Raw genomic sequence first — 72,089 nt, 5'->3', positions numbered from 1 at the left:
TAGTTTCGATCACCACATAACCACATTAGTCTCTGGGGGGATGTAATGACCAGGAGATCCAGGGCGAATTTCAAACACTTTCTATGTAGGATGGGATATCAAACACTAGGTTAGAATGACACACCTGGTGGTAACTAGGAATTAGAAGACAAACCGTATGTATCGGTGAAGGTTTGGGATAGTGGCAGACGATTTATACCCGGACTGTCGACAACAACAAATCATCCGTCCAAATTACTTGTCGACAGTCCGGGGAAAGGGAGATGATGTTCTACATGAGTGACTTCACGCCCAGTGTTCTCGAAATTAACAAACCAATTAAAAACAGAGTGCGATATATATATAGTAGACACTATATTTATTTAGTCAATATAACAACATGTGTGTATCATATGTCACACAATATAATATTTGTATACATATTTCATAAATCTCACACAATATATTTGTATAGTACAAAAGTCAAATAGGTAAGTAACATTTGAGAATTGCAATGATTCATAAAGTCCATTTCAGTAATCTGAATGTTCAGCCAAGATGAAGCAACTCTGACACATGGTCTGTGTAGTTCAAGTCAGTAAGTCTGTCGACTAGAAGGTCGGCCTTCAAGGATCTAATCCTAGCGTCGATGGTTCAGTAGCGACGTCTACAGACGGGATCTCTCTGCTGTCCTTGGATCTGCTGAATTTTAACTTCAATAGCTGACTGTTCTGTTTGCAGCATTCGCACAACTTCAAACACATTCGGATGTGTCTTCATGGCATACTTGTTGATTTTGTTGTGCCAACCTTCCAAATTATTGTTAGTTCTGTGTCCATCAATTTCAACATGATTCCAAGTTGGCAGAGTCCATGGACCTTCTACCCAGGTGAAAGTAACGTAATCCATCAGCTGTGTCGCCTTCTCACCTAGTGGTGCGTCTGCAATGGCATGAAGCCAGACATGTTCAACTTTATCCAGTGGCACTAAAGGTAGAGCTGCAGCTCGACGCACTAGTCTTCTCACATTGTTGTCTGACTTGTGCTCTGAAGCAAGGCCTACTCTGCCATTTTGACAGTGGTAACAACATTTTCATGATCTATTATATACACCCAAATGCTAAATGTTTTCAACAGCATTTCGATAATCCTTCTACTCCCAATATCACAAAATAATTTGTAAGCTCTCTGTTTCTTTCCGGGTTTTTTTTCATGTTAAACTCCAAAATGGTAATCCTTCCACTCGCATAACGTAAAATAATAGTCACCATAGCCACTTGCAAATCACTAAGCAAACATTCAAATTAACACCGACACGGTATGTTGACCACGCGATGTCGACACTCCGGGTTTTGTATTCTGTCGACGGTTAGCAGCATCATATTTTTCATTTGTGGACAGATCGGGCTGACAACGTGGCAGACAGATGATCTAATCTTTGCTTGCCTCCTAATTTCTATGGAATTAGCCTTACATAAGTAATTCCCCCTTGCACGACCGAATGGCGGATTAGGGGTAATACGGCCTTTGCTCCTCTGTATCGTTTAGTATAATGACACCGCATTCCCTCTTCAAATGTATTCGGCTTATCTACTGAACTGCAACCAGACTTTGAAGGTACATTGCTTATTCAGCGAACGTGTTATATATGAGCTGCTGTGGTAACTGTACCACGAAATTATGAGTCGCTCCTGTTAGTAATGTCAACCGTGTGCAGACTCGAGTGGATGAAACTGTGAGGTGAGGTGAAATTGGGTTTAACGTTTTAAGATATGTCTCTTGGAGACAGAATGCTGACGGGTGATGATCTTGTATGAGTAATTGTATCTCGTTGAAGTTATTTTTAAGCCCTCTGCAGTTCCATTGAATTATATTGGCCAATTGAGTCATGGCGGCTCAATTGGCGATCTTTCACGAGAATGTGAGGGGGGGTAAGCCCCTCAGCTAATCCTGTGAGTACAGGGTCACCTCCATGTCTAGAGGCCCAAAAGTGTTCTGTAAAGGAAACCTCTAAAGGTAAAGGTACGACAGGTGTTTCTTTCCTATTTAATTTTTTTCCTTTCTTCTTTTTCACTAGATCAGTGGCTGGCTGTGATGTGGCTATTTGCGAAGCAGTCATCTGTGATGACTCAGACTGAATTTCTGTCTGAGACTCAGACGTTGACATAGTGGATGAGGCAGTAGGTTTCTTAGGTGGGGAAGCAGGTTTGTTAGATGAAAACACAGGTTTTTCTGACTTGACCCAGGTCAAGTCAGTCTGACATGCAGCTGAGGACATTGCTACAGAGCGTTTAACTGCAGCGGAATAGGTGATGTTTGATGGAGTTGAAGATTGACTGGTGAAAAGGTTTTTGGCTTCAAAATAGGAAAGGTTTTGTTCACATTTTATTTTCATTATCTTCGATTCCCTTTGATATACAGGGCATGACCTAGAAGAAGCAGGATGCGTCTCCTTACAGTTGACACACTTGGGATCATTCTCGCAGCCTGTGCCGTCATGGTGATCTCCACAGCGATAACATACTGCAGGATTACGGCATGAGTAAGTCCCATGACCAAACTGTTGGCACAACAATAAAGAAGAAGTTAAACGTTATCATCCATATTTACTCGTCTTATAAGAATATATTAAAGTACAATGAAAACATCTAAATGAGAATCAATTGAGCCGATCGCCGATACACACCTTTACCCATCAAGCAGAAAACATGCTTACTACTTCGAATGTTATTATAAACAAATATCCCATAAGCCGTGTATTTTACAAGACGATTTGGTACAACAAAACGAATTCCGATGAACTTAAGAATAAAATGATACCTAATTGCATGGATTGTAAAATGTGAAAAAGTGCCGACAGCATAAAAAGTTAGGATAAACAAAACTGTGAAAGGTATGCGGATCTCAGAACAAAATATTTACATAGTATCAGTTACCAAAGTCTATCTGTTCTCAATACAAAACATATCCAAGCCATAACTTCTGTCGCAATTTTCATGAAACATGTGTTTATCCTTATCATGAAGATGTACGGTGTCCGCCCGGGAAAGCCACATTTGAAAAATACCTATTGCCGCTAAAGCCATATTTCAAGTACAAACCTCGTTGCCGCGAAAGCCACAATGAGTAAGGGAATCATTACCGGTTTTTTTTCAAATAAGCGTCACCCATTGATCACAATGGCTTAACATTGTTTTAGTGACTTGTCCTTTGTTTGTTTAGTTGGCATATGATGGGCGACTTCTATATTCTCGTTAAAGTTTTTAGGTAACATTAATTTTTTCATGTTTATTTTGTTCTTTAATTTTGCATTCTCTGCTTTTATTGTAGATTGTATTCCTATGTATAGATGTACATATGTTCTTCCTGTCACGTGTTACGCCAATGTCGTCACAATTAATTATACTTTGGGCCACATGGCCAAAACACCGAATAAATTAATTGAAGTGAAATGATGCCTCCGTTTCGATGGATTCTTCTTCATCTCCACTGGAAGTTTCTCTTGCATGATGTATATTCGGCTGGTATTGGTACGGTCTAACATCCAGGTAAAAAAAGACATCGGGAACATTTTTATTGCTTCAGAATCCATGGTCACTGTCAAGTTGTCAAATATAACCAAAGAGGAGCCATCGGCAATAGGCACATTTGACGTCATGTCACGTGATACCCGCCTCTGCTCATTAACTGTCGGGTGTTTCCGTAATAGGCGGAAATTCGAGGGCGTTTTTCAGGTTTTTATTGCGATTTTACAAACTTTTTGTCAAATTTTAATAACGGAAAGTGACTTTTAGGATGCTTTTTTTCCATATATCAAAAAAAATATTACGTTAGTAATCTCCTTTAATACTAGTGCTAGTAACCTCAGGGGACATTTTTACAGCGTGAACAGTTACATGTAGACAGATGCCAGATCATATTTATCTGATACAATAAACCATGGAATTCCCTCAGTCCTGAAATTCAAAATATTGATACCTTATCCCGATTCCAAAACTCGCTATGAAGACCTAATAAGAAAAGTTATCTTTGACCTAAACTATGGTACAAGAATATTCCAAATTATCCATTCTTGCCTCAAGCTCCGTTGTATTGATTTGGATGCTGATAGGTTTGACAGACATATCATCGACAGCCCGTCGTGTTCATGTGGTCATCCAGTCGAAAATGCTGTACATTATTTCTTCACATGCAATAAATACATGGAATTAAGACAAAATCACCTTTTTTAATCTTTTTTTAAAGGAATTAAGTATCCACACAGTACTATGAGGATGGACATCGCTCACTAGCAATGATCTACACTCATTTTTAAAATCATTCATGATTACATAATAAAATCTGATCGATTTGATGTTTCATAAATACTTTGATATTTACTGCCAAACAAACGGATCGATATTCATGCATTATTCTAATCTTGACTGCTGATAAATATGAATTGTATCATCTTTGTGTCATTTGTTTCTGTATTTACTTGTACATGCGTTTACCTACGGGAGCAGCCTTCAAATAAGCATTCATGACGCATATTTTCGAATTTTCGAAGGTATAGTGACAAGATCGCTTTCAGGAGCCAAGTTGGACATTCCTGGTCTCCTCTGGTACATGGGGAGGTTTAAGGTAGGAAACATCTTCATACTATATAACTGTTGAAGGAAGAAGCATCTTGAGGATTGTTTCACGCACGTAGTCGTAATACACACATCATAGTGAATGTGGCTGTTGTAAAACGTATCTTATATTTTGATTGTCCTAGTCGAGTCAGTTCTGAATATTATCGATATATCATCAAGTTTATGCACCCTATTATAAGATATAACACTAAGATATAACGCGCTGGTTATCGAATTTGGGCTGGTGTTGTTTACTTTTTAGAACACAATTAAAACACATAAGAATTTTTGTATGAATATATACTTTGTTTGATCCTTTTTAATTTATTACAAAAGGTTGTGATTTAATATATTTCTTTTAACATGTAAAATCATGTCATATTTGCCCAGTAACACTCACCAATATTCACGTCTTTTTGTTAGTTTTAATTGCTTGGCTTCAATATCTGATAATCTTCAGTAACAAAGGGATGTTCTAAATCCAGCTGGGGTACCATGAAGGTACCAGAAGTACTGTAGGCCCCCATGGTCCCCAGTATGGTGGCCTAACTTTAGATGCTGGTGATCTTGAGCCCAGTTTAAGAATGTATCGTCACATTTTAATGCTCACGTAATAGTTTTAGACCTATACCCGTGATAATTGTGTTGTTTTACTGCCCTTTTATGACATTTTTTATTAGTTTGAAATGCATAATTAGTGTATAACTTGATTTAGTAACGATATGGCTGAAATATTGTCGGTGTGACTGAATCCTCACTCACTTACTCAACCATGTGGTGTTTCTTTGTTGATGGTATTTCGATGGTTGGTTTGGAGTGCTCATCTGTAGTTTCAGATGTTTGGTCACCATGGCTTCTATATACCCCTCGGCGAATATTCGGGTTGAAGATGTTTGACTTGACTTTGGGTGATGCCACGTAATATCACTTTGGAACTTCATTTGTGACGTGACCATTGCATGTACTTAACTCCAGTTTGGTCAGGTCCGAGACTAAATTGTCTGCCCTTGTGCAAGGTCTGGCGCTGGAGCAGATTAAAAACCACACACACTTACCATGTTCATGAACAGCTACAAGAACAAATGTACAGATAACATTCGTCATAACATAGCATCGAACTGTTATCAGTGTCAACCATAACTGAGGGAAATGGTCCGACTGTTTTGTTTAGTTGTTTATGCATTTCCATTTTTGTGTTGCTTTGTAAGCCCAATGTGGTGTCAGTCTGTGGTATGAGGGAAGAGGCCTTGAGACGAGATCAACGATATCCTGAAATGGGGGAGTAGTGGTCATATTAGTGCTCTCCTTTGAACATCAAAAGCTGTTGCCAACACAATAACGTTTTGTGGAACAGCTTGTCTAAAGGTCAACTTTTGACTGGGTGTAGCATGTTACCTTCAAATACTAATATTCATAGAGTTTTAACGTGGGGTCTTTCAGGAAGTCCCTTGAAGTTAATACAGTTATTGGACGATACAATATAAAAACTGGCTATGGATCGCCAACAACTGAAGGTAGATCACCAAACTAGGAACGATGGGATCTTACAGCACTTTTGCTACCTGCATGGACCCTAGTTGGATTTATATCATCCCTTCAGCTGCTGGCGATTGAAGTCAAATTTAGCCAAAATTAAAATGACAGAAATGCTACATTTAAAACAGATGGTAAATTTAAATTTCCTTTGAATGTTTCGGGACTTACGTTCCCTCTCAGGAGGACAATAATTTTACGCTACTTCAACCCCCTTTGAGGGTACAGCCACTAACAATCTTAGTTACTAATCTAAACTACCAATAATAAAATATGTATCTATTTACAAATCAGTTAACAAGTCTAATTGGCGATATGCCACCGTGCCACCGTCCTTGGACCCATCTGTAAATAAGGATTTGTATGTATTTTATTTAATTTTTAATTGATTATATTCTTGTTTATATTGTAATTCATTAGTTACAGATTTCTTAAACTTTGTCAGAGTTAAGTCAACTTCAGGCCTCACCAGTTGCCAAGGCGGAGAAGAAAGAAGACGGGAAGGAGATATATTTTCCAGCTCAATGCCGGCTGCAGAAATGAATGGTTGAATTCTCAAACCAAGAGGCTGAACAGGAGAAGGCATTTTGTTGTACAGATCTTCATAAAGAGGATTAAAAACACAGTTAAATGCAGGATTTGACTCATTAGAATATAGTTTTGTTACATTCTGCAAGGATAATTTTATACGGCGTTGTGTAAGAGATGGCTCATTGGCCTCGACGTAGAGACTGTCAACAGGAGAAGTTCTAAATGACCCATGACAAAGTCTTAGACCTTGGTGGTGGATAGAATCGCAATATACTAGGCACATAAGGAAACTGTGCATACAAAAATTTAAAATCTAAATTTATCAAACCCGTGTAGACACATAAGTCTTTAAACTCAGAGATTAATGACATGTATCCAACGTGATCCGTGACGTCAGTGGGTTCGTCCTTGATACGTGCAATACGTTGTTGCGCGTGCATTCCGGGAAAGAGAAACAGGGCAAATGAATGCCACACAATACTGTCACTTTGGAAAGCTCAACCCCTGCCCTTGCGATCGTTCAAAAACGTAAACGGTTATTGAAACGCATAGCATGCCAAGGCTCACGTCTGCACAACGTCATGAGGCCATTGGGATGGTCCGTGGGGGAATGTCTCAACGACAAGTGGCTTCACATTTCCACTGCCACCGGAACACCATTTCTGCACTGGTGAGACGCTATCAGGACACAAATGACGTCATCGATCGGCCACGTTCTGGACGTCCACGTGTAACAACGCCAAGACAGGACATATAGATAAGGGTGACCTATCTTCATCACAGGTTTCAGACTGCAGTGATGACTGCCTGAAACATCCTAGGACTTCGCCGTATCCACCCCAACACAGTTCGACAACGTTTACGTCATCACGGGATCAGACCACGACGTCCCGCCATACGGCCTATCCTGACACAACGTCATCGACAAGCTCGCCGAATGTGGTGCCGAAATCATGTCCGCAGACACTTGTTTTGGTGGAGAAATGTTGGTTTTACAGATGAGTCCAGGTTTAACATTTCCCATAGTGATGGACGTCAACGTGCCTATAGACGCGTGGGAGAACGTTATGCACAGGCCTGTGTCTTGGAGAGGAATCTCTTTGGTGGTGGTTCCGTGATTATTTAGGGTGGAATAACAGCACGCCAAAGAACTCCTTTGGTGATTTTTCAGGGCACCTTAACTGGTGTGGGCTACAGGGATCAGATCCTTCGACCTGTGGCAATTCCTTTTCTGCAACTTCATGGCCATGGTTTAACATTCTAACAGGACAATGCCCGCCCTCATACGGCAAGGGTTGCTATTGATTTCTTGCAACACCACAACGTTGACTTACTGCCTTGGCCTACAAATTCACCGGATCTCTCCCCGATAGAGCATGTTTGGGACGAGATGGATCGACGTCTACGCCGTCTTCCTCATCCACCAGATAACGTCCTTGACCTTGCAACAGAACTTGAGAGAATCTGGCGTGACATCCCAATAGCCTTCCTTGCACGTTTAAAAGGCTCTATGCATCGTCGATGCACTGCTGTTCTCAATGCCGAAGGTGGACATACCCGTTATTGAGCTTGTGACATGGTCGTTTGACCCCTGTCCCGCTTGTGGACTCGTGACGTCATTGTGATTGACTTTTCAATTGAAATTCTCCCGACTTGTTAAGGTCTCATGATCCCTCCGTTAAAGTTTATATGTACCTTTGACATTGTTATAGTACTTATCAACTGGGATACTATTTTGACAATGCACAGTTTCTTTATGTGGCTAGTATAGTTTGAGTTTGCTTTTGCAGGCTCCACCTTAAACGATGGAACCATAATCAAGTTTGGAACGTACCAGTGATCGATATAGATGTAGGAGGGTAGCTTGATCCCCTCCCCACTTTGAATTGGAAACGACTTTCAACAAGTCAAGTGCCCTCAGGTATTTAGTTTCAAGGGATTTAATATGTGGTAGAAACGTTAAGTGTGAGTCAAAAATAACACCCAAGAACTTGGCCTCCTTCACAACTTTGATCGGTGTGCCATTAAGAGATAGTTCAGTGTCTTTATGCGGCTTTAGGCAGTTTGTATTTACGGCAGAAATGTATACAATTAGTCTTGTATTTAGAAAATGTAAAGCCGTTTTCAAGACACCATTTATTTTTCTTGTTTAAACACAACTGCAGTTGCCGTTCAATAGTATGCATATTTTTACCACGTCAAGAAATATTAAAATCATTCACAAAAAGTGATCCATCAATTGAATCATTTAACACCTTGGGTAAACTGTTGATCTTGATACTATATAAAGTGACAGACAAAATACTGCCTTGAGGGACACCCTGATCCTGATTGTAATGATCAGACACGGTTGAACCCACAATGACTTGAAATTGCCTGTTTCTTAAAAACTGTGATATAAAAAGAGGTAAGCGACCCCTCAAACCAAAATTATGTAAATCCTTCAAAATGCCATGCCATGAAACGTTAAATGTGAGTCAAAAATAATACCCAAGAACTTGGCCTCCTTCACAACTTTGATCGGTGTGCCATTTAGAGATAGTTCAGTGTCTTTATGCGGCTTTAGGCAGTTTGTATTTACGGCAGAAATGTATACAATTAGTCTTGTATTTAGAAAATGTAAAGCCGTTTTCAAGACACCATTTATTTATCTTGTTTAAACACAACTGCAGTTGCCGTTCAATAGTATGCATATTTTTACCACGACAAGAAATATTAAAATCATTCACAAAAAGTGATCCATCAATTGAATCATTTAACACCTTGGATAAACTGTTGATCTTGATACTAAATAAAGTCACAGACAAAATACTACCTTGTGGGACACCCTGATCCTGATTGTAATGATCAGACAGGGTAGAACCCACGCGGACTTTAAATTGTCTGTCATTTAAAAAGTTAGCTATAAACTGAGGCAAACGGCCTCGCAATCCGAAGCCATGTAAATCTCTTAAAATGCCATATTTCCACGTTGTATCATATGCCTTTTCAAGATAAAAAAAATAGACACAGCGTACACGTGTTGTTTATTAATAAGAGCATTTTTAACAAATGATTCCAAACGCACTAGGTGATCGACAGTACTTCTGTTTTTCCGGAAACCACATTGTGTATCTGTTATAAGGTTATTAGTTTCCAAGTACCAAACAAGTCGATTATTTATCATGCGTTCCATGGTTTTGCAAACACAGCTAGTTAGTGAAATCGGTCGATAATTGGACGGATCCGTATGATCACGTCCAGGTTTAGGTATTGGTACCACTATAGCGTCACGCCATGAGGGAGGAAATTTTCCTGACGTCCAAATATCATCAAAAATGTGTAAGAGCGTCTCTAAACATGATTCTTGTAAGTGTTTCAGGAGTTGATAATGTATGTGATCAGCACCTGTAGCAGTATCGTGAGCTTGCTCAAGAGCAGTATGGAGTTCATGAATAGAAAATGTTTCAATATAATCTTCCCCATTATCTGAATTGAAATTAATAGTTTTCCTTTCTTCTTGTTTTTGATATTGTTGGTATTTAGGCACATAATTAGAAGAGGAAGAGTGTTAAGCGACAGTTTCACCAAGTTTATTCGCAATATCTGATTTATTGGTAAGTAATTGATCTCCATGTTTAAGATGATGGACACTAGATTTAGAACCTCTACCGTTAATTTCTGGACCATGTTCCATACCTTGGACATGGGCGTTCGAGAATTTATTTTGGATACATAATTTTGCCAAGATTTGCGTTTATTCTGTTTAAAGGTACGCCGCGCTTTAGCATTTAACATTTTAAATTTATTTAAATCATGAACCATAGGATGGCGACAAGAATAATGGTCTTCTTTTTTCCTTGCCTTCCTAGCTTGTTTGCACTCATCGTTGAACCATGGTTTTCGGATATGAGGATTTGCAGAGGACTGTGGTATATACTCATCAGCTATGGTTTTCAGTTCATCAGAAAAACAGTTAATAGCATAAAGAACGTCAATAAAAAGTTCAGGTTTCAGTTTTGCAGCACACAGTGTTTCATATAAAGCCCAGTTAGCCTTTTTAAAATTCCGCCTTGATGATGGAGGTACATCAGATGGAGTTACAGGTTTTAGTATAGTAGGAAAATGGTCACTTCCACAGAGGTCATCGTGGACTGACCATTCAAATTCATTTAGTAGTTCTGAATTTGTGACTGACAAGTCGAGAGCAGAATAGGTTCCTGTACCAGGGTATAAATATGGGTTGGAACCATCATTATAAATACATAAATCATTACCTGAACAAAACTCCTCCAGTAATTTACCTTTAGCGTTTGTATTTGCACTACCCCAGAGTGGGTTGTGCCAATTTAAATCTCCCATAATAATACAGGGCGTCGGGAGTTGGTCATATAGAGCTTGAAGATTAGTTTTGTGAAACACTGAAGACGGAGATATGTAGAGAGAGCATAATGTAAACACAAAGAGCAAAGTTAGTCGCACTGCAACAGCCTGAAGATTAGTAGTAGGTGCAACAGGGCTATGGATAACTTTCTGTTTAACTAGGATCGAAGATCCTCCAGTGGCCCTATCACCCGGAGGTGATAAACAATGATATGCATTAAAATGACAAAGGTCAAAACTATATGTCTGTTTTTAATATGTCTCCTGTAGATAGATCGCTGATGGTATAAAATCTTGGACTAATAGCTGTAAATCGCTGAAATTAATCCTCAGTCCTCTGCAGTTCCACTGCACAACACTATTGGAATAAACTATCTTTTGGGGGGATTTATTGGGGATATACCCCGCACTTGTTTGGAGGGCGACAAGCTTTGTGCCCTAGAATGGACATTTTCAGATGCGTCCATGTCCTCAGGAGATCCATAGTTGTTGAACAACTGAATTCTATTTTGCGACCATTTTGGGGCTCTGCCACTTTGTTTTTTTTAAACATCAGGCTTAGGTTTAGTTTTACTTTCAACAATTTGTTGACTATCGGATGACGATTAAGACTCTGAGCGTGCCTTCAGTGATTTGGGAGCATTTGAGCATGAAAAGGAAGGCAGATATGTATTGGTTTTGACAGTTTCATGGCTTTTCCGGGTTGTATAACGTTTGACATAAAGCACGCCTTGATCCTTCATCTCTGACACTATGTCAAGTTCCGACATGTTAGCAAACAATCGATGACGGTCTCTGTCGATACCTTTACTTGTGTTTAATGTTTTGTGAGCAGAGACCGTGACCGGAAAACCCAAGAAAGATTCGGTACTCATCAGGTTGGTTGATTGTTGTATTTTTCCGCACTCAACCAGCAGCGCACACAACGTAAGAGTTTGATGTTCTTAACATCCCCAGCAATACCTTGAATACCCTTAGATACTGCAAAAGGGTTCAACTTCAACGATGTTTTGTCACGAGATTTAATTGCAAGGAAACGTGGCCAATACTCAATCGAAAGGGACGGTCAGTATCAACAGGATCAGTGTCGATCGGACGTTTTGTTTCTTTAGGGGGGTTTCATAAGCCATGGTTAGTGTAATATGGTTCATCACCCGAGCTCCCCACCCACCACTTCATAGTACATAAGTACAGTATAGGTAGCTTCATAGAACATAAGTACAGTATAGGTAGCTTCATAGTACATAATTGCAGTATAGGTAGCTTCATAGTACATAAGCACAGTATAGGTATCGTCATACTACACAAGTATAGATAGCTTCATAGTACATACGTGCAGTATAGGTAGCTTCATCCTACATAAGTACAGTATAGGCAGCTTCATAGTACATAAATACAGTATAAGTAGCTTCAAAGTACATAAGAACAGTATAGGTAGCATTATACTACATAAGTATGGTATAGGTAGCTTCATACTACATAAGTACAGTATAGATAGCTTCATAGTACATAAGAACAGTATAGGTAGCTCCATAGGACATAAGTACAGTATAGGTAGCTTCATACTACATAAGTACAGTATAGGTAGCTTCAGAGTACAAAAGTACAGTATAGTTAGCTTCATACTACATAAGTACAGTATAGGTAGCTCCATAGTACATAAATACAGTATAGGTAGCTTCATAGTACATAAGTACAGTATAGGTAGCTTCATACTACATAAGTACCGTATAGGTAGCTCCATACTACATAAGTACAGTATAGGCAGCTTCATAGTACATAAATACAGTATAAGAAGTTTCAAAGTACATAAGAACAGTATAGGTAGCTTCATACTACATAAGTACAGTATAGGTAGCTTCAGAGTACAAAAGTACAGTATAGTTAGCTTCATACTACATAAGTACAGTATAGGTAGCTCCATAGTACATAAATACAGTATAGGTAGCTTCATAGTACATAAGTACAGTATAGGTAGCTTCATACTACATAAGTACAGTATAGGCAGCTTCATAGTACATAAATACAGTATAAGTAGCTTCAAAGTACATAAGAACAGTATAGGTAGCTTCATACTACATAAGTACAGTATAGGTAGCTTCAGAGTACAAAAGTACAGTATAGTTAGCTTCATACTACATAAGTACAGTATAGATAGCTTCATAGTACATAAGTACAGTATAGGTAGCTTCATAGTACATAAGTACCGTATAGGTAGCTTCATAGTACATAAGTACCGTATAGGTAGCTTCATAGTACATAAGTACAGTATAGGTAGCTTCATAGTACATAAGTACCGTATAGGTAGCTTCATACTACATAAGTACAGTATAGATAGCTTCATAGTACAAAAGTACAGTATAGTTAGCTTCATACTACATAAGTACAGTATACGTAGCTTCATAGTACATAAGTACAGTATAGGTAGCTTCATACTACAAAAGTACAGTATAGTTAGCTTCATACTACATACGTACAGTATAGGTAGCTTCATAGTACATAAGTACAGTATAGGTAGCTTCATAGTACATAAGTACGGTATAGGTAGCTTCATGACGCATATTTTCGAATTTTCGAAGGTATAGTGACAAGATCGCTTTCAGGAGCCAAGTTGGACATTCCTGGTCTCCTCTGGGACATGGGGAGGTTTAAGGTAGGAAACATCTTCATACTATGTAACTGTTGAAGGAAGAAGCATCTTGAGGATTGTTTCACGCACGTAGTCGTAATACACACATCATAGTGAATGTGGCTGTTGTAAAACGTATCTTATATTTTGATTGTCCTAGTCGAGTCAGTTCTGAATATTATCGATATATTATCAAGTTTATGCACCCTATTATAAGATATAACACTAAGATATAACACTGGTTATCGAATTTGGGCTGCTTGGAACACAATTACAAAAATTTATTGTGAAAGGTTTGATATATTTTTCTTTTAACATGTAAAATCATGTCATATTTGCCCAGTAACACTCACCAATATTCACGTCTTTTTGTTAGTTTTAATTACTTGGCTTCAATGTCTGATAATCTTCAGTAACCAAAGGGATGTTGTAAATCCAGCTGGGGTACCATGAAGGTACCAGAAGTACTGTAGGCCCCCATGGTCCCCAGTATGGTGGCCTAACTTTGGATGCTGGTGATCTTGAGCCCAGTATAAAGAATGTATCGTCACATTTTAATGCTCACGTAACAGTTTTAGACCTATACCTGTGACAATCTTGTTGTTTTACTGCCCTTTTATGACATTTGTTATTAGTTTGAAATGCATAATTAGTGTATAACTTGATTTAGTAACGATATTGCTGAAATATTGTCGGTGTGACTGTGAATCCTCACTCACTAACTCAACCGTGTGGTGTATCTTTGTTGATGGTCTTTCGATGGTTGGTTTGGAGTGCTCATCTGTAGTTTCAGATGTTTGGTCACCATGGCCTCTATATACCCCTCGGCGAATATTCGGGTCGAAGATGTTTGACTTGACTTTGGACGATGCCACGCAATAGAGAAGATCACTTTGGAACCTCATTTGTGACGCGACCATTGCATGTACTTAACTCCAGTTTGGTCAGGTACATCCGAGACTTAATTGTCTGTCCTTGTGCATGGTCTGGCGCTGGAGCAGATTAAAAACCACACACACACACTTACCATGTTCATGAGCAGCTACAAGAAAAACGTACAGATAACATTCATCATAACATAGCATCGAACTGTTATCAGTGTCAATCATAACTGAGGTAAATGGTCCGACTGTTTTGTTTAGTTGTTTATGCATTTCCATTTTTGTGTTGCTTTGTAAGCCCAATGTGGTGTCAGTCTGTGGTATGAGGGAAGAGGCCTTGAGACGAGATCAACGATATCCTGAAATGGGGGAGTAGTGGTCAGATTAGCGCTCTCCTTTGAACTGCAAAAACTGTTGCCAACACAATAAGGTTTCGTAGAACAGCTTGTCTAAAGGTCAACTTTTGACTGTGTCTAGCATGTTGCCTTCAAATACTAATATTTATAGAGTTTTAACGTGGGGTCTTTCAGGAAGTCCCCTGAAGTTAAAGAGGTCTTGATGATACATAACTGACAATTTCTATTACGTGAACACTTTTACATATATTTGTCACGACAGTAAGCATAACTCTAAGTGTATAAGGTCCAAGTCAAATCTATATTCGTTGTTTTGTGATCTTTTCCCCCTTCAAGCTAAATGTAAGTATCCGGAAGTATCGTGACGTGTGTGTGTGTGTGTGTGTGTTGGAGGAGGATCAGGTCGTGGGGGAAGTATCAGGTCGTGGGGAGTATCAGGACGTGGGGGTGGGGGGAGTATCAGGACGTATCAGGACGTGGGGGAGTATCAGGACGTGGGGGGGGAGAGTATCAGGACGTGGGGGAGTATATCAGGTATCGTGGGGAAGTATCAGGACGTGGGGGGAGTATCAGGACGTGGGGAGTATCAGGTCGTGGGGGGAAGTATCAGGACGTGGGGGAGTATCAGGACGTGGGGGAAGTATCAGGACGTGGGGGTATCAGGACGTGGGGGAAGTATCAGGGACGTGGGGGAAGTATCAGGACGTGGGGGGAGTATCAGGACGTGGGGAAGTATCAGGACGTGGGGGTATCAGGACGTGGGGAAGTATCAGGACGTGGGGAAAGTATCAGGACGTGGGGTATCAGGACGTAAGTATCAGGACGTGGGGAAGTATCAGGACGTGGGGGGAGTATCAGGACGTGGGGGGAGTATCAGGACGTGGGGGAAGTATCAGGACGTGGGGGGAGTATCAGGACGTGGGGGAGTATCAGGACGTGGGGGAAGTATCAGGACGTGGGGGGAGTATCAGGACGTGGGGGGAGTATCAGGACGTGGGGGAAGTATCAGGACGTGGGGGAAGTATCAGGACGTGGGGGAGTATCGGGATATGCGTATGGAGCATCATACGAATCCTGGTGTGTTTTGAAATGTGATGTAGTCCCACTGCAGAGTAGATACTTCGTATTTCAATCTGGAACCAAGGACTCCTGTGTGCAAAGTCCTAACGTGGGTTTCAATAGTGATAGAGAACTTGTTTTTACCAATCAGCATCAGAATCAAGCAATTTTAGACTGCAAAGCAAAGTCTGTACATTTTCAGTTTGCAAGTATGAGGGCGTCTTCATGTAGTACGAATAAGCAAGCACATTTTCAGGCAACACGTATCAGGTCGCCTTCGTGTGGCATGTATCAGGTCTTCTGGCTATAACGAGTATCACATCGTTTTGTGTAGCTTGTATCAGGTCGTTACAGTCGAACACGTATCATGCTGTGTTCGTGGCAGCACGTATCAGGTCGTTGTCGTGGAGCACGTATCAGGTCGCTGTCGTGCAGCACGTATCAGGTCGTCACTGTGCAGCAAGTATCAGGTCGTCACTGTGCAGCAAGTATCAGGTCGATGTCGTGCAGCACGTATCAGGTCGTCACTGTGTATCACGTATCAGGTCGCGGTCGTGCAGCACGTATCAGGTCGTCACTGTGTATCACGTATCAGGTCGTGGTCGTGTAGCAAGTATCAGGTCGCTGTCGTGCAGCACGTATCAGGTCGCTGTCGTGCAGCACGTATCAGGTCGTCACTGTGCAGCACGTATCAGGTCGCTGTCGTGCAGCACGTATCAGGTCGTCACTGTGCAGCAAGTATCAGGTCGATGTCGTGCAGCACGTATCAGGTCGTCACTGTGTATCACGTATCAGGTCGTGGTCGTGCAGCACGTATCAGGTCGTCACTGTGCAGCACGTATCAGGTCGTCACTGTGCAGCACGTATCAGGTCGTCACTGTGTATCACGTATCAGGTCGTCACTGTGTATCACGTATCAGGTCGTGGTCGTGCAGCACGTATCAGGTCGTCACTGTGCAGCACGTATCAGGTCGTGGTCGTGTAGCGCGTATCAGGTCGTCATTGTGTAGCACGTATCAGGTCGATGTCTTGCAGCAAGTATCAGGTCGATGTCTTGTAGCAAGTATCAGGTCGTCACTGTGTAGCAAGTATCAGGTCGTTGTCGTGTAGCAAGTATCAGGTCGTTGTCGTGGAGCAATTATCAGCTCGATGTCTTGTAGCACGTATCAGGTCGTCACTGTGTAGCACGTATCAGGTCGCTGTCGTGCAGCAAGTATCAGGTCGATGTCTTGTAGCAAGTATCAGGTCGTCACTGTGTAGCAAGTATCAGGTCGTCACTGTCGTGTAGCAAGTATCAGGTCGTTGTCGTGGAGCAAGTATCAGGTCGATGTCTTGTAGCAAGTATCAGGTCGTCACTGTGTAGCACGTATCAGGTCGCTGTCGTGCAGCAAGTATCAGGTCGCTGTCGTGGAGCAAGTATCAGGTCGATGTCTTGTAGCAAGTATCAGGTCGTCACTGTGTAGCAAGTATCAGGTCGTCATCGTACAGCACGTATAAATGTAGTCAGTCACCTTGTAGCACATGTCAGGTCGTGAAGCTCGTATCACGTCGTTTTCACATAACGTGACATATTCAACTAACAAGTATCAGGTCTTCTTTGTGTAGCAAGTGTCATGTATATCTTCGTATAGAAAATAGAAGGACATTTTCAAGAAGTAAGTATCAGGCCGTCTTCGTGAAGAAATATCAGGTCGTCATTGTGTAGCAAATGTCAGCTACATTGTTGTGTTTGTAATACATTGCCTAATGGCAAGGTGTATCAAATCAGTATATCCTTGCCTGACTTCTCATACACCTCATTCATGGACTCATTGTCCTTTACGACTGAATCACTGCCAATCTTCACATACACTACCTTATCCAATTCAACTTGTAACAAGAAAATAGTAAACTGTGTATATGCATATGCTGGATTCTGCTCTAGCTGTTATTTGGGAAGAAGTTGGTGTGTTGGTCTTCGGGATCCTTGCCGATGAAATTGAGGCATGTTTTAATAGTACAAATGCAATAACCAGTACAGACCCATAACTCTCGATTCCTATTTATGTAAAATCATTTTTATAGGTAGCTTCATAGTACATAAGTCGACTATAGGTAGCTTCATAGTACATAAGTACACTATAGGTAGCTTCAGAGTACATAAGCACAGTATAGGTAGCTTCATAGTACATACATACACTATAGGTATCTTCAGAGCACATAAGCACAGTATAGGTATCTTCAGAGCACATAAGTACACTATAGGTATCTTCATAGTACATACATACACTATAGGTATCTTCAGAGCACATAAGTACAGTATAGGTATCTTCATAGTACATAGGTACAGTATAGGTAGCTTCATAGTACATAAGTACACTATAGGTATCTTCAGAGCACATAAGTACAGTATAGGTATCTTCATAGTACATAGGTACACTATAGGTAGCTTCATAGTACATAAGTACACTATAGGTATCTTCATAGTACATAAGTACAGTGTAGGTATCTTCATAGTACATAGGTACAGTATAGGTAGCTTCATAGTACATACATACACTTTAGGTAGCTTCATAGTACATAAGTACACTATAGGTAGCTTCATAGTACATAAGTACACTATAGGTAGCTTCAGAGTACATAAGTACAGTATAGGTAGCTTCATAGTACATACATACACTATAGGTAGCTTCAGAGTACATAAGTACACTATAGGTAGCTTCATAGTACATAAGTACACACAATATAGGTATCTTCATAGTACATACATACACTATAGGTATCTTCAGAGCACATAAGTACAGTATAGGTATCTTCATAGTACATAGGTACACTATAGGTATCTTCATAGTACATAAGTACACTATAGGTATCTTCATAGTACATAAGTACAGTGTAGGTATCTTCATAGTACATAGGTACAGTATAGGTAGATTCAGAGTACATAAGTACACTATAGGTATCTTCAGAGCACATAAGTACACTATAGGTAGCTTCATAGTACATAAGCACAGTATAGGTATCTTCATAGTACATACATACATACACTATAGGTAGCTTCATAGTACATACATACACTATAGGTATCTTCAGAGCACATAAGTACAGTATAGGTGGCTCATGGTACATAAGTTACAGTATAGGTAGCTTCATAGTACATAAGTACACTATAGGTATCTTCATAGTACATAGGTACAGTATAGGTAGCTTCATAGTACATAAGTACACTATAGGTATCTTCATAGTACATAAGTACAGTATAGGTATCTTCATAGTACTTAAGTACAGTGTAGGTATCTTCATAGTACATAAGTACAGTATAGGTATCTTCATAGTACATAAGTACAGTATAGGTATCTTCATAGTACATAGGTACAGTATAGGTAGCTTCATAGTACATAAGTACACTATAGGTATCTTCATAGTACATAAGTACAGTATAGGTATCTTCATAGTACATAGGTACAGTATAGGTAGCTTCATAGTACTTAAGTACAGTGTAGGTATCTTCATAGTACTTAAGTACACTATAGGTAGCTTCATAGTACATAAGTACGCTATAGGTAGCTTCATAGTACATAAGCACAGTGTAGGTATCTTCAGAGTACATATGGGTACAATGTGTGAAGCCCATTTCTGGTGTCCCCCGCCGTGATGTTGCTGGAATATTGCTAAAAGCGGCGTAAAACCAAACTCAGTCAGTCAGTCAGAGTACATAAGTGAGTGAGTGAGTTTTTATTTAACGTCACATCGGCAATATTTCAGCCATATCGTGACGAGAACATGTGACATTGAAATGGAATAGATGTATATTATAAAAAACCTGTCGACGAAGGACAGTAAAACAACTAGAATATCACAATTACAACTAAAACTTGTGTTGAAAATTAAAACTAATTGCACTCTTTGGACAATACAATATAAAAACTGGCTATAGATCGCCAACAAATGAAGGTAGATCACCAAACTAGGGACCATGGGATCTTACAGTACTTTTGCTACCTGCATGGACCCTAGTTGGATTGATATCATCCCTACAGTCGCTGGCGATTGAAGTCAAATTTAGCCAAAACTGACAGCTAAGAATGGTGTTTTAGAGTATTTATCAATTGCGTTAAGCTTACGTGCAAAAACCGTAATTCATGGTGGCATGTTTAACATCTAATTAAACCGTAGTGAGATTGTAAGTAATATTATTTTAATTGCTTGAAAAATACTTATAGCAAGACTCATCTTTGATCCTAAATCCTATGTCCCTTTTCATGAATAGAGGAAGCTTGCTTCTGAATAAGACTTGGTATGTAAATGTTAGGATTCTCTGCACGAACGATTAAAAATGGGACACACTAACAAGAACAGTTTATGTGGTTACTGTTGCTGTTCCTTCATTTCATCATTTCAGGATCCCAATGAGAAACACACTGAACATTTGTATTAAAACATTCGCCCAGTACAGCAGATTTGCACGTACAAAGTTATATATTTACAAGTATAATTGAAGGTCATATTGCAGCCGAAGACAAGGGTTCTGACAATGACGGTGTGGTCAGCTCCTTGTTGGGCCATTTCGACAGCTCTCTCTCTCTTTCAAGTTGCCTCAAAGGTGGCATATTTTTATGTTCTTTGAACTATTTACTGTATTGCTCACGTGTCGCGTAGACTGTTGTAAACATCCGTATGAACGTACATGTCGTGTTACATTAGAACAAGTCGTTTGGGAGTTTTTGCAACGTTTAGGCGATTAGTTATCTTGTTTCGCTGTTTGTTCCCGGAGAGGATGGGTCTGTGAGTGAGTGAGTATGTGAGTGAGTATGTGAGTGAGTATGGTTTAACGCCGCTTTTAGCAACATTCCAGCAATATCGGGGGGACACCATATCATATAAAAGTTTAGCTTCTCAAATGTTTCCTGGAAATCTTTATTGACAATATTTCTCAAAGTGACGCTGTGGAGGGCAGGAAATATGGCTACTCGTCACTGATGCACGTTCTTACAGTGATGCACAATACGGACGTCTTCGTACTGGTATATTTTCCACTGTAGTATGTACAGTGTATCTTCCTTAAGACTGAACATCTATAACTTGTGACGTTTGATCATTCTTTTATCATCGTCGCCTATCCGCCAAGAGAATCAGAGACTGCCTTGTCACAGTGAAAACAGTAGAGAAAAGTCTTAAGTCTGACTGATCTGATACAAAGCAACTTGAATTATGTTATCAAGTTGAAGGACGGTAATGTCAAAGAGATACGAGCCTTGTTGAGACATTTGTCTCCAAACCAATTTCAATCATTGATAAAGGTTTATGTTACATTTTATGTGGTAATATACTCATTTCTAAAAAGGTTAAAGGGCACTTGCATTGCTAACGTCATGTCATTCTGAGTCTAGCCAGCAGAACGGTTCCGAAAAAAAAACAAACTCAACTGTTAACCTCTCACCAGTTCATCTTACCACCATGTATATCTGCAATATTGGGATATCCATAGAGGATGAGCAAGCCAGTGATTCTCTTGAGCACGGGGACTGATGATGAACCAGGCAGTGACTGGCGACAGTCAATGCGATGAGCTGAGTATGTTTGCAAATGATGGAAAACCTATCTACATGGATTCTCCTAAAGCTGACCTTTCAAACGAATTGGTCTACAGTCAGTTAACTGATGCACACCTACACGGGGCATCTCGAGAAATTGATCTTCAAATAGCTATTGTTCATAACGTAAGCTCTATGCCATCTGCTGGCAAGTTGAAGAAATTATGGTTTTTCTGTAAGGCTCAAATGGAGTTAGGCAATTTTGGACTTGGCTCGCTGACTTAGTTGACACATGTCATCGTATCCCAACTGCGTAGATCGATGCTCATGCTGTTGATCACTGGACTATCTGGTTACAGATCTATTCCGTCAGATAGCTGGGATATTACTGAGTGCGTCGTTAAGCAACAACCCAACCAACCCAACCAAAGCATGCCAACATACATGCCAGCGTGTGTTTTTGTGAAAGCCTCCGATCAGGGTTTCCAGTTTCACGAAAAACACGTTAGCATGGAATTAGAGGTTGACTAAATTCCGATAACCTTTATTTTCTACTTTTCATGAAACAGTTACCGCTAGCGAAAATAGGCTGACACCCCGTTTCTGGCAGTTGAGGTATTGGATGAATACTGAGTGAGTGAGTGAGTTAACATTTACAGTCACACTGGCAATATTTCCGCTGTATCGTGACTTTCAAAGTCATAAATTCAAAATACACGCAAGTAAATTATAAAAAAAACTGTCGACGAAGGACAGTATAACAACTAGATTATCACAGATATATAAATTTAAAACTAGTAATTAAATCTAAAACAGTTCAACTTAAGAAGACAATACAATATAAAACAGGCTATATATGAGATCGCCAACAACTGAAGGTAGATCACCATACTAGGGACCATGGGTACTTACAGTGCCTTTGTAACCTGCATGGAACCTAGCTGGGTTTATACAAGCCCTTAAGCTGCTGGCGATTGTAGGAAAATGTAGTCATAGATTAAAATCACAAAAATACTACGTTTAAAAAATCCTGTTAAGTTTAAATTTCCTTTGGTGCTTTTGGGACTTATGTATCCTCTCAGGAGGACAAAAATTTATAGTACTATTGGATAAATACACTTCTGTGACACTGACTGTGTTAACTGAATTGTTACACCAACCCTGTTTGGCTATGTATTTCTGTCTCCAGTTACTAGGTTGTGTTAATAGAATCGTTATATCAAACCACTGATTAGAGGAATAAACACATATCATGTTGTTATTCTAAATAACATTTACACCACTAAATATGAAGGACAGATTTTACTTGAAAATAGAAATGCGCCTGGAATACCTAATGTAGACTACTGAACTACTGAAAAGACTGCCTAGCAAAAAAATAAATGTTGCAAATTGGTTAGCTATAGGATTCTCATACAAAATATATATTTCGTTGAGCGTTTGAAGCTTAGCGTAAAAAAAACATGAGTATCAAGACAAAAGTCCAATGAAACCCAATGTCCACTCACTGTCGTTGTACAACTGTTGTCATGTAGACGTGGAAACAAAGGAAAAATAAGGACGAGAGTTTTATGGATATCAACTTCTTTATCATGAAGAGCACAACGTTTTGGAGTATATCCTTACTCCTTCATCCGGTAAAGAAATAAGGACATACTCCTAAACGTTGTTCCTCACAAATAAGAAGTTGGCATCCATAGACAAAATCTCTCGCCCTCACCTCAGGTATCACTTCTAAATGCTATTCAAAGACCAGAGAGAGACAAAATACCCATTTGTACTCACCTTAAGAGAGAGAGAGAGAGAGAGAGAGAGAGAGAGAGAGATACTGATTATATATCTATCTATATGTATCAAGTGATTTCTGCAGGCGTATAAGCAATAAATATATAAAAGATGAGTCAAGATATTTCTTCTTCCCAAAGCTCCTTTATCTGCACAAGATCTTTCACCTGAAGAGACGTTGAACGTGGAAGATCTTGTGCAGATGAAAGAGCTTTGGCAAGAAAAAATATCTGGACTTATATTTTAAACTTTGCATGTGTGTGTGTGTGTGTCTCGGTATCTCTCTCTCTCACTGTGTGTGTGTATTATGTAGTTTGACTTTCCTTGACGTACAATGACAAAACTATTCTTCGTGTCATCTGCTTCACTTTATTATAGATACTCATATTGAACTAATACATTCCAATGCAAAGACAGTCCTTGTCTGGAAAACACGCTTTAAATATGAACAATGTTATGTTCACCTGGACAAACCTTTCCAACACAATACATACCTGTTTTCACAATTTTGAGCAAAGAAAGAAAAAAATATAAAAAAGAATAGATAAAATAATATTCTGGAGAAACTTCAGCTCAAGCTGGACTGAGAAAGAGTTACTCGGCAGCAGATAACAGTTTCGTCTTGGATATGCTCAAAGAAATTCTTTTGAAAAGTAAGCAAAATCATACTGCTCTATTATGGATTTGATAATGTGAGGAGAGTTTGGTTCTGAAATATTGTTCTAACAATGGTTATGAAATATTGTACTAACATGTGATACTGAGGGTACAATCTGCTACATAGCTAAAATAGGCTCATGTGAATAGTACTGTATCAGAGTAATTCCGTGTTATTGAGGCGTACGACAAGGAGAATATTTGTCACCTCTGTTATTTTGGTCTCGTCATCAATGATCTTGAAACATTTCTAAAGAAAGACGCATGTACAGTGTTAATATTGGTAATATTTACATACATAATTGTGTAACTTCTTAACCCCCGTCTGTTGCCGATGGGTCTGTGCTTGTTAATTCTTCAAACGAACTACATTTGATTATTTGATCAGAATATTGCAATGTTTGTAATTGGACGTGAACCCGACAGAAAATAAAGCCTGGATCTTAGGTTATCGTTTAAATTGGAGAATACCGATATTGAAATCGCAGACAATTCCACGTTCTTCGGTGTTGTGTTCACTAGAAACAGAAGCCTCATGTCAATAAAATCTGTATCAGTAAGTGCATCTAAAGCCATGTGCTTTCTGCTGAAACATTTAGATTTTATAATATACCTTCTGACCGAGTGCGTGCGGCTTTTGATATAATAGCCCGTGAAGATCCGGGTTAGAATTGGTCTTCAGTAACCCATGCTTGGAAACATAATGTGTGCTTGAGATGTGTGCTCGATTTACAACCTTCATCCTTTAAGTTCTGGTTCATGTTCCATACCAGTGATATCGGCGTAAGTGATAATCTTTGAAACAACACTTTGCCAAGACTGGCGTGTTGTATTGTTTAAAGGACTTTGAATTTTAAACGTATTTGAACTATCGACCATTGGATGCCGACGGACATACCGTTCAGCTTTCTTCCGTGCCTTCTTCGCCATTTATGCTTGTCATAAGAGGCGAATAGCGGGATCGGGTGGTCAGGTTCGCTGACTTGCCTGACACATGTCATCGTATCCCAATTGCATAGATCGATGTTCATACTGTCGATCACTGGATTGTCTGGTCCGGACTCAATTATTTACAGACTAATCGCCTTATAGCAAAAATGTTGTTGAGTGATGCGTAAAATCAAAGCCACTCATTTGTTACCACTCGTGAAGACCTTATCAGAAGATTACGCTCTATTAATCTACGTTCCCACGTTATTGGTTGTGTGGAGATAATATGCACTCTCGTGGTGCATGTGACTCGAACCATTAAAAAGAGATTTACCATGTCCACTTATGCTTGTAAAATATTTCTAAAATGTATCGACAAAAATCATACACGTGTCAAGATATTGTCATTTAGTACGACGCATATTAAAATATTTGATCCAAACACATGCAGCTATTTCGTATTAACGTTTTAAAGGGAATCATTTGAAAATGAAGTTTCATACCGCTTAAAAAAATCACAGTTAACTGTCAACTAACGGAATCGGGTTGGCAGGCTCGCTGACTATTAACAGTCCGCCGCCATACAGCTGGATAAGACCCGTGAAGATCCGGGGTAGAATAGGTCTTCAGCAACCCATGCTTGCCACAAAAGGCGACTATGCTTGTCGTAAGAGGCGACTAACGGGATCGGGTGGTCAGGCTTGCTGACTTGGTTGACACATGTCATCGGTTTCCAATTGGGCAGATCGATGCTCATGAACCAATACCTTTGATATGGTTTGATAATAATTTCTAAAAAATCAAAATAGTTTAAACTGTAGTTTTCTGTAATCAGTAAGTGTTTAGGGAACCAAGTGACAGAATCATGGCTAAAGGATGTCGTTTATTAGGCTGTTTTATTCACAGGAGTTTGGGTTTTTAACCATGTCTCCCTGCACAGGTACCCAGGTAGAACCAATAACCATAAGGATTGTGCTCGCGGGAGAATGTTTGTATCTGAACTCTGGGTTTAACCTGCGAGGATGTCAGGTACATGGAATATATAACCTGCTGATCTGTATTCATCAAGCGTTGATTTAACAGCATCTTGACCATATTCATGTAGTCTTCCGTGTAGTTATGAAGCACTTCAGGTGTTCCTAAAAACATTGCGCCTCCAACCCACACCATATTGTTTTTGATAACATTTACGATTGTCGTCTGTTTGTTAAAGCGGGATACTGCACTATAGGCTACCTTCCGTTGATCCCATTCTTTGGGAATCTGGAGCTTGAAGGTCTTCTTGTCATCAGCAAGATCCCGGAAGAGTCCAATATCGAGCCAGCAGAAATATTTTGTTGGAAACAGCTCCTCCGCTAAGACTTTGTTGACCAATTCAAACTTAGCATGCATTGCACATGAGTAGTTCTCGTTGACGGTGTTCGGGCGATGCCTTGGATAGTTAGGCTGCTTGTAGATACTACGGATCTCCTCAGCCAAAGAGAAGGACCATAGGTTGTGTCTGTCTATCAGGAACACTTTCGTCGTATTGCTGGGAAACTTGCGTCTCAGGTTCATGAAGAGATCGTACACATCCTTCGAATCGGTATATGCGACAAGGTTGTTTCTTATGTTGCCAAACACTTTCATCCAGTGCATATATTTGCCCGGCGTAAACGTGTTAGCACTACTTCCTTTGGCGAAGGAACCAATGTTGAAATAAGCTGTAACCACTGTGATTTCTGGTTGGATCAAAGAAGGATCGTCAATGCTTTGAGAGGGATCTGCAAAAAAGTAATTCTGATGATTCACGAAGTAAACATTTTCAATATTTCAACAAATTAGCGACAATACTGTAACCCGTGCAAACCCGGAAAACCCTTCCATGTATCGATTACTGGCTAAATATATCACACACTGAAATCTTTAATTAAGAAACTGGACTACTACAAGGATAATTTTGGTTATGAATCGTATCCCAATAGTATTTCAAATTATGCGAACAAACAAGAATGTCATCCCATTCAATATGTATTGACACTAGTAGACATGATAGTGGTAGAATCCACGGGAAGCAAGAGAGATATAATGAAAAGTTGATGAAAATAATCTAGAATACGAATTCCATTTCCGCATTAAATGCCCAGCTTATTCCTATATAAAATCACGTTATATCAAGTCATATTGTTATAAACACTATTCAGTATATAATTTTGTACAGTTGAAAAATACTAAAAAAACATGTCTACTTATAAATAATTCCGGGTGAGAAACAACAGGTAAAGAATTATCTAGGTGTGAACCTCACCATCTTATAACTGAAAATTGTAAAATGTTTCCATGTATGACCAAAGGCGTTTGTGGCATGTGTCAATAACGTCTGTCTGTCTGTCTGTATAGTGAAAACTTCAGCTCTGAGGACGGTCGAAAGCATGTTACGTTATCTGTAGCTCGAGAAAGGTGGATTTGTCGGAAGAATATATTTTGTATAATTGTTGTGTGACGCTGCACTCAGCAATATTGCAGCCACTGGTCTCCGAATAATCGAGTCTGGACCAGACAATCCAGTGATCCACTCAAACAGGATGTATGATATCTATCTAAGGTGAGAGACATACAAGTCTGGGAGTCTTACCCGATCATGTAAGTCACCTCAAACGACACGTCTTGGATGCGGAAGTCCAGTTCTAACCAGGATTTTTATGCTGTTTCGTTTTTTTGTGTGCGTCTAGTTTTCTGTCATCATCATCGTCAACTAAGAACTTATATAGCGCAAGAATCCAGTCAGTATAACGCTAAAGAACTTTGAGAGGATGCATGTCACATGTATCAACAAGGTCCACTCGGCGTATGTATTTGAAAATGGTTTTAAAAGTGGCTAAGTTATTGACAAGTCACAGGTTTAATGGCAGATCATTTCAGAGTCGTGGAGCTGCTCTGGCGATCCCCACAGGCGGTGGTCCTTGCGTGTGGAACACACAGCATGCCTTGTCCCGTGGACTTGTGCTCCTGGAGGAGTTCCTGGAGATACACAGGGGCTAGGCCTGCCCTTGCCTTTAAGGTTAACAGGAGCACTTTATAAGTGATTCTGTCCGCATCTTCAACCATGTTTCGTTAACACTGGAGAAATGTGTCTGTCTTTTTTTGCCTTTGTCACAAGTCTAGCTGCACAATTTTGTACGCTTTCAATTGCTTTGGTAGTCCAATGCGAAGAGCATCACAGTAATCTAAATGGGACACAACGCAGCCCTGAACAAGATATGTTATGGTCTTTAGATTTATGTATCGACGTATTTGGGCAGTGTTTTGGATGTTAAAATATACATGTCTGCATACTTTGTTTACAAAGAACTCTGCCTTCATGGCTTTGCATTCATGGCTCAAATACAAATCGCAGATTTCGGGCTTCTTTGCTTGGTTCAATGATGCAAACTCCAATTTCAAAGGTGGGCAGAGCAAGTTTGCCTCTTGTTGACTTTGACGAGAGAATCAGCAGTTCCGTCTTCTCATTGTTGAGCTTGAGAACGTTCAGCGCCATTCAAACCTTGATGCCCTTGATACAGTTCATCAAACGACGATATGTATCCTCTACTGATGTTCTGTTGGAAGGCTTAAAGGCCAGATACAGCCGGGTATCGTCCGCGTAGAGATAGAACGAGAGATTATTTGCGCGAGCAAAGTCTCCGAGAGGTGATGTGCAGATAGTGAACAACACTGGTCCCAGTACAGAACCCTGTGGAACTCCATACTGAAGGCTTTCTCTGACATTTGCCCATTGATTCTCACTGAGAGTCTTTTTGCTGTCGTCGTTGTACTATGCCAACATAGGCGGATAATGTTCAGCCGCTAGAGGGCGCGAGAGTCGAGTTCATGCAACGTTGTATTATTTCGTTTGAACTTTATAATTCAATATTGTAATTTTAATACGTACTTGTTTTGGGAATAAATGATTTGGTAGCCTCCATGAGGGCTTATAGTTAGTATTTTTGAGAAAAATGCATTATGTATTTCTAGAGAAATTGGGTGTGACATTGTGCCTTATAATGTCACTTTTGGGACATCCGCTGCCGAATCAAGGTACCCATGAAGATCCCAGTTAGAATTGACATTCAGCAACCCATGCTACGGGAGGTAAGGCTTACTGCCTCAGGTGATGCATGTCGTCGTATCTCAACTGCTTAGATCGATGATTATAAAGTTAATCACTGGATTGTCTGGTCCAGACCTGATTATTTGGAGAACCACGTCACAGTTGCTGAGTGTGCTAGTACAAGGAAACAGGTACACGTAGGGCGACAGAAAGAGTCGAATTACATAGGTTAGGGGTAAACATGGTGTCCCCATTATGATGGTCTGCAAACAATTGCCAATGATCACATGCCCATTGATCACTCTCCTCAGTCGGTTATCTATGCAATACCCAGTGGGGTCACGACTGTTTTAGGAGACGAAATGGCGCGAACACAGGCATAAATTCACGGTACGCATGAATGGCCTTCTTTTATAAAATCATTGAGAGATTCTGCGACAGTAAAGTGTTGAAGGGAACAATGTATGGTTATGTGGGTCATACTCAGGAACGAAGAAGACATGAACACGACGGTCTCAGCCTTCGAGTCATTACTGTACAAATATAACGTGTGAATGTGGCTTAACTGCAAGTTCCAGGACAATATCCATTAGCCCAAATTTTCGACATTAAACTATTTTCGTCGGTTTCGTCTGTAACAAAGTATAAATTGTACTTTAGAAAGTACCCGACAAAAGATTCGCCTCCCGTCCTTTAAAATTCCCGGAGCACATTGTACCTCTCGCACCGGAGCCTAAGGAACTAATCCAAAGATGGCGCATACAAGATGTGAAGGAGGATTGACCCAATCGACTCCATTCCTGTCTAATGATGCACATTCACTCCATGGAGAAATAATATATATGTATATTAGTTCCTATATATATTACATTTAGTCCCATATATATGTTGAATGCGAAATGCACAATATATTGAAAATAGAAGGGCTTTCATAAACTGGCACTTGCTTTAAACTGCACCGCTGTCTACTATTTGACGTGTGCGAAATACGCATTATGTCGAAAAAGCGCACGTAAAATCTCCAAATCCTCCTCCTCATCGCTAAAGTTTGCGCACAGATATTGAAAACTTCCAATATCGCTGGGCTTACGCAAGGAAAATGCGTATAGAGTCGGCAGCACATTGAGAGGAGCGTAGGAACAGTTAAGTTAAATTTCTTTTTATTACATGCTTTACGTACTCCATTTGCCACTCACTCACTTACTTACTTTATGTGTACGCTCGTCTATGTTATATGTCACTTGCAAGGACTGCGTCTTCACTCTTCTGTCGGGACCTTGCCGAACCTGACACATAAAATAAAACATCAACAATTATCCTGCCATCTTTGATATCCGTTGCTGGGCATGAGCAGCTGAGGACTGTCATCCATATTACAACGTTGCCACTGAAATATACATTCGTTAATGTCGTGAATACTATTGGATTCGAACACTCCAACCTCCATATATTTATGTCACATTACTTTGATGACATGATTTCAGAAAAAAATTCGGGAACTTCATTTTTCATTTACAATTGAAAAAAATGGGAGATATATCGGAGTCAGTCAATGTTGATAAGATAATAATGAATGTTTTGAGAGAGCATCACCACCTGCGCTTCCGCATGACGAATGTTTTTGTGTTTGTATTTTTTATTTATGTTTTATTTCCCAGCAGATGTTTACATGTACATAAGTATACGTAGATGTTAACATCTACACAGCTATGCATAGATACATAAGGTCTCCGATAGCATGTAAATCATAAACCATTTCTACATCACCCATTATTTCCCAGCAGATGTTTACATGTACATAAGTATGCGTACGGCTTGTTCAGCTAGACCTGAGCTAATCTACATATGCATGACCCAGGAGGTCAAATGGCACAAACGGCTGGTCGAGTTAACTTCATTAAATATTGGAGCAAAGAATTCTATTAATGTTGCGTTCGTGCGACGCATTCATACGTGGATTCGTTACAGCCCGAATCGGAAACATTAAACCATCTGTAGCTTCTTTTTTGAAGAAAGTTAGGACATTGCTGACGATTTGTCGATTCAAACGGCGGCCTTGTCTTGGTTGTTCGGACATGTTGACAATCAACTGACAAAGGTGCACCCCCTGACAATAATAGACCGAACCAGTTGTGACACGGTCACGCAATGCTGTAGTATTCATATGATCAGGTCAAGCTGAATAAGCTGTAGATACATATTATTGTTCATATTGTATATCAACTACGACTAGTGCAGGTTTGATACATTACCCAAATACTTTCCAGCACAAGTCATGTTTACATGTATTTAAGTATACGTAGATACATAATATTGTTCACATTGTATATCAATATCAGTGTATATCAGTGCAGGTATGACTGCAGCCGTTTTACATTACCCATTATTTCCCATCAGATGTTTACATGTTCACAAGTGTGCATAGATACATAATGTTGTTTGTATTGCATATTAAATTCGGCTAATGCAGGTAACATGCAAGGCATAAGTCATTTTTACATTACCCATTATTTCCCATCAGATGTTTACATAGACATAGGGATGTTTAGGCACACAGTATTGTTCATGTTGAATATGAAAAACGTCTAGTGCAGGTTTGACTGTACTCATGACTAAAGTTGTTTGTACAGTAATCCCTCTTGATTGGTGATGATTGGTGTAGGACGTGAAATTTGCATGTGTAGTACACAAAAAAGGACTAAAAAAATATATAAACCAAAAAGACATCGGCTAGAAACAAACACTAACAACTGTGTGATGTAAGATGATTGTCAAAATTAATGATCTACAGTGATTTATCGACCTTCTTTTAAACCGTTAAATAAAGAATGACACCCATGTATGGGGCTACAACGTTGTGCACGTGCATCCCATGCGTTCTGCTTAGGGGTGGTGGTAAAGTGTAATGGTGGTGCTTTCATAAGATGTCTGTCTTTGAAAAAGTTGTTAAAGCTTATACTTTCTATCCAAGTTGAAATTTCAGATTCCCCTACATTTGTTTAAGAGTATAATGTTATTTTTTAAAATAACAACCAGTGAAGTAATGGTTCGACAACACAGCCAGCTAGATCAGGCCATACGCAGGAACTTCTTATCCATAAAGTTGTAATCTTCGTTGTCTTGTATGAAACCGCTGAATGAAATGCAGTGTCCCGTAAACTGGTCAATAATTGATATCTGCACACTATAAACTTAAAATTGTAGTGAAAAGATCCTTTCTAAAATCATAAGAAATCTCATATTAAAGGGTTTTTCAATGGGCTTTATCGTGTTTGACGATTTAGTGTATTATGAAATTAAAGGTGTACCTTTGGTGTATGAAGCATCTCCCAGCTGATTGTCAATTTGAAATACGATGCTGTAAAAGGATAATTTGGTTCATATCATGTAAAATAAAATCACCAAAACCCTCCACATAAAGTTGGCATCGCAGAGTGCACGCTACTTTTATAATCTACTAATGGAAACGAATAAGGGAACACATTAATGTATAAGTATTCCTTTATTCTTTTTCAGGTTTCTTCACAAGGTATGTATTGCACTGTGAGTGAAATTCTGGAAATGATTACATGAACACGGGTACCGTCATGTGTTCCCGTACTCGTATGCTTCTCTCGAGGGTAATACGGTCTGATGCACGCCGTACATCAGACCGTATTACCCGAGGGAGAAGCTTACAACGTATTTATCTTACCTCCATGTTAAATGTACAAAATATCATTTTATTTTATTGTGAAGATCCATAAGCTCGCTACCGACTAAATGACACGTAAACAAAATGGCGTTTGCCTCTCGACTGGATTTTAACCCCTGTGAAACATATTGTGAAAAGCTTAAAACTGCTCTGAAAATGATTATATTATGTTTAAGTTGAGCGTGCAAACGATTCAATGTATAAAATATATTGAGAGGCGTTAAAAACGCATATTGGACTTTCTACTCTAAGTCCGTTTTAGAGATGTTGCTGTTTCCAAAACTACAATTTGGTGAAAACATATGGTTAAGAAATGCACAGCTCTGATGTTTAGGTTCGAATCCCACGTTTTCAAATGACAGGGACGTGACATCCCAAACGCACCCAAGAGCATGTGCGATGACAATGCAGTTGGGTGAACAGAAAACCATGGTGCACGTGCAATGTGCACTCTCAGCTCCCATAAAAGCACAGGTTGAGAAATGGCTTTCATTCACATCCACGATGCCACGGTTGACCAACGCCCAAAGGAACCAAGCAATTGGAATGCTGCATGCTGGCCAAACACAGAGAGATGTTGCTAATCACTTCCACGTCCACCAGACAACCATTTCGAGGCTACAGCAACGTCATAGGGCAACAGGAAGTGTCCAAGACCATCCACGTCAGGGAGCTCCTCGTGTGACGTCACAAAGGCAAGATCGGTACATCGTCGTTAGTCATCTTCGGAATCTCTTCAGGTCTGCACGAGAGACTGCAAATGACACGATAGGAACGAGAGGACGTTCCATCACAGACCGGACAGTACGCCGTCGCCTTGCTGCACGTCACATCCGATGTCGTCGACCCTATCGTGGACAGATCCTCACCCATGCACATCGCCTAAATCGTCAACGTTGGGCAGCTGCTGGGGGCTATCTTGGTGCCAGACAGTGGCGAGATGTCATCTTCACAGATGAATCACGTTTCAACGTCAGTTTCCCTGATGGTCGGCTACGTGTCTTTCGTCGTAATCATGAACGTTTTGCTCAGCCTTGTGTCATTGAGCGTGATCGCTTTGGTGGTGGTGGAGTTATGGTATGGGGGCATTTAACGTCAACTTCCGCTCTGACTTGGTTGTTCTTTAAGGGAACCTCAACGCCCATTGACAACGTGTTGCAACCAGTGCTTCTGCCATTGATGGGTCGACACGGACGACATCGCCTCGTGTTCCAACACGACGATGCCAGGCCACATACGGCTAGGATAACACAGGACTTTTTGCATCAGAACAATGTGGATGTCTAGAACTGGCCCTCGCGATCACCTGATTTTAATCCGATCGAGCATTGTGGGATGAACTTGGGCGCCGTGTGAGACGTCAGTTGAATCCTCCCCAAATTGTAACTGAGTTGACACAAGCTTTGCAGTTTCACTGGAGAGCCGTTTCACAAGCTTTGATTCCAGGCTTGCATGGCTGCTTAAGGAGGACACACACGGTATTGAAATGTGTAATCTGACAGTTGTGTGTTCGCATATCACTTGTTTTGGAGATGCTCGCAAAAAACATTGTGGCATCCGTAATCCTCTGTAAACACTGCAGTATAGTTTACAAGTCATCACAATGCCTTTTTCTGTACAGCCATATGTCATTTTTGGACATATGAGAAATATATCTGACATTTCTTCCTCATATGCGTTCTTATTGCCCCTCAGTATAGTTTAAATAAAGCAGTGAAAGTCGGTAAGATAAATGTGTATATAGTGAACTCAAAACAGCTAGTCGAACGGTTTTTTGAACACCGTACTCTACATGCGTCATATTATGACGTCGTACGATAGTTAGCGATACAGTTTGGCGGTTTCCGTGGCACCCTCCGTGGAGGGGTGACATAGAAATTTGTTAAAGCGTCATTGACCAACGAAATTTAAGTATTTTACATAAAGGTAAGAAATGATAAAAGTAGTGTGCACTGTGTGATTCCGACTTTATGTGGAACATGTGAACACAGCAAAATAGTAATGATAAATGTACCCGCTTTGGGGAAAAAACCGTCACAAACATATGCAAGGAAAACCGCTTTTAGCAATATTCAAGCAATATCACGCTGAGGATCCTCGCCTATCAACGGGTATTCATGGGTATACAGAGAATTGTCAATGCTATCTCGGCGGCGGACACCAGAAATTGGCTTCATACGTTGTACCCATGTGGGGAATCCAACTCGTGTGTTTCGGCTTAATATCCAACGCTTTAAGCTCCAGGCTACCCCACCGACCCACACGGAATGAAACTTGAACATGTGGTATAACTCAAAAGGGGGAACTGCATCACACTTTCAAATTTTGAAATGTTCTGTACATGTCCTCCACAATATGTTCTGAAAACTTTACCATGTATCACTTGCTTGACAACGACATTAGAATCTATGTCGAAACGTTGCCTTTCACAGAATAAAACAAGTTGTATATCCACAAAAATTGTCATCATTCTTCATCAACTCAACTTCTAAAATGCCCATCAAAGAAATAACTAGAATAACACAGATAAAGATATAAAACTAGCATGTGACCCTCAAAATATTTGAATCTTACAGAAAATATAATACAGAAATCGGCTGCAGATTGCCATCAACTGAAAGTTGATCACCATACTTGAGAGACCATGGGGACAGTACGTCTTCTACCTGCATGGTCTCTGGATGCACAGCTTCTCAATATTGGCTGGCTACTTTCCCCGATCGTCATGACCCATACTATAGAGTGTTTGTTTCTATGTTGTTTAACGCCGCACTCAGCAATATTCCAGTTATCGAGTCTGGACCAGACAATCCAGTGATAAACATTATGACCATCGATCTACGCTATTGATATGTGTCAGCCAAGTCAGTGAATCTGACCATACAATCCCGTTAGCTGCCTCTTACGACAAACATGGGTGAAGACCAATTCTAACCCGGATCTTCACCGGTCGACAATTGTTCGACAACAGTGGTTGATACAATTCTCTTTGAATGGCATGGACTAACGGTACCCTCTCAGGAGCTGGAGGCCTGAACAGGTAGGATGATTATATTAATATGAATAAATGTGACACTTTTCTCATTCCCCGTGAAAGATGTGAATAGTCATTGGAATTGCCATTTGTATTAAATTGAGTTATAAATTAAAGTAATTTGAAATATTGGCAATATCATTGTAAATGATAGTTATTACACTTGATGGATACTTACAGAAGGCAGTGTACCCGATGAACGAGATCAGAGTTAGAAACACCGCAAGAAATGTTCGCTTGGACATCGCTGTAAAAATGTGAAAAATACACATAATAAATACTTGACATGTAGACATTATGTATCTCCAGGGCTAAGATTTCGGTTAAACCAGTGGTTGAAGCGTTCCCTCGACAGCAATAAATGTCAAGACACAATGAGTAATTCATTGAATCAAGGGTAATCATAAATATCAATGTGAGCAACTGGGATGCGGTTACAAGCATTCACCAAGCAAACCAACCAGACAACCCGATTCCGAAATTGATAAGCATAAGTTACTTCCTTCCTGTTCTAGTCCGGTTCTTCATATTGTGTGAGTGAATGCGTGAGTGCGTGAGTGAGTGCGTGAGTGCGTGAGTGAATGAGTGAAACATTAAAGTCACATCGGTAGTATTTCAGCCATATCGTGACTATGAGAGTTCCACATTAACATATACTTAGTCAATATCACCATCTGTCAATGAAGGACACTAAAATAGCTATACTGTCACAGATGAACATTTAAAACTAGCATGTAATCACAAAAATATATCACTACAGAGAACAATATAGCAATGGGCTATAGATCGCCAGTCACTGAAGTTAGTATCCCGGGCTGGTTAAAGATTTTGGGATATCTGTCTCTTCAAACACAGTAGTCCATCAGTGGATCCACAACACTTTATTCTTCTTTGGGTGGCATTTTAGAAGTTGGGAAGTACAATATCGAACAAACTTTATGGATAACAACTTCTTTTTATTCGTGAGTGCGACGTGGGTAAAGAGTAAATGTATAGCATGTTGGGGCTTAATTTGTAATGGTGCAGTTAAGCTGTACTAATTAGGAATAGGGGACCTAATAAAAAAAGAAAAACGGGTTTGTAACGGGGGTGGGGTAGGGGTGGGGGAGTGGGTTTTTGGTGTGGGCGGAGGTGACGATGAGACAAAGGCCGTGGCAGTGGTTTGAAAGGCTGTGGGTGAGCTGGCTGGGTGGGGAGGCCGTGAAATTTGTTTCCCAGGTCTAAATGAGTAGGCTTATGTTGGTGCTAAAGTAATAGTATGGATAAATGAGCCTGGTCTAAATATATAAGCTATTGAGAGGTAGCGTGGTGGGGATTGTTTGGGAGGTTCTAAATTTTATTGATTTGGTTGGAGTTTTGTAGGAAGGTGGCTATGGCGTGGAAGATAGTTGACGGGTTGAAGGGATTAAAAAGTAGATGTATATTATTGTGGTATTTAGAAGATATACTGCTGTGTAGTTGTGTGATGTTTGTTTGTTGCAGGTGGCAGTGTGTAAATATATGTTCAATTGTTTCTGGTTGTTTGCATTGTGTACATAGTCCATCTGGGTGTCTATTTTGTTTGAATAATGTGTGGTTTAAGTTTGTTATGCCTGTGATTTGTCTAGTGATGAGTGTGTCCATGTGTTTGTTGTTTGAGTAGGTGAGGTTTTGGTGATAGGTTTGGTTATGATGGCTTTAACCCAAGTGGATTTGTTTGTATTGAGGTTGTGTTGGTAGTTTTGGTTTATTATGTGAGATTTGATGAGTTGTTTGATTTCAGTTTTGGATGTGTGGAATTGTATGGCTGGAGAGTTTTGTGTAGTGGCTGGTCTGGATGCTATGTCTGCTGTATTATTTCCTTGGTTGTGAGTGTGGGCTGGTATCCACATTAATGTTATGTTTTTATTTAATTGGAGTAATGAGTGAATCTGTATTATTATGTTGTGTATTAGGTCGTTACGTGATTTTGAGTGCTTATGTTGGAGTTGTTTGACGGCGCTGAGGGAATCTGTGAGTATTAAGATGTTGGTGTGGGGCATAGTGGGGATGAGGCGTAGTGCAGTTAGGATTGCTGTTAATTCTGCTGTGTTAATGTTTGTGTGGTTTGTATAGTGGAGGTTTGTTGTTAAGGGGGGTGTTTGTTGTACATGGATGCCTATGCCTGTGCGTTTGTTTGTACCGATTGAAGCGTCTGTATATATTTGGGTGTGGCTGGGGTAGTTTAGGTTGATGTGGGTTTGGATGAGGTTTGTTTTGGTTTGAGTGTCAGTGATTTTAGGGAGATTTTGGAGTGTTTTTACTAGGGTAGTATCTGTAGAGGGTGGAGGTTTGTCATGAACGTAGCTTGTTATGGGATGTGTGTGCTGGATGGTGTTTAGGTGTTGTGAGTGTAGCAGACGGATGAGGTGAGTGAGTAGGGGGACTTTGTTTGGGTTGTTTTTAAGTTTTTTAATAGTGGAGTTTTTAGTGTTGGTGTATTTAGTTGAGATAAGTTTGTATATTGGGTTGTGTTGGGCCCCAGCCCAGTAATTGAGTGCGGTTTGGTTTATTCGTGTTTTGATTGAAGGGATGCCTGTGAGTAGAAGAGTGTTGTGGGAGGTGCCAGTCCTAGTGCCTAGGGCTTGCTTAAGGGTTTTGTACAGTATGGAATTAAGGTTTTGTAGGACCGGAGCAGCGTAGTCCAGTCTAGACTGTATAAGAGTTTTGCATATGTTGAAAAGTGTTTGTTTGTCGGCTGCCCAGTTTGTACCACTGATAGCTCGCATGAGATTTAAGTCTTTTTTGACATGAGTTGACCAGATTATTAATGTGGGGTGTCCATGTCATGTGTTGGTCAAAAGTTACACCTAGAAATTTTGCCTCTTTTTCGAACTTGATTTCCTGGTTACTAAGATGGAGTTTGGGTGTATAATTTTGCATTCTTTGCTTTTTCAATAAGATGCCCACTGTCTTTTTAACGTTAATGTAGAACCCCCTTTTATGGGCCCAGTTTTGGATGTGATTAAGCATTCTTTGAGTTTTGATTGTGGCTTGGTTTCCTGAAGTGGATGATGTCCAAAAAGAAATGTCATCAGCGAATTTTGCAGTAGAAATTTCTGGCCACTTGTCCGGGAATATGTCGTTAATCATGAAGTTGAATAGTGTTGGGGATATTATGCCCCCCTGAGGGGTTCCATTTTCTAGTGGAAAAGGATCCGAGATAGTGTTGTGAGATTTGACTATTATTTGTCTATTTTTGAGGAATGCCTGTATGAAATTTAAAATACGCCCGTGTATGGCATTTTCCTGTAGTTTTTGGATAAGGCCGTTGTGCCAGATCATGTCGAAAGCTTTGCTAAAGTCGATAAAAATGGCCAGCGTGTATTGTTTTTGTGCTTGGGCTACCTTTATATCATGCTCCAAATGTAAAATGTGATCTAAAGTTTGCCTATTTGGAGTGAAGCCACTCTGGTCCTGTTTAATTAAGTTACGGGTTTGGATTTGATGTTTTAGTCTATCATTTACTATAGACTCAAGTGTTTTACATAAATGTGAGATGAGTGATATAGGTCGAAATGAATCTGGGGAGTTGATGGGTTTCCCTGGCTTTAGGATTGGCACCACCTTAGCTGTTTTCCAAGAAGATGGAATGTTTCCTGTCGTCCAGATTTGGTTAAATAGTGTAAGTGTTAAGTTGAGCATGTTTGATGGTAATTTGTTGAGTATGGTGTATGTGATATTTTCTGGACCAGGGACTGAGGCTGTTTTTTATGTTTAATAGCTGCCTTGAGTTCGTGTATATTTATATTTTTGGAATTTCCCTGAATAGCTTTAATTTTTTTCCATATTTTCCTGGAGTTGTGTTGGTTTAGCGTCAGGGTTGAGCAAAATATTTTCCAGTGTTCTTTTTTTGCTGCCTTGATTAGTTGTTTAGTGTTGTTTCTGAGTTTTTTGGCCAAATATAATTTTGAACGTTCCCTTTTTGATTTGTTAAGGGCCTTTTTTCGTGCCTTTCTGGCATTGATAATTTCTGGGCTCCACCATGGGACTGTTTTCTGTGCTTGGGTGGTCCGAGAAGTGGGTATGCATGTATTTGTTATGACAAAAAAGGTGTTGGTGAGCTGTGTGTTAAAAGTTTCTGTATCGGTGTTAATAATGTTGGATGGGTCTACTTGTTTGCATAGTTTAATGAATTTATTCCAGTCTGCTTTGTGTAAATTGTATTTGATTTCTGTGTTGGAGGTGTGGGGTAGTATTAGGGTTTGTTTGTGCTATTGATGCAAGTAATGTAGATATGGTGATTTTGATGGGGCAGTTGTCACTGCCCCAGGCGTCTGAGTGTACCTCCCATAGGCAAGATTTTGAAAAAGTAGGAGTGGTGATAGTTAAGTCGATTGCTGTAGGTGATTGGACGTGGGGAAGAGGGTATCTGGTAGGTTGGTTATCGTTTAGTGTGATGAGGTTTTGGTCGTCTAGCCAGTTAGATAGGAGGAAGCCATTGTTGTCAGTATAGGGTTTGTGCCCCCTAATGGATGGTGAGAGTTTACGTCTCCAAGGATAAAGGTGTTGGGCGTTAAGAATTTTGCTATATTGTCTAAATCTCGGGGTATAAGTTTAATGGAGGGTCTTCTGTAGATATTTATAAATGTTAATAATTTATTATTTATTGTTGTTTTTACAGCCAGGACTTCTAGATTAGTGGTTGGAATATCAATTTCTGAATAATTTTGGTTTGTTTGATTGGCCGAGGTCTGTCTTTCCTGATATAATTGTAGCATGGGATTTGAAAGGCGAATTTTGGGGATAATTTTGTCTCTTGTAGGAAGATTATTTGGGGCGAAATTTTGTTTTGGGCGGTAAGTGCCTTAAGCTCATGTCCGTTTGCTCGAAGGCCGTTACAGTTCCATTGCATCAGGAAGAGAATTTTATAAAAAGCCATGACTGATTGAGCGGTTTAGTAATTTGGACTTGTTTAGAGAGAATTGATGAGGCTGGCTAGACTTTTGTGAAAAATGCCATGAGGCTGGGGCAGAAGGTTGATTGTGGTTGATTGAGCGTGTTTAGTTAGTGGATTTTTAGGTTTGAGGCTCTTGGTGATGCAGTGAATGAGAGAGGGGGGGTGGGGGTTTGGAGGATGTAGGAGGGAGTGGCTGGTTGGGGGTAGGGGGATGGGGGTGCAGTTTTGGGAGCTTGTTTGGGTGGATTGAGGGGTGGGGTTAGGGGCCGGAAGTAGTGGTTTTAGTGTGTTGGGAATTTGGGGGTGGGTATTAGGGATTGGACTGTGACTAGGGTTTGGATGGTTTGGTGCGGGTGGGTTAGGTGTGTTGGGGGTGGCTTTGGGCGGGGAGGAGTGGGGGAGGTGGGATGGAGGTTGGAAGATTTATGGGGTGGGGCGAGGGGGGTGGTGGAGGAGGAGGAATAGATGTTTGAGGGGGTAGAGGATGATAGCGAGAGGAGAGAGTAATTTGTTTTATGGTTGTAGGTTGCTGGTTTGAGTAGGTCAGTGTGTTTGAGGTGCTTGTTTAGTTTAAGTATTTGTGTCTGTTTTATGGGGCATGTGTTTTGGTTTGCTGAGTGTCCATGTATTTCGCAGCGTATGCAGTATGTGGCGAGTGTACATTCTGTTATGTCGTGCATGACTGACCCACACCTTGGGCATAATGAGCGATTTCTGCAGTTTTCTGTAGTGTGGTTATATTGGAAACAGTTTTTGCATTGTGTGGAGTTTTTGCGTAGTGGGTGTACTTTGTAGTTGAGTGCTCCGAATGTGATGAAGTTAGGTAATGTAGTGGATTGGAATGTGAGAAAGGTGATTTGGGTGTTTGGTTTGGTTGCGGATGGCTGCTTTGGTATTCCAGTTTTTTGGTGGGGCAAGAGCCGGGAGTGCCGGTGGCTAGGCGCCCTCCTGAGACTTTGATTTGATTGTCCTTTGCTTTATAGTATGAAAAATGGCGACGCCAGGTTCGGTTGATTGTTTTGTTCCCTCGATGCTGCGGCTTGCTTAACAGCGACAAGCTCCAAGGGAACGAGGGAACTAAACAACAAACTGACCCTGGTGTCGCCATTGTTCACATTCATAAAGCAAAGGACATTCAAATCCAAGTCTCGGCAGGGCGCCTAGCCTAGCGCCTAGCCCCACCAAAAAATTGCAAGTACTACTTGCTTTCCTGTATATATCCCCATCTTAATCAATTTAAATCCAAAACTGTAAATACCATCAATCATCATAAATTGTTTTGTAAATATTTCATGTTCATGTTCTCTGTATCCACCCCAACCACTACCCACCAAACACCTACTACTTGCCTTTGCCACAAATACCAACACACCACTCAACCAAACATACTCGACCAACAAATTTGCTCTCTGCCTCAAAAAACAAAATATCACATGCAAATACATCAACTTCTGCGGCAGAGGGTTTAAGGTCACATTCCCAGACGAACCATCACTTACAAGTACACTCAGATTGGGGCCTGGGGATATTTATTTCAAACAAACTAAACTATTCAGAAATTAATATTCCAACCACTAATCTAGAAGTCCTGGCTGTAAAAACAACAATAAATAATAAATTATTAACATTTATAAATATCTACAGAAGACCCTCCATTAAACTTATACCCCGAGATTTAGACAATATAGCAAAATTCTTAACGCCCAACACCTTTATCCTTGGAGACGTAAACTCTCACCATCCATTAGGGGGCACAAAACCCTATACTGACAACAATGGCTTCCTCCTATCTAACTGGCTAGACGACCAAAACCTCATCACACTAAACAACAACCAACCTACCAGATACCCTCTTTCCCACGTCCAATCACCTACAGCAATCGACTTAACAATCACCACCCCTACATTTTCAACATCTTGCCTATGGGAGGTACACTCAGACACCTGGGGCAGTGACCACTGCCCCATCAAAATTACCATATCTACATTACTTGCACCAGAACCACAAACAAATCCTAATACTACCCCCACCCCCAGCACAGAAATCAAATACAATGTACACAAAGCAGACTGGAATAAATTCACTAAACTATGCAAACAAGTAGACCCATCCAACATTATTAACACTGATACAGAGACCTTTAACACACAGCTTACCAACACCATCATTGATGTAACAAATACATGCATACCCACTTCTCGGCACAGAAAACAGTCCCATGGTGGAGCCCAGACATTATCAATGCCAGAAAGGCACGAAAAAAAGCCCTCAATAAATCAAAGAGGGACCGTTCGAAATTATATTTGGCCAAAAAACTCAGAAACAACACAAAACAATTAATCAAGGCAGCAAAAAAGGAACACTGGAGAAAATTTTGCTCAACCCTGAGGCTAAACCAACACAACTTCAGAAATATATGGAAAAAAATTAAAGCTTTTCAGGGAAATTCCAAGTCTATAATTCAACCAAACCTTCCGAACCTCCCCACAAATACAGAAAAAGCTAATACAGTTGCTGCCCATTTTTCGAACACTAGTAGCTCCATCAACTACACAGCAAACTTCCAAAACATCATTAAAAACCAACCACCCTACTCACCTGAACCACCCCACTCACACCTACCCATAAACAAAAATATAAATATACACGAACTCAAAGCAGCTATTAAACATAAAAAACAGCCTCAGCCCCTGGTCCATATAACATCACATACACCATACTCAACAAACTTCCACCAAACATGCTCAACTTAACACTTACACTATTTAACCAAATCTGGACCACAGGAAACATACCATCTTCTTGGAAAACAGCTAAGGTGGTGCCAATCCTAAAGCCAGGGAAACACATCAACTCCCCAGATTCATTTCGACCTATTTCACTCGCTTCACATTTATGTAAAACACTTGAGTCTATAGTAAATAATAGACTAAAACATCAAATCCAAACCCGTAACTTAATTAAACAGGACCAGAGTGGCTTCACTCCAAATAGGCAAACTCTAGATCACATTTTACATTATCCCAAGCACAAAAACAATACACGCTGGCCATTTGTATCGACTTTTGCAAAGCTTTCGACATGATCTGGCACAACGGCCTTATCCAAAAACTACAGGAAAATGCCATACACGGGCGTATTTTAAATTTCATACAGGCATTCCTCAAAAATAGACAAATAATAGTCAAATCTCACAACACTATCTCGGATCCTTTTCCACTAGAAAATGGAACCCCTCAGGGGGGGCATAATATCCCCAACACTATTCAACTTCATGATTAACGACATATTCCCGGACAAGTGGCCAGAAATTTCTACTGCAAAATTCGCTGATGACATTTCTTTTTGGACATCATCCACTTCAGGAAACCAAGCCACAATCAAAACTCAAAGAATGCTTAATCACATCCAAAACTGGACCCATCAATGGGGGTTCCACATTAACGTTAAAAAGACCGTGGGCATTTATTCAAAAAGCAAAGAATGCAAAACTATACACCTAAACTCCATCTTAATAACCAGGAAATCAAGTTCGAAAAAGAGGCAAAATTTCTAGGTGTAACTTTTGACCAACACATGACATGGACACCCCACATTAATAATCTGGTCAACTCATGTCAAAAAGACTTAAATCTCATGCGAGCTATCAGTGGTACAAACTGGGCAGCCGACAAACAAACACTTTTCAGCATATACAAAACTCTTATACAGTCTAGACTGGACTACGCTGCTCCGGTCCTCCACTCCATCTCCCCATCCAACCTACAAAAACTTAATTCCATACTGTACAAAACCCTTAAGCAAGCCCTAGGCACTAGGACTGGCACCTCCCACAACACTCTTCTCCTACTCACAGGCATCCCTTCAATCAAAACACGAATAAACCAAACCGCACTCAATTACTGGGCTGGGGCCCAACACAACCCAATATACAAACTTATCTCAACTAAATACACCAACACTAAAAAATCCACTATTAAAAATTTAAAAACAACCCAAACAAAGCCCCCTACTCACTCACCTCAACAGTCTGCTACACTCACAACACCTAAACACCATCCAGCACACACCTCCCATAACAAGTTACATTCATGACAAACCTCCACCCTCTACAGATACTACCCTAGTAGAAACACTCCAAAATCTCCCTAAAATCACTGACAATGAAACCAAAACAAACCTCATCCAAACCCACATCAACCTAAATTACCCCAGCCACACCCAAATATATACAGACGCTTCAATCGGTACAAACAAACGCACAGGCATAGGCATCCATGTACAACAAACACCCCCCTTAACAACAAACCTCCACTATACAAACCACACAAACATTAACACAGCAGAATTAACAGCAATCCTAACTGCACTACACCTCATCCCCACTATGCCCCACACCAACATCTTAATACTCACAGATTCCCTCAGCGCCGTCAAACAACTCCAACATAAGCACTCAAAATCACGTAACGACCTAATACACAACATAATTATACAGATTCACTCATTACTCCAATTAAATAAAAACATAACATTAATGTGGATACCAGCCCACACTCACAACCAAAGTAATAATACAGCAGACATAGCAGCCAAACTAGCCACTACACAAAACTCTCCAGCCATACAATTCCACACATCCAAAACTGAAATCAAACAACTCATCAAATCTCACATAATAAACCAAAACTACCAACACAACCTCAATACAAACAAATCCACCTGGGTTAAAGCCATCATAACCAAACCTATCAAAAGATAACCATTCCACGAATAGATCTAGAAAATGTTTTCTGATGTACTGGTGCATCATTGTCAGAGAGGGTCTGGATGATACGTTTTCGGGCCTTGATCGGGGTTAGCCTAATGGTGGCCATGTTTGTTTACAAACAAAGCAAACGATTGTTGTGGGTTTTTTAAGGTCATTTGCAGTTTTATTGGCAAAATAATAATGTCTAATAAAAAGAGTATTCATATTCTTTAACCTTTATGTTTTCTTTTTTTTAATCTCAGAATGTGTGACTACAGCACGTTCTTATTATCAATGAAGCGGTAAAAGTTGTCAATGAACTATGATCATGAAAAGTAGTTACGTCAACCAATCATATTTTTTCTCTGCTTAGCTGGCCAATCAACGTTGAGAATCACTGAAAAGCACATGTGCGATTATCACAAAAATAATCACCTGTGTATCCTAGCCCCTATGGGTAATAAATTTTCTTGTTACATCTATATAACCAACGTTATTCACAACTTAAGTTTCCTGGGTTTTTTTAATATGAGCGTTTCCTACTGTCTGATCCTTTCTTTTAGATGCCTGGTCTCGTAATGCCGGAGACACTTGTATCGCTGGTGTAGTATCCAGTATTGATGAGAGCAGGTTATGTTTTCGCTTCACTGCTTCTTCTCTTGTTGGATACGAGTGTAGCATACAGGGTATATCACGGTTCCACGTTCTCCAAATGGCTTGAATGTTGGACTTTACGTAGTTGGTGGCAATCTTTACATGTAAAGAAGTAACTATCACTGTAGATCACTAACGCTGTTGTGAAGTTGTCCATCGATGACTCGGTAAAACAATAGTGACGATGCAGAGATTCCAAACCTGGGCTGTCGACTGTTGGTACCAAAAAGCAGGTACAGGAGACTGTGACGACTCAGTTAATGCGACCTGCATGTGGCGGTCATCGTAGAGGTACACGTCTAGGTCCTAAATCAATACACTATAATGTGGCGGTCATCGTAGAGGTACACGTCTTGGTCCTAAATCAATACACTATAATGTGGCGGTCATCGTAGAGGTACACGTCTTGGTCCTAAATCAATACACTATAATGTGGCGGTCATCGTAGAGGTACACGTCTTGGTCCTAAATCAATACACTATAATGTGGCGGTCATCGTAGAGGTACACGTCTTGGTCCTAAATCAATACACTATAATGTGTAGCGGTCATCGTAGAGGTACGTCTTGGTCCTAAATCAATACACTATCTTGGTCCTAAATCAATCCTAAATCAATACACTATAATGTGGCGGTCATCGTAGAGGTACACGTCTTGGTCCTAAATCAATACGCTATAATGTGGCGGTCATCGTAGAGGTACACGTCTTGGTCCTAAATCAATACACTATAATGTGTACAAGAAAGTGGGGATATTAGGAATTATCAGTCTTTGTCTTCATCATCGTCTGGTCCAAATATAAGGCATGTGGTCATATCTGCTTGTACGCTGCCGATCAGATAGCAAATTCGAACTGTTTTGTTTCTTAGCATCCAACATCACTAGACCAGATGTACATTATTAGAAACAAGCCTCTCACGAGTTGGTTCTTGTTCCACGCATCAATGAGAGCAGTGCTGAGTGTTGTGCGTACGTTTGGACGTTGACGTATTCGTCATGAGTCGGCCCATGTTCTTCATCGTATCAGTGTCCGCCAGAAAAGTCCCAGATAATATCTGGAAGAAATCTGAATGAGGGAGCGTTATGGCGTGGCAGGGGTGTTTCGCTTTTGGAGGAACAAGGTCACAATCCTGACATACGAGTTTTATCGTCATGAAAGATGAAACAATGACATGAGCAACGAGCAATAACACAATAACTACTGGGGTTTCAATAATGCCTACATGGGACTATACCATGAGTAATATGGCGCGCAGTTCAGTTCATTGTGATACCAAACTACTCCCAGCACAATCATGCTGCACAACGTCAATGACAACAAAACACTCACTACAATGTCTCCAGACTCGATTCGTTTAGCCATGAATATCGAGATTGAATCCTGTCTCGCCAGAACACATGGCAAACGTTAATTATTCCAGCAGTGGCGCGCCATCATTACTGACACATTTGATTCAATAGACGTGCAGTAAGTTGAGGGATAACACGTGGACGTCGTGCACACACATGTCATATGGTGTACATGTTCATGCACCGTCTGGGCATAACCTCTGACAGCAGTTACCCATTGCAACCGGACCCTTATCTGTGTTTAGTGAATGTTGATAACCGACTTCTTTTGATGGTCGTTCTGTTAACCGGTTCTGATATATAACTTGGTGTATCTTGGTGAGTTTATATTGTAATCTGGTGTATATAATGCTACTTGAGATATCATTTCTTAAATCTGTAACTTTCAAAAAAATTCCAAAAATAATATGTAGCTGAACAAAAATCACTATATCTTTTAGTTGAAATTTTGAGGGTTGTTTTAACAAGAAACATGTTTGATTGGTTTTAAGCAGATTTATCATTGATGCCTATAACTGATTAGGACCGGTGAATGGTTTTGACTTGATTAGTTTGTTGTTTCTCGTCGACCTGAATTCTATCCCATATCCGTGCAGATCCTTCTACAACCCAGGTTTGTCGCAAGAGGCGGGTGGTCAAGCTTTCCGACGTAGTTGTCACACATCAACGTATCCCAATTGCGATGCTCATGATGTTTGTCACTGGATTGTCTGCTCCAGACTCCATTATTTACAAACCGTCGCCATACAGATGGAATTTTGCAAACAAACAACTGATAACAAATATATTATGTGGAATGAGCAGGCAGTTCACGTTCCTTCAGCAATGACACAATCGCTAACCAAAGTAACGTGGTACAGAGTTTTTAGAAGTCCCAGCATGTATGGGCTGGGCATTGGATGTTTCATGGTGACATATAGTTTCGGAAGAAACACACATTGTCCTCTTAGACTGAAAACGAATCCAGTGAGATTCAGACCTGAACCTGAGGACAATAAAGGTCTCTTTGTTACAGAAAGGTCTGAGCGTTGTATCGGGGAATGATATGGTATAGGAACTTAGAGACAGACTTTGACAAAAGAGTTCAATATTGTGTCCTGAATTCTTGTAAAAACAACTAGCCAGGATAATCTCTCCTCAAGATCAATTATGTCGACCACATCAGCAGTACCCTTGACCACCATCCATCCTCTCTGTCACATGCGATATTCGTCACTTGCCCCAGCCCTTGGAGGGAGCAAATGAAATAAGCATTTACCCCAACAGTGCACAGTGGAACCCTACCGAGCAATACTGACATGCCACAAAAAAGCAACTTTCTAGTATAAATAAAGTCCAAATATTAGTGAATGTATTAAACAAACCAAATTACATACACGTACATACATACATACATACATACATACATACATACATACATACATACATACATACATACATACATACATACATACATACATACATACATACATACATACATACATACATACATACATACATACATACATACACGCACACAAAATCACTCACTCCCCCACACTCACTTACTCACTCACTCATTCCAACAGCACACGCGTACAGCATTACAAACTATCAAAGTCCATTTAGCAAAATGAACAAAGCAATGATCATCGTCAAAGAGAATATAGGTGATGCTGTGTTTCCGTACATAGCCAGAAATACTGAATGGTGTTTCACAAACATGTTTCGGATCAAGTTATATTTGCACACTGGGCACAAGCCATGTGCTCTAACTCTCTCATGGTGGGAAGGTTGTTGTATTTCTATACATGTACAACTGTTTGTATATATGTAGAGCTGTTTGTATACATGTACAACTGTTTGTATACATGTACAGCCGTTTGTATACATGTACAACTGTTTGTATACATGTACAACTGTTTGTATACATGTACAACTGTTTGTATACATGTGCAGCTGTTTGTGTACATGTGCAGCTGTTTGTATGTGTACATGTGCAGCTGTTTGTATACATGTACAGCTGTTTGTATACATGCACAACTGTTTGGATACATGCAAAACTGTTTGTATACATGTACAGCTGTTTGTATACATGTGCAGCTGTTTGTATACATGTACAGCTGTTTGTATATATGTACAACTGTTTGTATACATGTACAGCTGTTTGTTTACATGTACAACTGTTTGCATACATGTACATCTGTTTGTATACATGTACAGCTGTTTGTATACATGTACAGTAGTAGATACAATGATAGTCCGAGATCAAGTCCAACAAAAGCGTCTGCAAAGCCTTATTTCCCAAATAAGGCTTTGGTCGGGCCCTTAGCTCTTGCTATCATTACATCTACTACTTTTGAGCCCACGTTAATTTCCCGCCCGCGAATATACCTATAAAAAGTTCAGACACTAGCGGGATACGAACCCACATGTATACCTCACGCAAACTATAAAAGGCACACCACTCAACCGACTGAGCTACCGGGGACTTAGCTGAAGTATCTCGGTTTAACGGGTCTATCCTGGGATTGCATCATCGCTACGTCTATAATAGCTCCACGTGGCGCTATGTCACGTTGACATCGATGAAACAGTTTAATGTGAATCGCCTATGATCTCTTTGGTGTTCGTAATAAAGGCTTGCCGGGCTTTTTGTATCCCCTGTTCTATGTACTTTTTTTTCTCGTCCTCGCTGATAGCAGACTTACGAGACTTGGATCGAATCTCTTGTTTCATTTTGTCATATTTTGTGAGTTCAGAGAGGATTGAACGAAACTCCTCATCTGAGATCTTACTGTCAGTGAGTGCCGTGGAAATACGCTCACTTACTGTGTTCAGCTTTGCTTCGGCCAGAACCCTGATCTCATCGTGTTTCAACACCTTACGATGCAGTCTGCGTGATGCAACTTTAAGCACCAACCCTAACACCCCTGTCACCCCAGCTGCTATTTCGAGACCTAGCACTATAGGTGCAGCCACGATGGTAGCTAACAACCCAACACCTGCCGCCCCTAGTCCCATGCTGGTTGCTATAAGGGCAGTATCAGTCCCGTCTACGGCATTGAAAGCTCTATGGTACTTCTTATATAGTGCTTTCCACGTGTCGCGGTCTTGTTCTAGTTGGTGTTTTACATCACATAACTGTCTCAAGCGGAACCCGTCTACGGTTTCCAGGGTCTTCACGACTTCCTCTACGACTGGGTACAGCCCCATCCTATAATATATATTACGAAAGATATTTTAATTGGGTTTCAGTTAACAGTCGATCAACGAACTTGAGGCTCATAAGGTGTAGATTCTTATGTAGGAAAATAGTGGAGAAGTTAATAGGTAACTCTGCATCCAAACGAACCCCCCTATAGTGGGGGCTTATTGAGGGGATTATAGAACCCGTTGAGGGGTCCGGTTGTATGATGATACAGAAACGTTGATAAACGGACTGGAGACTCCAGTGTACTGTCACCCCGGGTAAAAGTTGTTGTTCTGCAGTACCACCCCCTTGTCTTTCAAGTGCAGGATGTATAAGGTGTCTCCCTCACCAGGCTGATCGAATCCTTCCGTGTCCCCTAGGTCGTAAAGCGTAGCGTTGGGGTGAAGCCAAGACATTGCTATAATACTATTACAATATAATTTCCAACTGGTTTTCTGATAATAGTTCAGGGGTGCACTTCACCCCCATGAAGTGTATGTTGTCGGGTAGGAATATCTTGGTTAGTGATATTGTGTCTTCTACGATCACGGTGACACCCTGCAGACTGGTTTTGGAGTCGACACCCACCCGCACGTAAACGTTGCAAACATGATACTGTTGTTGTTTCCCCCCACCGCAGTTTGACCCCCTTCACGATCTCAACATCATCCTGCGATGGTTCCCCTAGGTAGACTTGGATGACCAGTGTTGAGTTCGCTGGTAGACTCTCCAGGATCTTGACCACACCTTCGAATTCAGACACCAACTGCAATACCACGTTTTGCATGCCCACTTTACTCGATAGCATGTGGGCTGCCATACTGGCGAGTGGGCTGATGACTACGCTACGTCTCTGAGTCGGGACGTAAGCCACGAGCAGGGTTCCGTTGTTCACGACTTTGTTTAGGTGGTTGTCTTTGTTATCCGTGAACACGTAGGGGGAGCCGAGCCTAATATTGAGAAACCAGTGGGCTTTATCGGGTAATAACACCCACTTGTCATCGTCAGTGAAGACGAGCGTATATGGTTTGTTTCGGGCGACGGTAGTGCTCTCAACATCGGTTAAGTCGAACAGTTTGCCCCCGAACGATGGGTATATTATCCATTTATCATCCCCGATGGTGACTAGGTTGTACTTAGTGTTGACTGCCGCTCTTGTGGTATCTACTATATCACTTAGGTTGCTAGTACCATTGGAGGGGACTTCAACGCGTTTGTAAATGCTGTTTTTCAGTTGCAAAGCATACAATTTACCATCTACTCCGGGGTCGTCGAATCCGCGTGTGTCCCCGAGGTCGGAGATCCCCACATTGATGCATTTTTTCAACTTCATTCCGGGACCTTGTGCGCTGGTCATTTTATATGCAGCGTTACGCTGAGGTATCCTATATTCACGGGATTATGATTTATATCTAACACCGATATTATCAGCTCAGGGATGTTGCCCTGAGTTAACCTCTTATACTGCCGAGGTGAAAACGACTCTGTTCTACCGTCGTTGTATTTCTCCGTTTTCACCGGTACGGCTCTCAGTATAGTGGAAGGGTGACCCCCCTTGAATGTTGTCCGTTGTGCTAACCTGGCTGAGATGAATGCACAGCTCTCGATACGGTACTAGGTCGGGTAACTTAGTGCCTGTGGTGGTAGTCGTTGGTTTTATCTCGTCAGGCTGCATACCGAGTGTCCTCGCCAATGGTCGGCCGAGCCTCAAGGAGTTTCTTCCGTTGTTGATTAACACCACTGTGCCGTTTGAGTCGTTCATCTTGAGTTCGGCTCCCAGGGGTTTGAAGACCTCGTCGCTTAGAGAACACACGCTGTAGTAGCCGTCAGTTATCTGGTTGCGAGCGCCACCTACGAACAGTTTATTGTTGCTAGCGTTGATGTTAGTCCATCGAGGTAGGTAGGTGATATCGCACAGTGCGACTTCGAGTTGACCCGACGTATTATCGATCGTGTGCGTCAACTGAACGGCCTCACCGCTCGTTATTCCTGGAAGTGTTATGTACATGTTAGAGTATATAAACTCATTATATAATAGTTTTAAAATGTACTCCCCTGGTGTGTTTTACCCTAAACTGAACGTAGATTTCCCCCACATGAAGATCGTGGTCGCTGCTGGGTTGTATTTCGACGCCCAAGTATAAGTTTTCGGTGACTAACGCTAAGGTAGTTCACGCTTGGTTCAACAAACCGATGCAGTTCTGGCAGAATCAACTCAACTTCGCCGTGTGGTGCTTACAACGGGGTGTGGTGTGACATTGACCGACACTTTCGGCGTGGACCGCTGAGTCAGTCTGTGTTCACGTTTCATGTGTACTACCAGGTCAGGCGTATCCTCAAAGAGATCAGCGCCCCTCCTACAGGAAAAAGCATGGAACCCAGTAAACAACCAGTACGATAGACGGGCCTACGAACGTATTTGCAACGAATTCGAACTAAACACGAAGACGGATTGGCGTTTGCCGGGACCGAACCACGGGTTGGGTATCCCCATCGTTCACAACATGCCCTCGTGGAAGCCAGCGAGAAGTTGAAAGAATGGGATTACAAGTCGTATCATCACCTCACAACGAACGAGTGGGATGACCGTTACATGGCATTCGACGACAGCAAGGATTACCGAGGCTGGAGGTTCGAGCAGGGGGCAGCGGATGACTGGAAAAAGTTCATGCTGGACACGTCGAGAGGGTTCACTCGTGCCGGGGTAATCAGGTTGAACGACTCGATTCGAACGTACGTGTGGGCGCTGTTGGGTGCGCAGACGCAAACGCGTTCCAATATCCTCGGTAAGGGGACTGCTTACGACGCTCAGAAACAGTTCGTTGTCAACGTTGAGGATGCTATCAATGCTCCAGTTGATCTCCCGAGTGCCATCAAACGCTACCAAGACGTGTTGGAATATGCCAGGTCGAAAACTACGTGTTCGACGTGGGGTTGTACATGGCTCCGAGTGATATACAACTGAGAGTAAAAAAAGTGGTGGGCTACAACAACGAAATAGTCATAGCCACGGGGGACCAAAAGTTGGGTGTCAACCTCGATGTCAACATACCCCACGTCCCACCACCCATGACCGGTGAAACGGGTATAGTGGCACCACCCCCGGAGCCTAGGGTGCAACCAACACCCCCTGTGGGGTCACACGTTCAGCAGCACATCGATCATAAAACAGCTATGGTGGTTGGCGGGGTAGCTTTGGGACTCATTTGGTTAAAAATTCCTTAGCCGCTACGTACACCAAACCCGCCATGGCTACGATGGCTGCCCACAGGTTTTGACTGAGCCACGTGGCAGTTTTAGCCAGAGCGCTCAGCAGCCACGAGACGATGCTACCCAGGATGCCGGGCAGGGCTTCGGCGGCCTTACCAGCCAGTTCAGCCAGGGCCTCCCCTAGTTTTTTTATCCAGTCTTTGACACCCCCACCACTTGGTGGTGTGCCGCCACTTGGGGGCGTGGGGGTACCCCAACTCAATGACACCACCAGGGTAGATATGATGAAGCCCAATGCAGTCAAAATGCTGGCGATGGTGATGCCTTGCTCCCGGAACAGGATCCGAATCCTGTCAGCTAGCGTGGTGTCTTCATTTAGGACTCGATCGATGGTTTCCCGTACGCGGCTAATTTGTGATCGGAGGGCTTCCCGGTTCGAGGAAGCGGATTCCAACCGAGTCCGTCTCTCGTCTTCCAAGTTTTTTATTCTCTCCTCGATACGACGTTTCATATCATCGTCTTCAGTTTCGGTGAGTTTTATTTTCTCGCGAGCGATGCGCTCGTCAACTTCGTTCAGTTTCCCCATGTTGTTAACGAGTTCTCCACGTACATGTTTCAAGGCTTCGTCTAGGCCTCGCAGTTCCCTCAGAGGAAATTCGAGCCCCGGCAAGGGGTTGTTATGGTACGTGGTCAATATTTTTTCGATACTGTCCGATGTTTCTTTAGCATCCCCAGTATTGGCCCTGGCTGCTTGCAGATCTTGGACGACCTTCGGGGGAAGCTTAGACCGTGCGCCACCGTAATCTATGAAGCCTAGTTCCTCACGGAGCAGTTGACTCCCACCAGGGCGACTGGTGAGTGTTGACAAAGCATATGGCTTCCCGTCTTTTTTCATGATATCGACCCCCGGGTGAGCCTTCAATCGCAGCGTGCTCTTCTTATCGACTATAAACTTGGAATAGTCCCTCCCCAACGGCTTGATGTTGTCTTTATTTTCAACTGCGTCGTAATAATCGTCGACGGCTGACTGTACAAGTTCAGTACTTAAGGGGAACGAGGTCTCCTGCTCGTCGAATGCCTGGGCACTCATATCATCCATAGGTATGTATTCAGCCATTATTTAGTATTAAAACTTATATATTTCATTTATATAACAATGTACGGTAGAAAACTAGATCCTTTGAGAAGTTCGAGAGAGCCTCTAGGCATCAAAGCCGTGCGCCAGTCGGTGACCATCACCAACAATCCCAGCAAGATAGACCAGAATCAAACGCTGCTGGTTAGATTTCCAAACCTTGGCGTGAATGACCTCATTGTACCAGGCACCGTTCGACTGGCGTTCAACCTCACGTTGACCTCCACCAACAACAAACGCGAGCTAGTGCGGAACGTAGGTCGAGCCATCATCAAGAAAACCACCATCAAGATCACCGGTAACGAGGTGCTGAGCATCGACGACAGCGACGTCTTTCACTGCTATGGGGACCTCTGGAAAAGCGAGGGAGAACGCGTCAATGATGTGTACCAGGGCATCAACAAATCGACCGGTTGCGCATTGGATACGGCTTCACACAAGACCAGTTAGACAAGATCACGGACGGCGAAAAGGCCATCGCTCAAGCGTACGGGAACTGGTTCTGCGTGCCGCTCGACTTCGAGTTGCTCACGGAACACGCGCCGTTTTACCAGGCCGTGCTGGGTGATAGGCTTGAATTCGAGCTAACGTTTAACGACTACAGCAAAGTAGTGCGTATGCCAAACGGCGATGAGGCCAGTTACACCATCGACAGCATCTCTCTGGAGTTCGACATGGTCACTAACCCGGAGCTGGCCAGGCAGGTTCGAAGCCAGTACTCGGGGAATGTGGCCATCCTGTACGATCGCATACTGAGACATAGATCTATCGTGCGGGATAAGAGCGACACTGTGTGGAATATCAACCTGAACGTGCCGGCGCGATCGATGAAAGGCATCCTGGTCATCCCCGTGGAGGATTACGAGCCGTTCCGGAGGACAGCGAAGTTTTCAACCCGAGATTGAAAAGGTGGAAGTGACCATCGAGGGCGTGCCCAACCAGCTGTTCAGTCATGGTATGAGGGCATACCAGCAGTGGGATGAGATAAAAAAGCTACCTGCCATCAAACAACACCCATACATAACCAAAGACCTGGACCTATCCTCCGTGCAAATCGGTGAATACCTGACCACCAAGTACACGCTGTGGTTGGACATGCGATCCACGGATGACGATAAACTGCACGGTAGCGGTCGCCGCATAGACAACGGTAGTGAGGGGATAACTATCCAGATTACCAAGAAGGCTCAACCCGCTGGCAAGTTGAAATTATATCTGTACGTTATTATGGACGCGCAACTTAATATAGACAATGGGAGATTCGTGCAAGCCATCTACTGATTTGCCCCGCGACCCACACTGCGCCATAGTGTGCGGGCAGACTGGCTGTGGGAAGACCGTTTTCGTGTTGGATATGTTGGAGGGGTACTACAGGGATGTGTTCGACCACATCGTTATCATGTGCCCTACTCTGAGCATGAATAAAACGTACACGGAAAGACCTTGGGTGATGACGGACCCAGACGTACACAGAGTCGATCCGGGAACACGCCTGCAGGACTGGTTGAAAGCTCTTCACGAGAAATTTAAAGGGGATTCTACACTGTTCATACTGGATGACTGCAGCGCTAATCGTGAGATAACAAAAAAGAGAGACATGCTATCGTACCTGGCCTTCTCTGGCCGACACGCAAATCACAGCGTCTGGGTGCTAACGCAGAAGTTCAACTCGGTGTTGAAAGACCTAAGGGAGCAGACGCGATGGGTGGCCTTATTTCACTGCAAGGACAGGGATTCATTCGAAGAGTGTTTGAGAGAGAAACGATGTGATGAGCAAATTAGAACGGGAACATGTGAAGAAACAGCTCGCTGAAACTAAACACGCTAAGCTCGTGCTCAAGACCGACCAACCCGTGGCCTATAGGGTGTTTTAGCTAAGCAATGCTAAGTAAAGCTAAGCAAATGCTAAGCAAATGCTAAGCAATGCTAAGTAAAACTTAGCACTTATAGCTATGGTATTTGAAGTGTTCGTCGTGTGCAACTTAACCTTCATTTCTCTCTGTTTCGCCTATATAGTATATTATATTGTTAAAACTAAAACTTACTTATCACATTATAAGATGGGGTGTGAGGAATTGCTAGAGCAAGTGTTGGTACCCCAATCACCACAGGTGGACGATGATAAGCGAGAGAAACTGGTGGCGTTGGCTGTTGGTGGCAAAGCCAAACATTACTTTGGGGAGTACACTCCAGATAAAATTCACAAAATGTCAGCCGAAGAAATCGATAAGCTGTAAGCTAGATACGAGGCTAGACTAGGTGCAGAAATGACAAAGACAATATGATTGGCTATGACCCAGATATACACTGGTATTGCGTCATACTTCCTTCCCATCCCCCCCCAGAGCGCCAACTTTACTTGTGGGAAGACCTTGAGAAAGACCCTTTTATCGAACACGCCTTGAGCTCTATTAGCTGCAAGCTGTACCACAAATACGGTATGTTGTTAGCCCCGGTGACGGCGGCGATTATCACGGCAAAGCATTGCCAATTTGAGAGGAAAAATAATAATAATAGTATAAAGGATGGATGCTGCACAGGAGACCCCACAACTGGAGACGGTGGAAACCCCCAGGGAGGAGACCCCTCCCACAGTCACCAGGCAGAAGAATCCTAAGAGAGTAGCTACCGGTAAAAAACGGTGGTGTAACCAACATAAAATTATCACGGTGACCCACCAGTCTCGACTCTTGTTGGTTGTATGCGCAACTGCTGCCGTGGCTATCTCATGGTTATATACACGACCAAGGGAGAAACCCCCGCAATTAGAGGTCAACCCACATATCTTGCAATAAAATATATATTTTTATATCATATACATAATGTCTGAGGGGAAAACGTTCGTCAACGACGCATACCACGCCACCGTGGTCGCCAGTCTAGCCGTAGGGTACACTTCGGTTGACCAAAATGGTGCTTAAACAACCTACTATCAAGCTAGATTTCAACCTGCAGGATATGGGTATTCTCATAATGAACCTTGGTATGGCGATGGCTACAAAAGACATCCTAGTAAAACAAGGGATAATACCTGAAAATATTATGAAATAAATATAGGATGGCCACGATAGCCATGATGGTCGGTGGTGCGTTAGTAAATGCCCTGGCATTTTCCGGGAGTAATTTCGTCTTCTCGAAACTACGAGAGTCACACGCGGCTGAAATACAGGAAGAAAGAAAACGGCACGATCTCGCTATTGAGAAATTACAGGCCGCACAATCCGAGTACGCTAAAAAACGCCTCCAGAGGATCGATTACATTAACGAACAACTCAGGCGTGAAAACCATGCCGTTCAAACATTCCACGATGTCGACGACGCAGCGAGAGAATACTTCTTATTAACAGGTAAACGATTGGAACCGCTCAATAAACCCACACTCGCTCAGTACTACACACCATCCAAGGGACAAATGGACCGTGAACTGATCTTCATAGCGCTGGGTATAGCAGCGACTGCATTGGTTGCAAAACAATTAGACTAAGTACTCATATAAGTATGCTAAACATGAGACCTGCCCCATACCGATGTGAATACATACTTATGGGGAAGAAAGAACCCTGTGGTAAGAAATGTAGGACAGAGGGGTATTGTTGTTTCCACATGGGAAGCCCTGAATACTCGTGTTCTGTGTGTGGTATAGGGGTTAAAGGACACTACTGTCTATGTAAAGCTCACGGAGTGAACGTAGTCAGACATCACCTCATCTACGAGAATAAAAAAGGCCTACATAAAAGAACGTAGGCGACTTCTCAGGATAGACCCCAATTAGACACTGTGCACACCTACGTATAGCTACGTCTGTGGAACTTAAGATCGAATCTCTGGTTAAAAACATATTCGAAGATGAACTGAACTTATGGGGACGCTTCAGATTTCAGGTCATATTGGAAGTAGTATGGATTAAAGAGGGTGTTAAGTATACTTGCCCCTTCACATGTGAGGGGGACATCACGACTCAACACCAGATAAATTGTTTTACAAGTATACAGGAATACCTACACAACTTCAAGGAATACTATATCCAACAGTGTAAGTACTGGATTGAAACAGCCCATCTAGTGACCTCACTATATTTTTATCAAGGTTGGAGGAGTTACCTCCCTTTACTGTGGTCCAATTAGACATTGATTCTCTTAGGTGTGTACGCAACTATGACTACTATACGTGAGCTTAAGCAAATCGCCAGACACCGTGGTGTGATAGGGTATTCTAGAATGCGGAAGCCAGCCTTGTTGAGATTACTAGGTTTAGAAGCCCCTCCCACGGTAAAACAATTAAAAGCTCAAGCAAAACAGCTTGGGCTCACGGGTTATTCAAACCTGGGGAGAGCCGGGTTAGTCGCATTGTTATCACATGCCCCCGTAGCAAAACCTCCACTGTAAAACAACTAAAAGCTGAGGTTCGGGATTTGGGGTTAGGGGGCTATTCCCGTATGAGGAAACCACAGCTTGTAGAACTATTACGGCAGAATAGAGCTATTGATCTACAGTTCGTGCGCACTGAGCGTGCTGTAGGTAACTATTTGAGAGGCTGGCGCATGCATGTTGATAGGAATATAGATGTCGCAGATATCAAGCCTCTGATAGCTGATAAAATAAACCAGGAACTAAACGATCTTGGAAGTATCAAGTTTCAGATCACAGTTAAAATGTCGCTCGATAAGAACGTGGGGGGAGGGGTCACTGAGTACGTTCAGCCTTACTTCAGAGGTAGGCAAGAGGTCGTGACCCATATAGAGACCATAGACGCATCAATCGATACTAGTTTTCAGCAGATACGAGAATACCTAGAACGCTACACACACTTGGGGTCCGGGTGGGCTGTAGATAAAATCGATAATGTCTATCTAGACATAGCTAACTACGTGCCGTTCAGAGGTGGGTCATACCTAGACTTGCCTCCCTACTATAGGAAAAAACAGGCCATAGTCAACGTCAGGAATAGAGGAGACGATTGTTTTAGGTTAGCTATCAGGTCAGCCTTGTTTCCAGCTGACACTAATTCGAACAGGCCTTCTAGTTATCCCCAAGACGATGGGCTCAACTGGGATGGTATAGATGAACCCACCCCCATATCCCAGATAACTAAAATAGAAAAACAGAATAATCTAGCTATAAATGTCTTTGGGCACGAAGGTAACACAACAATAGTGCACAGGGTCAGCCCTTGGGGGGAACCCCAAACCCCCCCTCGCCAAGTTATCAATATATTCATGATCCAACGAGGTGAAAAGTATCACTACACATGGATAAAACATCTCAGCAGGTTGTTGCACGACCAGTCGAAACACGTTGGGAAAAAACACTTTTGTGTGCGATGCCTGCACGGTTTCAACCGAGCTGATTTATTAGAATCCCACCGGGAGGATTGCCAAGGTGTGGGGCAGACGGCCATACGAGTCGACATGCCTAAGGAAGGTGACAATATCCTAAAATTTGACAACCACAAGAACCAAATGTCTGTTCCTTATATCATATACGCCGACTTTGAAGCCTTGGTTAAACCTGTTGATACTCCCAATGCTCTACCCACAGGTGAGAGCTTCACACTCAAAACACAGGAGCATGAAGCCTGTGGGTTTGGATACATTGTCGTCCGTTGTGACGGGGAAACGAAAGCTCCGGTAGTGTATAGGGGTCCCGACGCTGCTGAAAGGTTTCTAAAGTGTTTGCAGGAGGAAGAAAAAATTATTAGGAATGCCCTGTATACAGTCGCTCCCATCCGTATGACCCGAGCCGACAGATTAGCTCACGCCTGTAGCACTCACTGCCATGTGTGTGACTCACCACTTAACGGTGATTCGGTGAGAGATCACTGCCACGTAACCGGTAAGTATAGAGGCGCCGCTCACAGCGCGTGTAACCTCAAGCTTAGAATCAACCCTAAGATAATAAACATCCCCGTTGTCTTTCACAACTTGAGAGGGTACGACTCTCATTTGATCATGCAGGCCATCGCGAAAATCGATGGTAATATAACGTGCATCCCCAACAACATGGAGAGATACATCTCCATCAGCTTAAACGGCCTTAGGTTCATAGATTCAGTACAATTCTTATTGTCGTCACTCGACAGTCTGGTCAAGGCCAATGATACCTTCCCTATTACCGATCGATACACAGACGCCGAGACTAGACCCCTGCTTATGAGGAAGGGTGTGTACCCTTATTAGTACATGGATAGTTGGGTCAAGTTCGCCGAGACCAGACTACCCCCCATCAGAGAATTTTACAGCAATCTGACAGACTCAGAAATATCCCAAGACGATTACTCGCACGCGAATTAACGTATGGAATAAACTGGGTTGTGAGAATCTGGGTGACTACCACGACCTGTACTTGAGGACAGATGTACTGCTGTTAGCCAACGTGTTTGAGACGTTTAGACGGACATGTTTCAAGCAGTATAAACTCGACCCCGCATGGTATTACACCAGCCCAGGTCTGTCGTGGGATGCCTTGCTTAAAAAGACTGGAGTTAAGTTGGAATTGCTTACAGATTATGACATGCACCTATTCATTGAGAAAGGCTTGCGAGGTGGGATCTCCATGGCAACCAAGCGATACGCGAAAGCAAATAATCAATACGTGAAGGGCTACGATCCAAGCAAGCCAACCAATCACATTCTCTACCTCGACGCCAACAACCTGTACGGTTGGGCTATGAGCCAGTATCTACCCACAGGGGGGATTCGAATGGGCGTCACACGAGGTCGATGTTATGAGCATCGCGTCAGATTCGAATAAAGGTTATATCCTCGAGGTTGACTTGGAATACCCCAAGGCATTACACACATCACACAACAGCTACCCCCTAGCCCCCGAACGTATAAGGGTTAACCCAGACTGGATGTCTGAGTACCAACATAACTTGTTAGGTCGGCGGGTGGCAGACGTTGAAAAACTCGTGCCTAACTTAATGAATAAGACCAAGTACATCGTTCACTATCGCAACCTACAGCTGTACCTGTCGTTGGGTATGAGGCTGACCAAAATACACAGGGTGCTCGTGTTCAACCAGAGCCCATGGATAGAGCCTTACATCAGAATGAACACAGACCTCCGAAAGCTTGCCACCAGTGACTTTGAGAAAAACCTCTACAAGCTCATGAACAACCGGTGTTCGGTAAGACTATGGAGAACCTTAGGAAACGCGTGACCGTGAAGCTGGTTCGGTCGAATGAGGAAGACAAGCTAAGGAGACTGATAGCCAGTCCGGCATTCAACCGTAGCAAGATATTCACCGATGACTTAGTTGCCCTACACATGAAGAAAAGCCACATAAAATTCAACCGGCCTGTTTACGTGGGGATGAGCATCCTCGATTTATCCAAACACCTGATGTACGACTTTTACTACAACAAGCTTAAGAAACAGTACGACGACAGGTGTGAAGTGCTATACACTGACACGGATTCCATGCTGATGGAGATTCGAACCGAGGACGTGTATGATGACATGAAAAAACACCTCGATTTGTACGACACCAGCGACTACCCCAAGGGTCATGCCATACACAGCACGGTAAATAAAAAGGTCCTAGGTAAGATGAAGGACGAGTGTGCTGGCACGCCCATTGCCGAGTACATAGGTTTGAGGCCTAAGATGTATTCCATACTGAAGGCCGACAATGGTGAGATCCGGAAGGCTAAGGGTGTTAAGAAGTACGTGGTGAAACAACACATCAAACACGCCAGATTCAAGGAAGCCCTGTTCAAGACCCGTACTTTTAGACATAAAATGAACACACTTAGAAGTGATGGTCATAAGATATACGGACTGACTATAAACAAGACGTCCCTGTCGCCTATGGACACTAAGCGTTGGATAGCTATTGATGGGATAAACACGTACGCGTACGGACATGAGAAAATTGAACCAAGAACATAGATATATATATGTCACGGAACCAGAGAAAGTTTGAGGCTATTTACTATAGCCCGCGTGGGTACTGGAAAGGAGCTAGCGTTGTAGATAAGCTGGCTAAAATGGCGCGAGTACCCCCGGAGGAAGCCAAAGTGTGGCTTGAAAAACAAGCCCTGTGGCAGATCTATTTGTCGCCACCACGCTACATACCTAGAAGGAAGTTTGGAATTAACATACCTAATAGCGTTCACCAGGCAGACCTACTGTTCCTACCCCATGACAAGAGGTACAAGTATGCCTTAACCGCAGTGGATGTAGCCAGTCGCTACAAGGAAGCCGAACCCTTGACCACAAAAGATTCTACCCAGGTGGCCAGAGGATTCGAACGCATATACAAACGCAGTCCGCTGGCGTGGCCAACAGAGCTGCAAGTTGACCCCGGGCGGGAGTTCATGGGTGCCGTGTCACAACTGCTAGCCAAACACGATACAAAGGTCAGGCGTGGCACGGCTGGAGCCCATCGCAGCCAAGCCATAGTTGAGAGATTCAATAGAACTTTGGCTGAGCGCTTATTCGGACATCAGTATGCGAGGGAGATAGCCACCCCGGGAAAACGATCGACTGAATGGGTCACAAGGTTACCCAAGGTGGTGTCGGCAATCAACCATGAAGTCACCCGTCTCACCGGCAAGAAACCGGCAGACGCTATCAAACTAAAATCAATAGCAGCAGAGTCGGCTGCTCCATTGCGTGGGAAGGAGAAACAGATACCAGATAGGGCCCTAGTGAGGTATCTATACCAGCCTGGGGAACACCAGGGTGATAGTCGTAAGCGAGCCACTGACCCAATATGGTCAATCAAAACTTACAACATAGATAAAGTTGACATGAAATCAGACGAGCCTAACTTGTACTACTTGAGGGATGGGCCAGGGAGAGGGTTTGTAAGAGAAGAATTATTGATCGTACCGTACGGCACAGTGTTACCACCAGTCAACGTGACATAGATGAAAACCGACCTACTTCAGCTAAGTCCGCGGTAGCTCAGTTGGTTGAGTGGTGCGACCTCATTATGTATAGTCTGCGCAAGCTGTACATGTGGGTTCGTATCCCGCCGTCACAACTTTGTGTGATGTGCATGGTGAGAGACACAATTTCCCTTGGGAGGAAGCGCAATACATTTCTATTTCTCCCTTGGGGAATTGTGGTTGCCGGGGACATTTTACTACTTTTCAAAATAGTAGGGGTAATGGTAGTAAGAGCTAAGGGTCCGACCAAAGCCTTATTTGGGAAATAAGGCTTTGCAGAGGCTTTTGTTGGACTTGATCTCGGACTATCATTGTATCTACTACTTGTACAGCTGTTTGCCTAAGTCCACATGTATACAAAGAGGGTCATAATGTCCATGTATGTCGTGTTGAACATAATGTTCGCCTGTGTACCTCAGCGGTGATTGTGCTGAACTGTGACACTACTATGGACTGTAGAACTGTAATCAACGTAATGTCCATGTATGTCGTGTTGAGCATAATGTTGGTCTGTGTACCTCAATGGTGATTGTGCTGAACTGTGACACTACTATGAACTGTAGAACTGTAATCAACGTAATGTCCATGTATGTCGTGTTGAGCATAATGTTGGTCTGTGTACCCGAATGGTGATTGTGCTGAACTGTGACACTACTATGAACTGTAGAACTGTAATCAACGTAATGTCCATGTATGTCGTGTTGAACATAATGTTAGTCTGTGTACCTCAATGGTGATTGTGCTGAACTATGACACTACTATGAACTGTAGAACTGTAATCAACGTAATGTCCATGTATGTCGTGTTGAACATAATGTTGGTCTGTGTACCTCAATGGTGATTGTGCTGAACTGTGACACTACTATGAACTGTAGAACTGTAATCAACGTAATGGTATGTTACGGCGTTGTCGGGTTTAACAGAAACTAAGTCGGAATCTCGCAGTTGGAGAGCTACGTGCTGTAGTAAGAATATACCCCTGTTTTTAATACCTAAACTGGTAGACATTTTCTGGACAAAGAGCTGTCACATTCAAGGCTGCGGCCCTTCTTCTGATAGGTACATGTACAATAGTCCTGTAGGTGCCCCCATATGACGAATAGGCTATTGTAGGCGAAACGTCACAAGTAAGGTATCTTTGTTATGACATACAGACGATTAGTACCAGAGTGTGCGGGTTTTCACGAATCGCTGTCTTCATTCGTTCTTTGTTGAAGAGTTTTTAATGACCTACTGTTTATGTACAGGTCACATGTCACTTACACACAGCCCTCTACACGACAACCTTGCTCTCTTTTCTCAGTGTTTACACGTTACAGTTGGTTGTCACAGGTGCAGTAGTAAAGCTTTCAAATTGTGTTTACAGGTTATTTATATAAAACAACATGTTTACCAGTCGTTGTCAAGTTGTGATGACAGGTGCTCAACGTGGGTGTTTATGTAACATGGAAATCAGTCATGTCTGGTGAATGCAGTGACACCATTTCTATATTGCATTTGAAAGCAGAACCATATATTTGTAAAAAGTATCAACAGGTCATTCAAAGGATCCTGTGTAAACTGACACCTTTCACACCAATGAGTGACTAAGGTGGGTTTTTTAAGGAATACGAAAGTGTACATATGTTATACTTAGCTGTACATAACCACCACATACATAAAAAAACCCATTTTAAGTGACTTGCATAAGGTATTTGCTCACACAAGACATAGTGAGTGAATAAGTAAATATTGCATAAAGGTACGTCAGCAGTATCACATGCATTTCCGGCTAATGTTGTAACAATATTTGATGAAATGGTTATTTATGTATGATTATATCAAAAGTGTGATACTTATCATTCAGTATGTAATGCCTACTGGTGGAACTACGGAAACATAAACGACTCACTCTACTAAAATACATTTTGTATGTAGAATATATATGTGTATAATATATAGTCAAGGAAGAGACAGATGCGTGACAACTAAATATGTGATCACACACGAAACAAGACCACCCTTTCCGTTGGATTACGATTGTTGTAACTGTACATGCTATGGGAAGATTGACAAACCATTTGATCAAAACATTGGGAGTGAAACTTGATTTTAGAAACTGTTGCAATGTACGTCTAATTGTCTATGCTCTCAAGGTATGACCCTGTACATACAACACCATATATCACTTATACTGACACACGTTGAATGTACATTGTAGGTAGTGTATGCATGGTTCATGATAAAAGCACATTACCTCCTCGTATACTCATGATATAGTCAGAATTGTACAATCAACTCTGCTTTTTGCAGGACCCGTGAAGGTCCAGGCTAGAATGAACCTTCAGTAACCTATGCTTGTCGTAAGAGGCGACCAACGGGATCGGGTGGTCAGGCTCGCTGACTTGTTTGACACTAGAACTGTGTATCGTGGCCTAAGTGGAGAGACGATATATCCCAATACCAGTTTAATGAGGCGAGACTATATATCATTAAAGTATTGGTAAGGAACCTGCGACACGATCATCATCACGATACAATGGTGGCGATACGATACGTATCTCGATACTTTACAATTTCTAATAACAGAACAGGTATGATAGATAAAATGACCAAAACTTTATTTGTTATACAGCAGAACTTGTGTTACATTCACACACACTTAAGAAGCTGTTAATCTGATAAAATTTCAGCATTGAATGGTTAAGAAAGTACAGTCAAACATATTCAGTATACCTTGATCTGCTATAAGTATTTTCTGAAATTGAAGTTTCCTTTGAGAAGTTATATTTCCACACCAATGCTTTCACAAACAATTCAATGTAATTTATATCAGAATTCAAAATCACTGAAAAAAGCCCCTCTTAAGTCTGCTTTCTAATTTTAATCTTATTTTGTTCTCTATCTTAAAAAAAGCTTTGTCATCATTCATAGTTGTCAATAAATGGTGTTATTTGTCAGACAATTAAAACAAGATGAATATTCTACAGTTCACAGAGTTTGAAAAATGTTCACACTTTTTCACTTATACACCAACTCCTTTGTTCATGTAACAAAGATAACAGACACAAACAAATTCCTATTTTAGTTTTCTTAGTAAATTATGCAAGTAGTATCGAGATATATCATCTCTTGTGGCTATACAGCGATGTATCATGGACCCTCGCGACATAAATATCCTGATATACTGTATTGCCTAAATATCATTTGTATCGATGCACTCGTATCGCGTAGTTGACGATGCACACATCGATACTAATGATGAATCGTTACACCACTAGCTGACACTTGTCATCGGTTTTCAATTACGCAGATCGATACTCATACTGTTGATCACTGGATTGTTTTGTCCAGACTTGATTATTTACAGACCGCCGCCACATAGCTGGAATATTGCTGAGTGCGACGTAAAACTAAACTCACTCACTCACTTTTGCAGACATTTGTTATCGATGTTGAAAGGATTTTGTCACTTCTATTTAAGACTCCAGGGGCGGTTGGGTAGCCTAATGGTGAAGGCGTTCTCTCGTCATGCTGAAGACCCGTGTTCGATTCTCCACATGGGTGCAATGTGTGAAGCCCATTTCTAATGTGATATTACTGGAATATTGCTAAAAGAGGCGTGAAACTAAATTCACTCACCTTATGACTCCATTTCAATGCATGATAAACTAACTCGTTCTATTGAAGTGTGGGTCATGGAGCACCGGGCATGTTACCCTGTCACTATAAGTGTCCTTGACAGGTTTATATTATCATCATTAGTTTATAGCCATGCGTTGTGTGGTGTATCGGACCATTTAATTCCGACAGAACTAGATTATTGGGTTTCTCTTGATAAAGGTTTTTGAACTTCATGCAACATTAAACGTATTTCAAACTTAGGATTATTGAACAAGTTCATCTGTCCGCTATAACTTTCACCACACATGTTGTGTTAATGAGGATTGTAAATTGATTTTTCATTTAGACGAAGCAAGGTTTAATTACATTGCTCTCCATTCGAGGGCCGTACTGGTCCTGACAGGCCACTCAAAGTCCCACATCCATGTCCGCTCTGGTCCACACAGGCCAAACAGGAGCTCCCCCTCACGGGCCATGTATGAACATGCAACTTATTTATTTTTTTAGTAGCTTAATAGTATAATCACCAAAGTGTTGTTTTGTGTATTTTGGTTGGAGAGATCGGTGGTAATATATGCCAGGTGTGTAAGTAGGTGTGATCGTATATGATAAATGTGTTGTGGGTGGAGGGTGATTTGTAGTGTCAGAAGTGAACTGATGTGATTGTGTGATGAATGTGTTCTGAGTGGTGGCTGATTTGTAGTGTCAGAAGTGAACTGATGTGATTGTGTGATGAATGTGTTGTGAGTGGAGGGTGATTTGTAGTGTCAGAAGTGAACTGATGTGATTGTGTGATGAATGTGTTGTGAGTGGAGGATGATTTGTAGTGTCAGAAGTGAACTGATGTGATTGTGTGATGAATGTGTTGTGAGTGGTGGATGATTTGTAGTGTCAGAAGTGAACTGATGTGATTGTGTGATGAATGTGTTGTGAGTGGAGGATGATTTGTAGTGTCAGAAGTGAACTGATGTGATTGTGTGATGAATGTGTTATGAGTGGAGGATGATTTGTAGTGTCAGAAGTGAACTGATGTGATTGTGTGATGAATGTGTTGTGAGTGGTGGATGATTTAGAAGTGAACTGATGTGATTGTTGATGAATGTGTGAATGTGTTGTGAGTGGAGGATGATTTGTAGTGTCAGAAGTGAACTGATGTGATTGTGTGATGAATGTGTTGTGAGTGCTGGGTGATTTGTAGTGTCAGAAATGAACTGATGAGATTGTGTGATGAATGTGTTGTGAGTGGTGGGTGATTTGTAGTGTCAGAAGTGAACTGATGCGATTGTGTGATAAATTAAAATAGAAATCAGGATACATGTATGAGGTTTAAGATGTGTTTGAGAGCCCGGACCAAGTCGGGCCGAACAGAGACTTAACACTTTTGATTGAGGCTATGTTGAAAAATGAGACAAGGGCTTCACTTTAACGGAGCAGTTATCTTTACATATTGCATTTTATAACATTACAAAGCGACATTTAGGTAGATATAATACTAATCTATGGATTTAAACACAATTCAAGATACGTGTGTTACGTGTAAGTTGCTTTTGACGGCTCGAGCTGGGCCGGGCCGGACCGAACAATTGTGGCCGAGATAATGTTGAGAGTGTGGGGAAGAGATCGTATCATTTAAGGCGGGCATGCTTTAAATACGATGAATAGTGAATTTATGGGGTGGTATGTGATTGGACATAGATGGGCCGAGGGAAATGTGTATCGGAATTGACTGAAGTATTTATACGTTTTAAATCCTGTTTCGTTTAACGATTTCACTTTTAGACGTAACTTTGGTCAGCCAATTCACAGGCTTCTCGTCTCCTTGAGTTTTAGTTGATTTACACGTAATAAGGTTATTGTGGTACGGTTTATGGCTTATGGCTTCCGACTGATCATTATTATCATGGGTGTATGTTGCATTAATTAATTGTAGGCATGGTTTTCGTTAATGGGTTTATTAGCCAATAATAGATTTGGCCCGCCTTAGCCGGCCCGGCCCGACGTTTAGGCCATCCCACCGTCTACGTTAAAATAAATCGAAATTACACTTTCGAGATTTATCAGTGTTGCCTATATAATTAATTAGACACCTAAAAAGCAAATGCAAACTAACTTGCATTTCGATGAAAAACTAATTAGTCACTTATTCTGCACAAGTTTTAAAGCATCATAATGACTTATTAAGGTGGACAGCATCTCTGTAGTTTTTCTGCGAAGTAATCTAAAACGACATATGAATGGTGCTTGTGCAATGTTTCTCCGGGGGAAACACGTGATCACCCAACGCACACGATAATTGTTCACGACACGTCTGACCCCATCAGACTTACCCGCTCACGACTGTGCGCACACCAGAAATGAATAACATTGATATAATTTATCATTCGGACAGCGAGTGAAGTTTGAAAATTTCAGAAAATATATGACTATTTGGCACTCTTATTTTAAATCAATTTTCTGCCGAAATCGTTTACAATTATTTAGGCAAATATTTGAAACGCTAAAAGATAAGTGAGGTTGTCACTGTCGGTATAAATTTACAAATTCTATTTCCAAAATTTTCAAAAAAGCATTTTTCTGGTGTTAGCCTATTGCGACACGGAGCTTTAACATTTATTTTGACGAAGTGGGAGATTGAAGTGCTCTTAATGAAAGTTTCCTCCTGTTTATAAGGTATGCGTTTGACCAGAATGTGTACTTGTAATATCCCTCGCCTACATTCATCCTTGTCTCCGACACGAGGCTGCGCATCGCCGCTGTCTTTGATCTTTGAACATCATGTGTTACATTGTTGCTGTTTTCACGTGCATTATTCGCGCGTACGCGGATCGTATTTCATTGGTTGATTGAAAAATAGTCAATCAAAATGTTTATGGTATAAATAGGAAATAAGACGAATTAGACTTTCATTCAAGCAAAAATTATTACCTTGATATTGTGTGCGTTGGTTGGAGTAGCTTCGACCACTGAGATTAACAACTCGTGTCATATAAGACACCATGTCTTGACCTGTCGTCCTGACGAAGGAGACACACTGACTCACGTCAGCGGACAGCCTTTACCCGACTGTAACAGTCATTGTTGTCCACGGTCGCGATGACCGTATCGTAGTTGATGCAACACTGTTCTCCTCATTACAAGTAGGTATTCAAATTCACTGATTAATCTTATCATAAGCGCATCCTGTAGCAAGCAAGTGTTTTGATGATGATAACACTCACATATGTAAACTTATCTTGCAGCTCATCAGAGGAGGTGCAGCTAGCTGTCAGAACATTATCAACCTTGATAATGATAACTCCTGCTTTGGTCACTTTTAATCATATCGGTTACTGTTTTTCTGTAGTATAATATTTTTACAAACACCGTCTGAAAACATTTTGTTTTACCGCTGACCTCTTTCAAACAAACACGTACCCCTCTCGTTGCATGTTATGTGAAAATATTCAACGACATTTATAGCGTTTTCGTTCATGTTTAAAGTAAAGATGATGCTTTTGCATCCATATAAAAATCCTTCAAGAGGGATACGAGTCACTGTGTGGTTTTGGGGAATAACATGGTTTAACAATATTTTTCGTTTTCTCTACTAAATTCACTTGCAGTTTTTCTCGCTGATAGTTGTGATCACACGCGCGCAGCATGCATGTGCTTGTGTATATATTACTTCCGTTTATTTTGTTCAATTTTCAGCTGGCACAACTACATCTTCAAATATAACTCTGGACACTCCTACTTACCTCGCTAATGCCACCACCCGTATAACCTCTACCAGTACGAACAGCCCTGACAGTGCTACTCCTACTCCAAGAAATGCACCTATAACTCTTATAACATACCCTACCTCTACTAATACAAATCGACACACAAGGGCTACTTCCACAAATGCTTATTTTAATCACTGCTCATCTAAAACAAACAAGTCACAATTTAATTCTGGACTCACAAAAGTCCAGAAACTCTCCTCACTGTGGGCACTTTCTGACAAGGGATTTGACCAAATTAAACATGCAGTTGTTATGAATATATGCCAAGGATGAAAAAATGAAGAAAAAAGTTTCGAAATCTTTAAATTTAAACTGGCCCATGGGCGAGAATGTTTACGTTTGCTCAGAATTCATGTTTTGGAAGTTGAAAATGATTGAGTGTATATTTATAAGCATCATGACACAAATTTCAACTCATTTTGACTTAATTCGACTAACTTAGAACGATATTAAAAAAATCTCGCCCATGGGCGAGAATGTTTACTTTTACTCAAAATACATGTTTTTCCCACATTCACACGATCACTCAACCATACCCATTGCCGGTTGAGCCACACCATTTTCTACTCTTGTTTTCTTAAAAGTGGCTTTCCCGGGCTATAACTATCAGCACACCCCAATACGACCATCTGTCATTAATTACCTGTCATGAGCTATCAGTTGTATTGAAAGCTCTCGCCTATTGTTTCATTACTTAATTGTTTCACGGATAGGTATGTAGTCACTCCAAATTCACCATATGTGCGTGACTGTCCTCTCCGACGTCCGCGCCCACCTCTCAACCTAGCAATCGCGATCCACTTTCTGCTCACTATCTAGACATCTATAACTTCACCTCTCTCTCCAACCACCTGCGGTCACATTCATTCATTTCATTCATTGTTCGTTGAGCGTCCTTGGAGCTGGTCGCTGTTAAGCAAGCCGCAGCATCGAGGGAACAAAACAACAAACTGACCCTGGCGTCGCCATCTTGTCAAACAATAAAGCAAAGGACAATCAAGTCAAAGTCT

At 41.5% G+C, this 72,089-nt stretch overlaps 1 protein-coding gene and 2 long non-coding RNA genes across 5 annotated transcripts; 2 read left to right on the top strand and 1 right to left on the bottom strand.

The window, feature by feature from the left end:
* The first annotated feature begins 12,193 nt into the window (after window positions 1-12,193).
* On the top strand, window positions 12,194-12,893 carry LOC124257459. Its single transcript, XR_006893278.1, has 3 exons — window positions 12,194-12,219; window positions 12,485-12,633; window positions 12,695-12,893. It is a non-coding gene; the product is annotated as an uncharacterized LOC124257459 (long non-coding RNA).
* A 431-nt stretch (window positions 12,894-13,324) lies between these two features.
* On the top strand, window positions 13,325-18,872 carry LOC124257460. 2 transcript variants are annotated; one of them, XR_006893280.1, is made up of 2 exons: window positions 13,325-13,553; window positions 18,843-18,872. It is a non-coding gene; the product is annotated as an uncharacterized LOC124257460 (long non-coding RNA). The 2 variants fall into 2 exon arrangements; XR_006893279.1 differs by lacking the exon at window positions 13,325-13,553 and adding an exon at window positions 18,488-18,568.
* Window positions 18,873-25,514: 6,642 nt separating this feature from the next.
* On the bottom strand, window positions 25,515-70,388 carry LOC124257458. Of its 2 annotated transcripts, none has more exons than XM_046691523.1 (3): window positions 70,241-70,388; window positions 35,806-35,874; window positions 25,515-26,593 (listed from the first exon to the last, which is right to left on the bottom strand). In XM_046691523.1, the coding sequence occupies exons 1-3, from the start codon at window positions 70,311-70,313 to the stop codon at window positions 25,749-25,751; spliced, it is 987 nt and encodes a 328-aa protein (XP_046547479.1). In that variant the 5' UTR covers window positions 70,314-70,388; the 3' UTR covers window positions 25,515-25,748. The 2 variants fall into 2 exon arrangements, 1 of the variants encoding a protein (XP_046547479.1); XR_006893277.1 differs by lacking the exon at window positions 25,515-26,593 and adding an exon at window positions 29,331-30,185 and having other exon boundaries at window positions 70,241-70,272.
* Between the last annotated feature and the right edge of the window lie 1,701 nt (window positions 70,389-72,089).

Source organism: Haliotis rubra, unplaced genomic scaffold (assembly GCF_003918875.1).
Source record: "Haliotis rubra isolate DU_JTF1 unplaced genomic scaffold, ASM391887v1 Scf660, whole genome shotgun sequence".
NCBI classification, from domain to species: domain Eukaryota; kingdom Metazoa; phylum Mollusca; class Gastropoda; order Lepetellida; family Haliotidae; genus Haliotis; species Haliotis rubra.
Note: the sequence above shows the minus strand (reverse complement) of the source record. Positions and strands in the feature narration are given on the sequence as shown.

What these genes read in the sequence shown, in the direction of transcription:
- LOC124257458 (XM_046691523.1), bottom strand. Translation starts at nt 70,313, where the DNA reads ATGGTGTCTTATATGACACGAGTTGTTAATCTCAGTGGTCGAAGCTAC. An exon ending in CCAACGCACACAATATCAAG is followed by an intron (nt 35,875 to 70,240) that starts GTAATAATTTTT and finishes ACATTTTTACAG; the next exon opens with CGATGTCCAAGCGAACATTT. An exon ending in CATCGGGTACACTGCCTTCT is followed by an intron (nt 26,594 to 35,805) that starts GTAAGTATCCAT and finishes ACTTTTTTGCAG; the next exon opens with ATCCCTCTCAAAGCATTGAC.